General features: G+C 34.7%; 7 protein-coding genes and 1 non-coding gene across 11 annotated transcripts; 5 read left to right on the top strand and 3 right to left on the bottom strand.

Annotated features, from left to right (window-relative positions):
- Nucleotides 1-1,126: 1,126 nt before the first annotated feature.
- LOC107414051 (uncharacterized) lies at nt 1,127-2,232 on the bottom strand. Its single transcript, XM_016022148.4, has 2 exons — nt 1,863-2,232; nt 1,127-1,451 (listed from the first exon to the last, which is right to left on the bottom strand). Exons 1-2 carry the CDS (start codon nt 2,122-2,124, stop codon nt 1,261-1,263), a joined length of 453 nt encoding a protein of 150 aa, XP_015877634.1. The 5' UTR covers nt 2,125-2,232; the 3' UTR covers nt 1,127-1,260.
- Nucleotides 2,233-9,383: 7,151 nt separating this feature from the next.
- LOC125421587 (beta-glucosidase 24) lies at nt 9,384-13,180 on the top strand. Its single transcript, XM_048470813.1, has 14 exons — nt 9,384-9,486; nt 10,140-10,210; nt 10,305-10,374; nt 10,492-10,550; nt 10,727-10,802; nt 10,979-11,056; nt 11,150-11,237; nt 11,337-11,598; nt 11,773-11,888; nt 12,058-12,272; nt 12,415-12,446; nt 12,544-12,649; nt 12,765-12,873; nt 13,006-13,180. The coding sequence occupies exons 1-14, from the start codon at nt 9,384-9,386 to the stop codon at nt 13,178-13,180; spliced, it is 1,560 nt and encodes a 519-aa protein (XP_048326770.1).
- An 11,802-nt stretch (nt 13,181-24,982) lies between these two features.
- LOC107414053 (flavanone 3-dioxygenase 3) lies at nt 24,983-27,490 on the bottom strand. The gene is made up of 3 exons (XM_016022149.4): nt 27,201-27,490; nt 26,327-26,574; nt 24,983-25,655 (listed from the first exon to the last, which is right to left on the bottom strand). The coding sequence occupies exons 1-3, from the start codon at nt 27,435-27,437 to the stop codon at nt 25,079-25,081; spliced, it is 1,062 nt and encodes a 353-aa protein (XP_015877635.3). The 5' UTR covers nt 27,438-27,490; the 3' UTR covers nt 24,983-25,078.
- Nucleotides 27,491-29,436: 1,946 nt separating this feature from the next.
- Nucleotides 29,437-30,312, top strand: LOC107414073 (mavicyanin). Its single transcript, XM_016022171.4, has 2 exons — nt 29,437-29,650; nt 29,827-30,312. Exons 1-2 carry the CDS (start codon nt 29,488-29,490, stop codon nt 30,231-30,233), a joined length of 570 nt encoding a protein of 189 aa, XP_015877657.3. The 5' UTR covers nt 29,437-29,487; the 3' UTR covers nt 30,234-30,312.
- A 1,134-nt stretch (nt 30,313-31,446) lies between these two features.
- LOC107414074 (peptide methionine sulfoxide reductase A1) lies at nt 31,447-34,442 on the top strand. Its single transcript, XM_016022174.4, has 2 exons — nt 31,447-32,070; nt 34,007-34,442. The coding sequence occupies exons 1-2, from the start codon at nt 31,522-31,524 to the stop codon at nt 34,256-34,258; spliced, it is 801 nt and encodes a 266-aa protein (XP_015877660.1). The 5' UTR covers nt 31,447-31,521; the 3' UTR covers nt 34,259-34,442.
- A 2,385-nt stretch (nt 34,443-36,827) lies between these two features.
- LOC125419138 (uncharacterized) lies at nt 36,828-51,795 on the bottom strand. Of its 4 annotated transcripts, none has more exons than XR_009640273.1 (10): nt 51,479-51,792; nt 39,792-39,987; nt 39,415-39,473; nt 39,226-39,317; nt 39,077-39,147; nt 38,826-38,986; nt 38,443-38,733; nt 38,287-38,339; nt 37,506-37,583; nt 36,828-37,376 (listed from the first exon to the last, which is right to left on the bottom strand). It is a non-coding gene; the product is annotated as an uncharacterized LOC125419138 (transcript). The 4 variants fall into 4 exon arrangements; XR_009640270.1 differs by having other exon boundaries at nt 37,506-37,747; nt 51,479-51,789; XR_009640272.1 differs by having other exon boundaries at nt 38,287-38,733; nt 51,479-51,795.
- Nucleotides 51,796-56,711: 4,916 nt separating this feature from the next.
- Nucleotides 56,712-58,669, top strand: LOC107414050 (cyclin-U4-1). Its single transcript, XM_016022147.4, has 2 exons — nt 56,712-57,142; nt 58,092-58,669. The coding sequence occupies exons 1-2, from the start codon at nt 56,808-56,810 to the stop codon at nt 58,345-58,347; spliced, it is 591 nt and encodes a 196-aa protein (XP_015877633.1). The 5' UTR covers nt 56,712-56,807; the 3' UTR covers nt 58,348-58,669.
- Nucleotides 58,670-66,217: 7,548 nt separating this feature from the next.
- On the top strand, nt 66,218-68,867 carry LOC112490975 (histone-lysine N-methyltransferase, H3 lysine-9 specific SUVH5). The gene is made up of 2 exons (XM_025071837.3): nt 66,218-66,379; nt 66,740-68,867. The coding sequence occupies exon 2, from the start codon at nt 66,779-66,781 to the stop codon at nt 68,702-68,704; it is 1,926 nt and encodes a 641-aa protein (XP_024927605.3). The 5' UTR covers nt 66,218-66,379; nt 66,740-66,778; the 3' UTR covers nt 68,705-68,867.
- Nucleotides 68,868-72,089: the final 3,222 nt, after the last annotated feature.

Below are 72,089 nucleotides of genomic sequence, written 5' to 3'. Positions count from 1 at the left end.
ATACACTTGACAAACGATTTGGTATTTGTAGAACTATTGAATATTTTTAGCACAGCAAACAAAGTTTGATAAAAATACTTGGAGGCGTAGCATTATTGTAATCTAATAGACGACCCGTTGTAAAAAAAGGCTATTTTTTTGGTTAATTATTGATGCAACGCCTTTTCTTGTCTTTACCCACAACCCACCCCTTAAAATGTAAAAACATTTGAGCTATCTTGTTCTATTTCCTCTTTCTGTTTCTCTACTGTATTCGCCAAATTTTTAGGTAATCCACTGTTTCTCTTTTGTATTGATACTTCAGCTATTTATTGCTTTTGCATATTGTGATTTTAAATTTATACACATCCTTATTAATTAACGCATGCATGGTTTTTTACAATTACTTATAACAAAATATGTTAAACTTTTGTTTTGTTTGTGAAATATAAGTAATCACTCTTTATATTTATCTATTTTTTAGTTTTAATTAATGTGCATGTTTGTTGTTTTTCTCTGTGTTTTTCTGGGTATAGAAAAAAAGGATCATTTACAGCATAGTGGGTCGAATTATAAATAATAAAATGTCATCAGACTGTCTAGATATGGTCTCAAATTCTAAAAATTAAATAATAAATGTTTCACAAACACATTTTTTTTTTTTTTAACAATGATTCAAATTCGAACACCCATTCTCATTATGCAAAGAAAAAATCATGAATAACTGATAAATATAATTTCCATTTTTGGGATGGTGAAATATATATATATATTTTTTAAAAAAAGTAAGGACAGGCCTACTGGGGATAGAAATATAGAAAATGATGTAAATTCTAAATTTTGGCTTCTTAAATGAAACATGGGTTCTATCACTTGCAGACTATTAAAAAGTAAAACTCCATTATGCGGTAAATTAGCAATTCATATAGCACTATCTATGTTATATTAAGAATTGTTTTTCTTTTCCTTTTTTTTAATGATAAACTGGGGAGGAGGATTTCATCATTGAAAGCCCAAAAATTTAGGATCTTAAGAATTTTCCTATAAAAATTTTGGTATCCTACTAAGCTTATAATAATAAATAAATAAATAAGTAACAATAAGTATTTTCCCATATGAAAGAAAAAAAAAAAAAAAGGTTCAGTAACATAATGAAAAGAAAAACGAATAATTAAAGCTAACATTTTTTTTTATAAAGTCTTTTGACTGCAAAAATAAAATGCAGTAATAAAATGAGGTAGGAAAATGGGAAGGCATAAAATAAATAAATAAATAAATTGATCAAAGGAGTGTGTTCTCCAACTTATTAGAAGCTTGGAGATGATCAGTTTGTTTAGGGGAGTCGACGTCTCCAAAATCGAGGATCGGTAAAACGTTTGTCTGAGTTCCATCACTATCATTCTCTATGTCCCCTTCTATGGTCAATCCTTCAATTCTTGCTGCTATCGAATCCCTCGTCATCATATCTACTTCTGCTCACACATATCATGAAACCAACGCAAAATTAATTTTTATTAAAAAAAAAAAAATGCATCATTTGTTAATTTCCCTAAGACAAAATGAACGGCAAAAAAACAAAAAAAAAACAAGTTTGTTACTATGATTGTATATCCTAAATAACAAGTGTGAATTTTGTTATATAAACAGCAATGTCTTAACTAGGAAAGATTCAAATTTATAATCATTGTTTCAATAGTTAATTATCTTAATATATATATATATATATACACGCTATACTTATCAAATAATATATATTTTAGAATCCAAGCTTACCTAATGCGTACTTCTTGAGGACAAAGATTGTGCAATATCTTAACTGAAAATAAGAAATTATACTTTGGATTAATTATTAATTAGCATATGATAATTTAAAATGCCTTTACCTGGAGAAGAAAAGAACCAAAGAATGAAGGCGCAGATAATAAGCACCAGAGGGATGATATGAACAGCATTTTCAGCGAACTTAAGGCGTGCCTTCTCCTTCTTAGCCATCTCAGCGATTTGATCATACATTGGCAGCTCACCGCTGCTCAATTCGAACGACGATGACATTCTCAGCCCCGCCGTCCCTTTAGACGACGGGGATGAAGACTGTGAGTAGTAGTCTTGATCATTAACACGGCTCCAACTTGCAGATCTATACATTTTTTTCTTTGGTGATGACAATTTCAGCGTGAGAGAGTGAGAGAGACGAAGAGGAAGAGAAAAGTTAGGGGATGGGAGAAACGTAATAATAGTTTGTTTTGTTGGTTGTATTGACTCTCCTTGTTTTCTGTTCCAATTTAGTTTTGATATGGATCTAGCCGATCTATGTATCTATGTGTCCCTTTGGATTTGCTTCAATTTGGACTTGGACTTGTCTTTACAATTACACCCATTATTTGAGGAATTTTTGTTTATTTATTTGGTTTAAAATTATCATTTTCAAATTATGTATTTGGAAGTTGTCCAAATAAAAATTATTTATTTGGAAATTGTTGTCAAAACAACCTATTGGCATGTTACACCACGCATTATGTATAAAAGTGCGGTTACACAATTTATCATCATCAGCAACCAATGCTCCAAGTTAGAACATTTCACATAACTTAATCTTCATAAAATTTTAAGTCACATTCATCTTTTTAACATATGCGTTTGAGGGAAAAAAAAATAGTTCGTAATATGTTTTAAATCGAATTTTTTAAATATATATATATATATATATAAATATATATATATATATATAAACATATATTTGTTGACTTTGTTCTCATTTTATGTTGTGTTTAGTTTTTCTATAAATTTTTCTTTAATTTATTCAAAGATCAAAACTGACTGTATAAGATGTTTGATTTTTATTATTAGTTCTTTTTATAATAATAATTATGCTTTTAAGATTAGAGGACATCAGTAAATAGTATTTTGGACCAAATATTTCTGTCAATTTCAACCACTTTGGTGTAAGAAATTAATTTCAAAATATTACATTTATTGTTTTCAAGGACAATCCAATGACAATGCCACTAAATATATATATATATATATATATATATGCATCTCTTAGTATTAATTTTATTCATTCGGACAGTTTTTGTTCATCGTCCCTCAAACAATACCTTTTTCCAATTTGGGTATAAAGATTTTATTAAGCCTCATGCTTACCTCATGAATGTTATTGAACACCCGAAATTAATTTTGAAGGTGGATCACTCACTTCGAGCACGCAATCCAACCAAGATCCTCCATAGGATCAATTCTACGGCTCACACGTGCTTCTAGAACAACAATATTACACAGGATCAAATAAATTAATATTTTATTCGGATAAATAATATCCAGTACCCGAGGCTAACACAAACGGTATCCAAAATTCACAGATAAGGCATCAACGGAAAGCTAAAGGGACGACGATCACATTACCGACCTCCGTTGGGCTCAACTCGATCGGAGGTGGTCGGAAAGTGGACGGAAGGTTTTGACCGAATTTCCCCTTCTTCTATCCCACAAACGACTTGGAATTTGGGCAAATGGAGGTTATTTTCGGAACGAGGGGGTTGAAATCTAAGGAAAAGGACCGGTCTCATAGTCAGAAACCACCGAAAAAGGGGTCAGCCGGAGGACCACCGGTCGCCGGTTTTGGACGGCTGATCCCGACGGGTCCGCTAGCCCAATGGCCTGAAAATTGGCCGCTAATGTCGCCTGACCATGGGCTCTCAAGCCCACCAGTGTCAGGACCCGTCTAGAATTCTTCCCCGAAACCCTAGACAAGCCCTGATCCCAAGGAAATACCACCGAACCTTCCAACGGAAAATCCGGCAGCACCTCCCCTAAGGGTAGGACTAACCAAAATTTCCTGCACTGAAAACACACTTCTATATTCATCCCCTTATTCCTCCCACAATACTACAAATTGATTCCACAAATTACAGCACTTCAAAATAAATAACAGCAACTCAGTGCATAAATAATAACTACATGTCCAATACAGTATACAGAGCATTATACAAATAAATGTGGAATTTATATGATGACAGATAAGGAAGCAATACAAGATAGAGAGGAAAAAGGGAAGAAATACTTCTTGGACTTTCGGCAACGAAATGAGACGTCGGGCTCGCCCCGGATGATCAACGTCTCCCAACCTGGACCTAGAGGAACGGAATTTAAAAACGTGAGATGCTTATCATCTCAGTGAGTGACCCTATCTACTGAGCACTTTTAATATTAATAATATAGCAAATAAAGAAATTTAATTAATACCAATAATTAAATAAATAAATAATAATAAACAATTGAAGTAATATTTTCTCTCAAAACCCTCACTATTCACTCTGTTGGAAATGTTCCCCTTTTAAAACATTTTCACAAAACCCGATATTCGTACATCCCGATAACTAAGGGATCAATTAATTTAATAAACAATAAATAAATAAATACCCCAAATGTAATTAAAATGTAAATAAATTATAATAAATAATTTTTGTACTCTTTGGGGTTTGAATTTCTATTCGAAAAATTTGTACTTGACGCACCACACCATATACCAGTGATGCCCTCCGATACCCAGTGTCCCGAGCACGGACTGGCGGGGAGATTAAAGAGAGAAACTTGCAAACGGCACTTCGGCATCCCGACAGTACCGCTGCTGAAACCGTCATCCCGGCCAAGAAGGGGGGCGGCTGATGCGCAATATATAAGACTTGCCTGCCCTCGGTCCAATGGCAACTCACGGGAGACATAATACTTGCGCGCTAACCACATATATATACCAGAACACCAATAATGTATGAGTGCGTCTAAAATAATTACTAAATTAATTATAACCGTACCGTTTTCCAAAATTACCGTGGGAAATATACCAATTTTTACATTTACCATCCCACATAATTTCCTTTAACAATCCGGTACGAAAACATCGATAACCAATAAAATTAATTTTTCTCGCAACACGCGGTTCAACAAATAATATACCACGGGCATAATTATAAAAATTAAACCACCAATTTCAACAAATAATTTCCTTAAAATATTCAAACCAATTATGCCCAAAAATAATATAAAATCCAGACACAATCAATTATTGAAAATACTTGCTCATGTGTAATAAATACCATTTAATCACAATAAAATAATAATCGGAAATTTATAATGACCCCAAATTTCTGTTTAGCACCAATGAGTAATTATATATATAAAATAATATTTTCCCGATTATATTTAAAATACACCACATGAGCATAAATTCCATATATCAAATGAACACCAAATAAATATAATAAATTGCCCAAAATAGTTTTCAAGGTGGGTCACTCACCTGGAGCACACAATTAAACCATAATCCACCATGGGATCAATTCCACGACTCACCCGTGCTCCTAGAATACAATTCACACACAGTCAAATAAATTAATATTTTATTCGGATAAATAATATCCGGTACCCGGGGGGTCTAACACAAACGTTAACCAAAATTGACGAGTAATATACCGAATCGAAGCTTGAGCGACAAGGATTACAAATCCAGTCTTATTTCCCGGAGATCGGACCGGTGGTGGCCGGAATCTCACTGGAAAGCTTTCGTGATTCAACTCTTCGATTCTCTCAATCCATCGCGAATTGGCGGAAAAGAACCCCGGATTTCGATTCAGGGGGTCGGAATCAGTGGAAAGGGATCGGCGGTGCAACTGGGTACTCGCCGGAACAGTGACTTCCGGCGAGCCGCCGCGGTCACCGGCAACCATCGCCAGCGGTGGCGCGTGCGGTGGCCGTTAGCTGAGATTTTTGGCGGTTTTGTAGATCGAGGGGAGAGGATTCCAACGGGACCGGCGGTGAGGCAAACGGAGGCCGGACGGCGGAGAAATCGGGGTTTGAAGATTTTCGGTGCCTAGCCGGAAAACGCTCCGATCCCGGCGTGTCGGAGGTCCGGTGGCCGTGAAATTTGGTGGGCTGGCTGGAAATGAGGAGGTGGTGAGGGGTGGCTAGCGCGTGTGGCCTGAAAATGGCAGGAAATGGGTCAAACGGCGGTGGCCGGCGGTGGAGGGGAAAAATTGTCGCCGAGCTTCACCGGCTCGATCTGGGCACGTCCGGTGGCCGGTGACCATGAAATTTCTGGGTTCGGCCAGGAATGAAGAGGCGCTCCGGTCTAGCTGGAGCGTGTAGCCCTCCAGTGGTCGGACGGTGGCCAACCGGTGGTAGCCGGTTGTTTCTCTCTCTCCTTCTCTCTCTTTCTCTCTCCTCTCGTCGTTTTTGCCAAATAAAAGCCACAATGGTGACACTCTTCATCCACATGGACCAATAAGGTGATGACACATGGCATTGCATTGTTCATCGATTCAAAAATATTAAAATATTATGGTATCCGGCAAACTTCACGCGTCCATAACTTTTTAACCGTACGTCCAAATTAGGCGTGCCGCTAGTCTGTGAACTCATATCGACGAGCACTTTACAACCATACCAAAGTCAAAGCAAAATTCTACAACCATAAAAAGTCAATTCTTGGCACCTTTTAGATAGTTTGAATCTCGACTTGTTTTGCCCATAACTTTCAAACCGTAGCTCCGTTTTCAACGTGCTACTAGTCTACGAACTCGTGTCAACGTGTACTTCGTAACGGTACCTCCATCAACCTAGAATTCCAATCGGGTCAAAAAGTCAACTTTTAACCCCTTCAGTCAACGGTCAAAGTCAACAGTCAACAGTCAACGATCAACCTCCGTCAACGTGCAAAAATTCCGACATGGTTCGGGACAGGGTGTTACAACCAACGCGTGTTGTCTTTCAGCCATTGAAATCCGGCCAAAATGACTGATCAAAGAGAGGGGGAGAGTGTCAAAAGAGAGCGAGAGAGAAGTCACTCTGTGTGTTTTGCTGGTGTTTGTCGGGCTCAGGGAAGAAGAAGGAGAAGGGAAAGAAAGGTAAAAAAAAAGAAAAGAAAAGTTTTCCCACGTGGGGAAAGGGAAGGAAAGGAAGGAAAAAGACAAAAAGAAAAAGAATAAATAAATAAATATTAAAATAATAAAATAATAATATATAAAATAAAGATAAAATAATATTATATAGTATTTTCTTATTGTTGACATGTGTCACTTCTAAAATATTACACATGGTGCATCCCACTTGGTGACACGTGGCACAATTATTCATACTTTTAAAAATAATATTATATTTGAAAATCTTTGTAAATCCATAACTTTTTAACGAAATGTCCAAATCAGGCGTGCTACTAGTTTATGAACTCGTGACAATGCGTACTTCATAGCAATACTTGGTCAATGTGAAATTCCACTGGGAGCAAAAAGTCAACATTTGACTCCTTCTTAATCAACAACGGTCAAACACGGTCAACCTCGATCAAATTTGAGAAATTTTCGGTATAGTTCGAGACGGAATGTTATAGATATTCTCGTCCTTTCACCACTCAACATCGCTCAGTGCACAACACTCCTGTACAATCCATTGCTCAGCACTTCAAAATGATCACCAACATGGACTTCTAGTGCACATGAAGATTAGGAACCGATCTCCACAATCCACCATGTGTGTCCATGATTTGGAGTCTCGACAAGGTTTGGAGAATAATGGTGAAGCAGTTGTAGTCCTAATGTTAAGGCAACCCTAGAGTCATGTCCGGGTTTGGGCATGGTGGGCAGCAATTGATGGCCATCACTTGAATTCCATCTACCATTTTCGTGCTCAATTAGGTTGGACCAAGCCCCAAGCTCTCGGTCATGGCTTCGAATAATTCTGCAACTTTTTTCACTTCTGTACTATACCTTCCCATCCCTGAACTCAATGTCATGTTGGATAATTGTGTGTGTATATATATATATACATATATATATATATAGTAGATGATGTTGAAGTTAATTGGTTGTGAGAGTAACTATCATTATATTTGAACTATCCTCTAACCTACATGTAATACCTCGTCTTGAAATACAACGAAATTTTCTCAAGTTGATCGAAGTAGACCGGATTTGATCACCCTTGACCAAGAGGGGTCAAATTTTGACTTTTGTTTTAGATGTAATTTTTTGCTAACCGAAGCATCGTTGTAAAGTACATGTCATTCCGAGTTTGTAGACTAGTAGCATGTCAAAATTGGAGCTACCTTTTGAAAGTTATGAGCAAAACAAGTTGCGGTCCAAACTGTCTGATTTGATTTCTTATTTTTGTAGAATTTTGTTTTGACTCTTGTATGGTTGTAAATTACTTGTCGATATGAGTCCATAGACTAGTGGCACATCTAATTTGGACATTTGGTTGAAAAGTTATGGATCTATAAATTTTTTCAAATATCGTATTATTTTATTATTATTTAAATGTGTGTCAAACGTGTACACAATATGTGCCACATGTCGATTCCCTAGACAATCTTGTGAGTGCACAGTGGCACCCACGGGGTGTTTTTTAATCGGCCAAAACTTGCATACGGGGGAGGGGGAAAAAGAGAGAAAGAAGAGGAGGGGGGGGGGGGGGAAGGGGGGAGAGAGAAAGAGAGAGAGAGAGAGAGAGAGACACAACCAGCCATCGCCGACTTATCCTTTTTTGGCCACCCAACCCATACATGCACCTGACCACCTTCACCACCCTTCCATTTCTTGGTATTATTATTACTTTCTTCTATTTTGCTAGATATGTAAAGAATTCTATCAAAATATAAATTACCAAGTTATATAAAAGTCTTATTGATTTGTATTTCGTTATAATTATCCTTTCATTTTAGTAAATTTTTTATACCCGACCTTATCATTGCATTTTCTATTAACATTAACCTAATTTTAATATGACTAAATTATTTTCTTTATTTCACTGAATTGATTATATAACATAGCATTTAAATAAGTTGCCAAATTATCTCTCAAATTATTTATTATGCATAATCTGTAAGTAAGAAACAAATTCCAATTGCCAGAATTAAGAAAAAAAATGGCTGTAAATATTAAATGCTAACCAATTGATTCATTGTATACAGTAATAACAATGGGTACGATGGTATATATAGTAAAGATGAAAATACGTTTTTCAAGTTGTAAACAATATTTAACAACTAATTATTAGCTGGACAGATAAACTCTAGAAAATTTGACAAAAGAAATAATCAATTAGTTTTCAAATTGTTGGATGATGACCATGTCATCTAATCAGTTTACTTAAAATTAAGTTTTATGTGTAAAATTGAGTTTTTTTTTTTTCTTAAATTATAAATTAAGCTCATACAGCTTGCTCAATTTCTTTGGAATTTCTCAAGATGGTTATTGGTGTGCCAATATAAAAAGGGAAGCTTTGCATTGAAAGGCTCATCTTCCACCTTTAGAAAGCATATCAACATATAATTCAAGATTAAGCTTTTAAATTTTTTAAAAGCTAAAGAAAAAGAATTACGGTACATCAAATTTTATTTATAAGGTGGGTTATAAATGGGGTCTTCACAACGGCCATCTTCATCAACAAGAATTTTACAGGGCCTGGTACTCTTTTTTACGGTTGCTTTGCTCAATGCCTCATCTGCAAAGAGTCAAGGTACAAATCTTGAACATTTGATCAATACATATTTGGAGCTCGATAACGCTTCTATTTTAGTTTTTCAATTTTTTTCTTGAAAGATTTTACTTCATAGTTGTATAAGATTTGTCATTTTATTTAAATGGTAACTAGCTAGTTATACATTTTCACATAATTAAACCTTTAAAAAAAATAGAATACGCAAAGCCATTTTAAAATTGTTTATGCTCCTTTTGATATATATATATATATATATATATATTGTAAATTATTATTATTATAATAGAAATTTCATATTGATGTATGCCTATTTTCTCTAATAAAATAGAAACAAAACGGATCAATACCAAATACATAAAATATTAATGCTAACAAACAAGTTGTACATATTTTGGTCAGATGCAACATGTACTTGTTTTAGATATCTTCCTTTAATATTATTTTAACATGCTTGTTGTTAACAAGTTAGGTTACAATTTCAACAAAATATTACCATTTATGTTTTTTTTTTTTAAAAAAAGAAAAAAGAAAAAAGAGTCCACTTTAGACTATTAGTAAAACGTTCTTAGAGAATAATGCGACGTTTTTTATTAAGAGTTTAGTAGCACAGATTGATATTGTTGCAAAAATGCTCCAAATAAGTATTTTTCATTATTTTCTTTGAATTTTAGGCAATGTTGACGTAAAGAAATTGGATTTCCCAAAAAATTTTGCATTTGGAGTTGCTACTGCAGCAGCTCAGGTAAATCTATATTTCTAATACTCTATGAACCCCGAAATATATTCTAGTGCTCAATCAGCATATATATATAATTAATATTTAATTAAATATGCAGATAGAAGGATCAACCACAAAAGATGGAAGAGGATTAAGTATTTGGGATGACTTTATTGTAAAATTTCCAGGTTTATATATTGCAATACTAATATGTCTTTATCTTCCTTTAGTCATTCAGGACAGTTTCTCTTTGTATGTATTAACTGGTTTCTTTTTGTGTCACTTGTTGTTTTCTTTAAATCCAGAAAAAATTAAAGACAAGAGTAATTTATCAATAGCACTTGATTCATATAAGAGATACAAGGTGAGTATAGCCATAACATATATAGATTTAGACACATATACACACACGCAACTTCATTTACACGATGCCTTTTTGCCACACACACACAAAAAAAAAAAAAAAAAAAAATGAAGCCAAAAAAAAAAAAAATTTAACTTATACATGCCTATTATAACAAAAATGTTTGTTTTTTGTAGGAAGATGTGCAACATTTGAAAGAGCTTGGAGTGAAATATTATAGGTTTTCAATCTCTTGGACAAGGATCCTTCCCCGTAAATTCCCCAATACCTTATTTCCCTTTAGAAAGCAAACAAGAATAGAATCCTTTTTCTTAGAGCTTTGAAACAATATAGTCCGTCTTTTAATTTGTGCTTAAGATGTTTTGGTTTATAAATTGGAGAAAAAAACATTATAATTCTTTCTAATCCTTTCTATTTTTAACATTTAGAGGGATCGTTGTGTGGTGGAATAAATCAAGAGGGTATTGATCATTACAACAACCTTATCGATGAATTACTAAAAAATGGTAATTAAATATATATGTTAATATTCTTAACATTAGCTTGGTATTTTATTTTCTTTTTGTCTGGTTAAGATTATTATAATTTTTTTGTTACAGGCATCACACCTTTTGTTACATTATTTCACTTTGACTTTCCGCAAGCCTTGCAAGACAAGTATGGAGGCTTTCTTAGTCCCCTAGTTGTGTAAGAATCTTGCTAGACACTCTTTTGTTCAAAATGCAACATTAGTCAATGTGATTCTATTTGTCCAATAATCTTTTTTTTTTATAATCTTTTTTTCAGGAATGATTTTAAGGATTATTGTAAAATTTGTTTCAAAGCATTTGGAGATAGGGTTAAAAATTGGATTACAATCAATGAGCCATATATTATGGCTTTTACTGGTTATGATTTGGGAACCTCACCACCAGGCAGGTGTTCACCACCAGCAGGGCCAGCTGGTCCATGTGTTCCTGGTAATTCATCCACTGAACCATATATTGTGAGCCACAATGTTCTTCTTGCACATGCCGAAGTTGTTAAGCTCTACAGAAAAAAGTTTCAGGTAATCTCAAATTTTGAATTAGTTTAATTACTATCCTGCAACTATTATCCATTTTGTATATAAGATCAAATGTCTCTTTAATTACTTTCTTTATTGGGAGTTATTAACTTTTTAGTTTCAATTTCGTAATCTCTGTTAAGTTTTACGTGAAGGAATTATGAACTTTTATTTTAGGAAAAACAAGGAGGACAAATAGGAATCTCTCTTGTGGGACAATTTGTTGAGCCTTATTCAGATTCACCTAATGATGTTGCGGCTGCAGAAAGAGTTCTAGATTTCAACTTGGGATGGTTAGTGTTTGTGGGTGTGGGTGTGTTTGCGTCTATATATATATATATATATATATGAGCTTAGTGTGATATTGTATATTTCAAGTTATTTGTTTTACTAAGAATTGTAATATGTTGTTTACATGACGCCAAATCAAGTGAAAGTTTAAAATGCAAAATTTTTCATTAGGTACGTGGAACCACTGGTATATGGTGGTTATCCAAAAAGTATGCGAGAGTTGGTTAAAGAAAGATTACCTACTTTTACGACCAAGCAAAAGAAGATGGTCAAAGGATCTTTTGACTTTATTGGTATTAATTATTATACTTCAAGATATGCTAAGGACCTCAAAAATCAGAGTGCACCACCTCGTTATTCAACAGACTACCTTGCAAATGTTACTGGTAATTTCATCACATCCATTTTTTATGTTTATTTTGTAATTGCACCAAAAAAAAAATAAAAATAAAAATTCATATCTGATTTTCCAAGACCAATGCAACAAAATATATTAATTTCTTTTTGCTTATGTTGTGGTTGTCGTAGCTGAGAGAAATGGAGTTCTTATCGGTCCAAAGGTAAGATACTTTTTATTCCTGTTCATTAGTTAGTTCTTCATATATTTGTGTTATGCTCATCAATAAAATTAATTATTTTGGTTTCCTTATCTTGTAGGCTGAAGGAAGCGATTTCATTTATTATTATCCAAAAGGACTACAGAAACTTTTAGAGTTCATGCAACAAAAATATCAACACCCTACTATATACATTACTGAAAATGGTTAGATTTCCCTTTTTTTAAGTTTTTTTTTTTTTTTTCCCCTACTGTCCTCCATACGACCACCTTATACTTTAACACTAGTTAATTATATCTCATTCAATTAATTTTCTTATAGGGATCACTGAGGCAAATATTGAAAACCGTAGAATCGATGAAGCCTTGAAGGATGAACATCGAATTAGTAGTATAAAATGGCATTTGTACTATCTTCTTCAAGCAATGAAGTAAGTCAATTTAGTATCTAACCTGCAAAAGTTCATATTTCCCTTGTAGAGTTCAATTTTCAATTCCATCGAACATTTTTTTTCACACCATAAAAAAATAAGATGTTGAAAACATTTTATGCTTGTTTACAGGAGTGGTGTAAATGTAAAAGGCTATTTTTATTGGGCTCTATTCGATGATTTTGAATGGGGGGAAGGCTATGAACCAAGATTTGGTCTTTATTATATCGATTACCAACATAATTTAACTCGTATACCTAAAAATTCTGCAAAGTGGCTTAAGGGCTTCCTCGAGGCTTCCACCTAAAGTTTCTGTTCACTCTCCGATTTCCCATATATGAAGAATTACATATATGCATTCGGGAAAAGAGAAAGAACAAAAAATTCCGATTAAAGATGTAGAAAGTTATTGTTAAGTATTCAATTTGTTTCCTTTATTATCTTTTCCTACAATAAAAGAAGCGATGTTTTCTAGCTCGGGTTTTTACTATTTTTTTAACATTTTCATTTACCTTTCTTTTAATTTTTTTTTTTTTTATCTCTTATAATAATTCTTCATTTCCATTTTGTTGTTATCAACCCATAACTTTTCAGATATAAATGTGAGTGGCTTATAAACTGAGCTAACTCACTTAACACATCTTCATTTATCTTTGCCATTAAATTAAAAATGATTTTACATTTCAAACAAAATTAATGACATTAATTAAGTTAAACAACTTTTACTTGACAGAAGCCTATGATGGTCTGTCTTTTCTTTACTTTTTTTTTTTTTTTTTTTTTTTTTTCAGTGGTCAAGTCCACTCATAAGAAAGAGAGGTTGTTGACTATCTATGTCACATGGGTCCCAAGATCGTCTTAAAATGACCAGGATCTAATATCATTTGAACGAGACACGGATCTAATATCACCCAAATGGGACCGAGACCCGAGATCATTCATCCAAGACCCAAATCAAAATTCTTGATTACATAATTAACATATAGATATATATAATGATCTAGTGAGTTATTAACTCAGTTTAATCATTGATTACCTATGATTAGTATTGACAAATCATATATGATATATTAATTTAAAGTATTTTTTTATTTTTGTTTTTTAATATGAAAAATTTAGTAAGAGAAAGTAAACTCTTTAATAAAAGCTAATTAATTTCTTATATAATATTTAAATAATATTAGAATTTCCTTTAGAAAAAAATATGAAACTTTCATTTTCATTTTTACCCTCATTTAGTTTTGTATCATATCAATATCTAGCATTATAAAGTTAGCTAACTAACCTATTAAATCAAAATTATATATATATATGGTAGTTTCAGAGATATTAAAAAATATATATTTTGGCAACTCTAGCATCGTTGATAATGTATAGCCTATTGGCATGCACACTTTCTGTGAGATTCCACATCGGTTGGAGAAGGAAACGAAGCATGCCTTATAAGAGTGTTGTCAGGACTCGTCTAAAATTCCTCACCGGAATCCTAGACAAGCCCTAATCCCAGGAAAACACCACTAAACCTTCCAACGGAAAATCCGGCAGCATCTACCCTAAGGGTAGGACTTACCATAAAATTCTCTGCACACAAAACACACTCCAATAAAGACCATCTTATTCCTCCCACCTTACTATAATTTGTTTCCACAAATTTACAGCACTCCAAAATAATAACAGGGAATCAGTAAGCAATTAAACAAATATTTGTCCAATCTGTATATAGAACGTTATACAAATAAATATGACTTTAATACAATGACAGATAAAAAAACAATACAAAATGGAGAGGAAAAAGGGAGGAAATGCTTCTTGGACTTTCGGCAATGAACTGAAACGTCGAGCTTGCCCCAGACGATCAACATCTCCCAACCTGGGCCTAGGGGAACGGAATTTAAAAATATGAAATACTAATCATCTCAGTGAGTAACCCAATCTACTATACAATTATAATAGTAATAATAATTATAGTACACTTGATTAATTAAGAATAAATAAATAAATAAATAATAATTAATCAAAAATAATATTTTCTCTCAAAACCCTCACCATTTACTCCATTGAAAAAGTTCCCCTTTTAAAATATTTTCGCAAAATCCAATATTTGTATGCCCCAAAAACCAAGGAAAACAATTAGTCAATAGTTTTCTAATAAAAGACGATAATTCAAGTATCCAAATTTATAATGAAATAAATTGAAATAAAAATAACTTATAACAATTATTAAATAATTAATGCATGTCATAACAATTAATACCGAAATATTAATAAAACTCATGTTAAAACAATTCATGAAATAATTAAATAATTAAAATAAATCAATTTATTGAATAATTAAGCAAAGGAAAAATTAAATCAAATTAAAACCTCCATTTGAAATCAATAATAAAAACAACATTAAATATATTCTTAATTTAAATACAATTTCAAAATATTAGATTTGAAATCCATGTTCTGAAAACCATTTGATGCACCCACTATATACCAGTGGCGCCAAAAGTACCCAGCGTCCCGAGCACCGCCAAACAGGAGGTTAAAGAGAGAAACCGGCATACGGTAGCATGGCGTCCCATCTCACCGCTGCTAACAGGCGTCCCATCTCACCGCTGCTAACAGGCGTCCCGGCCATGGAGGGGCGGCCTACCCTTATTCGATGGCAACCACAGGACAACCCCATAATCACCTATGCACTACTCACACCTACCTGCGCACTCACCACATCCACCTGCGCGCTAATCATATCCATCACTTTAAAATCTATCAATTTCAAATCTATCAATGAAATCAACAATAATTTAAAATAAATATTCCTTCAAATCCTCAAACTTCACAATATACTTAAATCACATGATAAACATAATAATTATAAAAGGAAATTGAAATCATAATTTTTTTTAATTCCCAAATATATTTTTGGCACCCAAATATATATTAAAACAACCTGCGTTGGCAATATAATTTAGATGGAAATTCTCTTAATATCAAATACATAAAACATATTTTTCAAATATCTAATTATAAGATATTCCAACAACAAAATTCAATAATTATTTAATTAAACCTCAAATTCAAGAAAATTCTTAAAACCCAAAATATTTATAACACACAAATAATTAATTTCCTTCAATTTTTGGCATAAAAATTCAATTAAAAATTTACTAAACAATTATGTCAGGACCCGTCCAAAATTCCTCACCGGAACCCTAGACAAGTCCTGATCCCAGGGAAACCCTACCGGACCCTCCAATGGAAAATCCAGCAGAACCTTCCCTAAGGGTTGGACTTACTACAATTTTCCTGCACTGAAAACACACTTCTATATCCATCCCCTTATTCCTCCCACAATACTACAATTTGATTCCACAATTTTACAGCACTCCAATTGAATAACAGTAAATCAGTGCATAATTAATATTAAATGTCCAATATAGTATACAGAGTATTATACAAATAAATGTGGAATTAATAGAATGACAGATAAAGAAGCAATACAAGATGAAAAGGAAAAATGGAAGAAAAATGTTCCTTGGACTTTTAGCAATGAACTGAGATGTCGGGCTAGCCCAGGACGATCAACATCTCCCAACCTGGACCTAGGGGAACGGAATTTAAAAATATGAGATACTAATCATCTCAGTGAGTGACCCTATCTATTGTACGATTATAAAACAACGATACTTATGGCACATTTGATTAATTGGAAATAAATAAGTAAATAAATAATAATTAATTGAAAACGATATTTTCTCTCAAAACCCTCACTATTCACTCCGTTGGAAATGTTACTCTTTTAAAACATTTTCGCAAAACCCATTATTTGTATTCCCCGAAAATCAAGGAATCAATTAGTTAACTAAATATCAAATAAAATATAATAAATCAAGCATCCAAAATTTATAATGAATAAATTGAAATAAAATAACTTATAACAGTTATTAAATAATTAATCCATGTCATAATAATTAATACCAAAATATTAATAAAACTCATATTGAAACAATTCATGAAATAATTGTTTAATTAAAATAAATCAATTTATTGAAGAATTTAGTAAAGGAAAAATTAAATCGAATTAAAACCTCCATTTGAAATAAATAATAAAAACAACATTAAATATATTCTTAATTTAAATACAATTTCAAAATATTTATTTTGAAATCCAAGTTCTGAAAATCACTTGATGCACCCACTATATACCAGTGGCGCCAACAGTACCTAGCATCCCGAGGTACCGCCAGACAAGAGGTTAAAAAGAAAAACCGGCATACGGTCGCGTGGCGTCCCACCGCGCCACTGCAAACAGGTGTCCCGGCCATGGAGGGGCGGCCTACCCTCATCCGATGACAAACACAGGACAACCCCATAAATCACCTGCGCGTCACTCACACCCACCTGCACGCTAATCACATCTATGTGCGCACTAATCACAACCATATACACAGAACACCAATACATGTATGGTACATCTAAAAATCATAAAATCAATACATCTCAAAATTCCATAAATATTCTTGGGTTTATCCCATCCAATTAAACCCGTAAATTTTCTACAATTCCTTTATAATCATCGTCATAAATACCATCAATTTTAAATTCACTAGCTCTCAATTCCATCAATTTAAATATTCAAATTTTTCGATGGCATAAATATTTTTGAAATATAATGAATTAAATCACAAAATGTTCCATGGGCATAATTACAAAAATGGAAACCACCAACTTAAACAAATATTTTCTTTGACATATTTAAAAAATCAAATCATGCCCAAAATAATATTAAAATCTAAATACAATAAATTAAATGAAACCACCTTTCTCATACGTGATAAATACAATTAAATCACAATTATAATAAAAAATTCATTAATAAACCAAATTCTCATTTAGCAGCAATAAACATATATGTACATATAAAATAATATTTTTTCCACAATTATATTTAAATTCCACCACATGAGCATAATTTCAGATACCAAATTAACACCAAATAATTATAATTAATCATCCCAAAATAGTTTTAAAGGTGGTTCACTCACCTGGAGCACGTAATTAACCTAAGATCCTCCATGGGATCAATTCCACGACGCACATGTGCTCCTAGAACAACAATTCACAAACAGTCAAATAAAATAATATTTTATTCGGGTAAATAATATCCGGTACCCAGGGGGTAAAACACAAACATTAACTAAAATTGATGAGTAATATACCAAAACGAAGCTTAAGTGATGAGGATTACGAATCCGATCTTACTTCCCAGAGATCGGACCCGAGGTGGCCGGAATCTCGCCGAAAATCTTTCAGCCTTTAGAGCCTCTATTCTCCCAAACCGTCGCGAATTGGAGGAAAAGGACACCGGATTTGGATTCAGGGGATTGGAATTAGTGGGGAAGGACCGGCGGTGCGACTGGGTACTCGCCAGAATAGTGATTTCTTCGGCGAGACGTCACGATCACCGGCAACCATCGCCGCCGCCGGCGCGTCCGGTGGCCGATGGCTGAGATTTTTGGGGGTTTTGTAGATCGAGGGGAGAGGGTCTCAACGGGACCGACGGTGACAAGAATGGAGGCCGGACGGCGAAGAGATCTGGGTTTGAAGGTGGTAGCACCACTGCCGGAAAAAGCCCTGATCCTGGCTCGTCGCCGATCGGTTGGCCGTGAAATTTTGGGGGTTGGCCGGAAATGATGAGGTGGTGAGGGGTGGCTAGTGATTGTGGCTTGAAAATGGCCGGAAATGGGTCAAACGGCAGTGGCCGGTGGTGGAGGGGAAAAATGGGCGTCTCCAAAAAACGCTCCGATCTCGGCGCGTTACCAGCCGATTGGCCATGAGATTTGGGTGGCCGGTCGGAATTGAGGAGGCGGAGGCAGTGGGGTGGCGCGTGTGGCCTCTGGTGGCCGGACGATGGCCAACTGGTGGTGGCTGGTGGTTCTCTCTCTCTCTTTCTCTCTCCTCCTTCTCTGTCCTCTCTCCTTTCCTCGCCGGCCAGTCCGTTTTACCAAAATAAAAGCCACCGTGGGTGACACTGTTCACCCACGTGGACCTCTCAGATATATTAAAATATTACGGTATTTGAAAAACTTCACATGTCCATAACTTTTTAACCGTATGTCCAAATTAGGCGTGCCACTAGTCTGTGGACTCGTATCGACGAGTACTTCACAACCATACATGGCAAAGCTCAAATTTGCATGAATAAAAAGTCAACTCCAGCACCCCTTGGACAATTTGGACCCCAACTTGTTTTGCTCATAACTTTCAAACTCTAGCTCCGTTTTCAACGTGCTACTAGTCTACGAACTCGTGCCAACGTGTACTTCGTAACGGTACCTCAGTCAACCTAGAATTCCATCCAAGTCAAAAAGTCAACTTTTGATCCCTTGGTCAATGGTCAAAGTCAACGGTCAACCTCGATCAAAGTTGAAAATTTTCTGTTGTACTTTGGGATGGGGTGTTACAATTAACACATGAAATAAAATTTCCAAATATATAATCAACACAAAATATATATAATTTACCAATCCAAAATAATTTTGAAAGGTGGATCACTCACTTCAAGTACGCAATTAACCCAAGATCCTCCATGGGATCAATTCCACGATGCACATGTGTTCCTAAAACAAAAATATTGCATAAATCAAATAAATTAATATTTTATTCTGGTAAATAATACCCGGTACCCGAGAGAGCTAATGCAAACGGTATCTAAAATTTACAAATAAGGTGTCTATGGAAAGCTAAGGAGACGAGGATCACATTGTCAGCCTCCATTGACCCCAATTCCGTTGGTGGTGGTCGGAATTTGCCCGAGAAGTACCGGCCGAACTTCACATCCTCATAACTCGCGAACCACTTCGAATTTAAACAATTGGAGACCATATTTGAACTCACAAGACTCAAAATAGGGGGAAAAGGGTGGAAAATCAGACTGGACTAGCCGGAAACGACGAGAATCGCTGGAAAACTCAAACCCACCGCCACCGACTTCACCGGCCTGATCTAGGCGGGTCCGGCGGCATTTGGTCGGGAAAATTGGAGGTTGGCATCGCCGGGGAATGGGTTCCTTCCCTGGCCAGTGCGTGTGTGTCAGGACCCCTCTAAAATTCCTCACCGGAACCCTAAGCCCTGATCCCAGGGAAGCCCTACCGGACTCTTCAATGGAAAATCCGACAGAACCTCCCCTAAAGGTTAGATTTACTACAATTTTCCTGCACTGAAAATACACTTCTATATACATCCCTTTATTCCTCCCACATTACTACAATTTAATTCCACAAATTTACAGCACTCCAAAGTAATAACAGGGAATTAATGCAGTATTTAATAAAATGTGTCCAATACAGTATACACAGCATTATACAAATAAATATGGAATTAATACAATGTGAGATAAAGAAGCAATACAAGATGGAGAGGAAAAAAGAAAGAAATGCTTCTTGGACTTTTTGGACTTTCAGCAATGAACTGAGACGTCGGGCTCACCCCAGACAATCAATGTCTCCCAACCTGGGCCTAGGGGAACGGAATTTAAAAATATGAGATGCTAATCATCTCAGTGAGTGACCCTATCTACTATACAATTATAATATTAATAATATAATAATAAAAGAAATTTAATTAATCAATACCAAACAATTAAATAAATAATCATAATAAATATTTGAAATAATGTTTTCTCTCAAAAACCCTTACAGTTCACTCAGTTGGAAAGATTCCCCTTTTAAAACGTTTTCACAAAATTCGCTATTTGTATGCCCCAAAAATCAAAGAATAATTAATTTAATAAAAATTTAAATAATCCAAATTTATAATGAAATAAATTGAAATAAAATAACTTATAACAATTATTAAATAATTAATCCATGTCATAACAATTAATGCCGAAATATTAATAAAACTCATATTAAAACAATTTATAGAATAATTAAGTACTTAAAATAAATCAATTTATTGAACAATTAAACAAAGGAAAAATTAAATCAATTTAAAACTTCTATTTGAAATAGATAATAAAACAACATTAAGTATATTCTTAATTTAGATACAATTTCAAAATATTTATTTTGAAATCCATATTCTGAAAATCACTTGATGCACCCACTATATACCGGTGGCACCAACGGTATCCAGCGTTCCAAGATATCGTCAGACAGGAGGTTAAAGAGAGAAACCGGCATACGGTCGCGTGGCGTCCCACCGCGCCGCTGCTAACAGGCGTCCCGGCCATGGAGGGGCGGCATACCCTCATCCGATAGCAACCACAGGACAACGCCATAAACCACCTGCACGCTACTCACATACACCTGTGCGCTAATCATATCCATGTTCGCACTAATCACATCCATATACACAGAACACCAGTACCTGTATGGTGCATCTAAAAATTCGTAAATCATAAATCAATATTTTTCAAAATCTCAAAATTTCATAAATACTACCGGGTTTATTCCATCCAATTAAACCCGTAAATTTTCCACAATTCCTTTATAAATCATCTTCATTAATTCATCGCATAAATTCCATAAATTTCAAATCCATCAACTTTCAATTCCATCAATTTAGATATCCAAATTTTCCAATGGCATAAGATCAAGCCATTAATATTTCCAGCATAAAAATTTTTAAAACATAATAATTTAAATCCATAGTTTTCTCAAATTCTCAAAAATCAATTTAAATCAGTAATATGAAAACCATATAAATTTCATATATAATTAATTCATACAATTGTGCACAATAATTGAATAATAACCATAGCAATAATTAAAATAAATCAAACCACAATTTCTTTAAGTTCCCAAATGTATTCTTTTGGCACCAAAACATATATTAAAAACATTATAAATTAGCAATACAATTTATATGGAAATTCTCTTAATATCAAATACATAAAACATATTTATCAATTATTTAATTATGAAATATTCCAACAATGAAATTTGATAAAATTTACCAAAATCTCAAATTCCTTAGAACCAAAATATTTTATAATGCACAAATATTTAATTCCATTCAATTTTGGCATAAAAATTTCAAATATAAATTTACTAAATATTCAACACATCAAACATATTTTTCAAATAACCAATTAACACAAAATATTTATATATTTTAACATCCCAAAATAATTTTGAAGGTGGGTCACTGACCTCGAGCATGCAATTAACCCAAGATCTTCTATGGGATCAATTTCATGATGCATCCGTGCTCCGAAATGAAGCTTGTGGAACGAGGATTACGAATCTGGTCTTACTTCCTAGAGATTGGACCCGAGGTGGCAGGAATCTCGTCGGAAAGCTTTCGATTTCAAGTTCTCGATTCATTCAATCCGTCATGAATTGGAGGAAAACAACCTCAGATTTGGGTTCAAAGGGTCAGAATTAGTGGGAAAGGATGGGCGGTGCAACTGGAAACTCGCCGAAAAGTGGATTTCCTGGCGAGCCGCCGTGGTCACCGGAATCTGCCACCCCCGGCGGCGTGTCCGGTGGCCATTGGCCATGATTTTTGGTGGGAAGGTAGATCGGGGAATGGATGACTTAACGGGACTGTCGGTTAGGCAAACGGAGGTCGGAATATGGAGAATCTGGGTTTGAAGTGATCGGCGCCACTGCCGAAAAAAGCCTCGATCCGGGCGCGTTGGCGGTCGGTTGGCCATGATTTTTGGCTGGCCGACTGATTTTCAGGTGGGCTTCAAGGTAGAGTGGCGCGTGTACTGTTCTGGTGGCCAGAAATGGGTGAACGACGATTGGCCGGTTGTGTTTCTCTCTCTCTTTCTCTCTCTCTCTCTCTCTCTCTCCTCTTCTCCTTCTCACCCCTCCCTCCCCTTCTCAGCCAGTCAAAATGTCGGTGGGTACTACTGTGCACTCACGGGTGGGTCCCTTTTTTTGACACGTGGCACAACTGTTCACATATTTAAAAATAATATTAAAATAATATTGTATTTGAAAAACTCTACAGGTCTATAACTTTCAAACCACATGTCCAAATCGGACATACCGCTAGTCTATGAACTCGTATCAACGAGTACTTCACAACCATGCATGAGTCAAAGCTCAACTTTGCATGAACAAAATGTCAACTCGGCACCCCTGGGACAGTTTGGACCTCAACTTGTTTTGCTCATAACTTTCAAACTGTAGCTTTGTTTTCGACGTGCTACTAGTCTATGGACTCGTGACAATGTATACTTTTTAATGGTACCTCGGTCAACGTGAAATTCCATCAAGAGAAAAAAGTCAATATTTGACTCATTTTCGGTCAACGACGGTTAAATTTGAGAAATTCCGATGTACTTCAGGACGGGATGTTACAGTGTGGCCATCCGGTGGCCGAAAAAGATGCAGCAGGGAGAGATATATTGACGGGAAGGAAGAAGAAGAAGAAAGAAAAGAAAAAGAAAGCCATTTTTCGTGGGTGTTTTCCCACGTAAGGAAAAAAGAATTTTTTTTTTTTACATAATAATAATAATAATAAAATAATAAAAATAATAAATAATATTAAGATAATATAGTATTTAATATGGTTGACATGTCGCATCTCCTCATTGTGACACATGACACCCTTTATTAAGTCATAAGTGACACACTATTCACATATTTAAAAAATAATATTAAAATAATATTGTATTTGAAAAATTTTACAGTTCCATAACTTTTCAACAAAATATCCAAATGAAGTGTACAACTGGTCTACGGACTCGTATCGACGAGTACTTCACAACCATGCATGAGTCAAAGCTCAACTTTGCATGAACAAAAAGTCAACTCCGACACCCCTTGGACAGTTTTGATCTCAACTTGTTTTGCTTATAACTTTCAAACTGTAGCTCCGTTTTCGACGTGCTACTAGTCTATGAACTCGTGACAATGCGTACTTCGTAATGGGACCTTGGTCAATGTGAAATTCCATTAAGAACAAAAAGTCAACATTTGACTCCTTTTCTGTCAACGACGGTCAAACCCAATCAACCTTGGTCAAATTTTAGAAATTTCCGATATACTTTGGGACGGGATGTTACAGGTGTGGATATTTTTCCCTTGTGATGCGTTTTAAACCTGTGAGGGCGGAGCCCAAAGTAGATAATATCACAAGCGAATGGACTGGGCTATTACAGTTGGTATCAAAGTCAGTACCCGGATCGATGTGCCAGCGAGGATGTTGGGCTCCAAGGAGGGTGGATTGTGAGATCTCATATCGGTTGGAGAAGAGAACGAAGCATGCCTTATAAAGGTGTGAATACTTTTCCCTTGTGACGCATTTTAAACCCTTGCGGACGGAGCCCAAAACGGATAATATCATAAATGGATGGGTTGGGCCGTTATGCTTTCCCCTTTGTTTGTTATCAATAATGTAAATTTCTTTTCCAATCCTCACCTTAGCTTCATAAAATTCAATTTTCCTTTAAGTAAAAGGAAATTACTAATATAATTGTTTTTTATCAATACAATATTTATAATTTAAAGGAGAAAGGATGTGTCTTGAACCCATGAATTTATGGGTGTGGATATGAAAAACTTACCATCTAAATCAATTTCACTTTAACTACTAACACAATTGTTGCATTATTGAGAGAGAATAAGTGGGGGAGAGAGAGAGAAAGAGAGTTCAAAGTAAAATAAATAAAAATAATAAAATATTAATAATTTAATATTTTATAGAAAATAATATACAAATATATATAGAAGGTGGAAGAGGAGAGAGAATAAGTGGGCGAAAGAGAGAGATTCAAAATGAAAGAAATAAAAATAATAAAATATTGATAATTTACATAAAATATATATAAGGTTTTATGCCGAAAATACCCTTGAAAAAATGGAATATGTGCTGGGTAAATGACATTTAACAGCCAAATAGAATAGAAACGGTGTTAAGGTGCTTAGGCATTGCGGCGAAAAAAGGTGAAGATCAGGGGCATAAGGGCTTAATATGAAGATCGTGGTACAATTTGTAAATCTGGTGAAAATTTAGGGGTATTGTTGCCAAAAATCTTTTATTTAGCAAGAATTCTGAATTATTATGACTGGAGAATAAGTTGCAAACAAAGAAATTAAAGGCAAAACAGACCCCAAAAAAAAAAAAAAAAAATTGCCAATAGAGCTCATGAGACTTAGACCCAAGAACAAGCAACAAGGGAGTATTACTATCCATAAGAATGCATCTAACAAAACACTCTCAAAAATAAAAATAAAAATAAAAAAAAGACCCTGAAACATTAGTTTCCAATCTTGAGAGTGTCGATGAAGTTCTTTCCTTCTGACACATCATTTGCCGAGAGAAAATTCAGAAAATCTTTGAAGCTGCTCTCTTTGTACCTTTTAGGATTTTCTTCATCCACAAGTTGTTTAGCGGTCTCCATTTTCTCATCCAATCCCAAACTATGAAGACTAGCTATGGATATTCTCGTCCTTTCACCACTCAACACTGCCCGGTGCACAACACTCTTGTACAACCCGTTGCTCAGCACTTCAATATGATCACCCACATGGACTTGCAGTGCACCATGAAGAACAGGAACCGATCTCCATCGTCCATCTTGTGCGTCCACGATTTGGAGTCCATGCGAGCTCTGAAGAAGAATGGTGAAGCAGCTGTAGTCCGAATGTGGAGGCAACCCAAGAGCCATGTCCGGGCTCGGACATGGGGGATAGCAATTCACCGCCATGACTTGCATTCCAACTTCCATTTTTTTGCTCAGGTAGGTTGGACCAAGCCCCAGGCTCTCGGTGATGGCTTCAAATAATTCCAACCCTAGTTTCCTCACTTCAGTACTATACCTTCCCATCTTCTCCCTAAAATATATATTACATGTACAAACAAGTAGATACTAAATATTTATAATTTATATTTTACGCTATCCTTAGAAAATCTTGCACTAAATTAAATAATATTAGTGTTGAAGTCAATATGGCACAGATAACAAGGGGGTCAAAAAAAAAAAAGGACAAATATATGAATCCAAAGTTTAATAATGGTGACCATCGTCACATCTAATCAATGATGAGCAACTAGTCCAAATTATCTCAATTACACGTAATTGAGCATCAGGTGCTCACTGTATATATATATATATATATATTAATTTGGCGACGATGCTGTCGTGGGAAATAAATAGGATGACGAGGTGGAAGAATGAGGTCAAAAAGCCCTGACAACTCTATATGAGATAAATTGAATATATTGTTCAACAGGTAACATAAATATTCAAGTTGGCCGAGATCATGGAATCCAACGAAAGATCTATAATATTAGTCGGCTATATATGCACTGTATTGTTCTATTGATGTTGATTAGAATGTGGACAATTAGCTTTCAATATAATATTCACAGTAACAGAATATTGTAAAGCATTGCATGCAATTATATATATATATATATATATATACAGATTTTCAAATTCTGACGAAGAAAAAAACGTATTATAAGAAATTATAAAGAACGCAATAAAAAATTAGAAATATACCTATAATCAGAAGGGTTATCAGGCCAAGCATCAATCCAATGTCTCAATGGATGAGAATAATGTTTAAGGAAAACCCTCCAATATTGAATCTTATCAACTCCATCCTTTAAGCTTGAACAGTATCGTACCGGCTTGTGAACATCATTAGACATGTACTTCATCTTCTCCGACTCCGGCAATTTGAAAAATTCAAATGCCATAGAAAGTGCATCATCTAGCACCGACTGGCATATTCCATGGTTCACAATCTGAATATACATGGCATGGTAAAAAATGGGAAAATTTCATCTACATTCCAAAAGTTTGATAAAAATTTATTGACATCCTTAAATTTTGAAGAATCGTCATTTTCCCTTTTAATATTTGGATAATTACCATTTACCATTCTAGGAGTTGATTTTTGATAAAATCGGTTTAAGAAAAATCTATATTACAGTTATGCGTCAAAATAAATATTACATTATTATTTTATCATTTACTTTATAATAGTGTACATTAAAAAAAGCATCATTTATCATAAATTTCATTTATATAATGATAAAAATATATAATAAAAAATGATAAACAAACTAAAATTTTGAACATATATTATTATATAAGAAGATCAGTAATAAAGTTTTGATATTTGTTTTGAAATTAAAAGGTAAATTATAAAGTTTTCATATATAAATTTATACAAAAATCAATTCCAAAGGTAGTAAATGATGATTTTTTTTTTTAACTTTAAAAGTGTAAGTGATTTTTCAAAATTTGAGGATATCAATGAATTTTCATCAAACTTCAAAGGTGTAGATGAAATTTTCCCTAAGAAATATTAGCGTTAAAAATATTTTAAAAAAGTAAGAAATTGAATTAATCAAGCTTAATTAATTACTTGAAAGAATCCGAGAAGGCGACAAGCATTTCCCATCCTTTCAATGACGGTTGCTCGCTCTATAGGTCCTTGTTTGAGACCAGCCAAATCGACAACCGGAATATCTTCGGCGGTCATTGGAGATAAACTTGGACGCTGCGAAGCCGGAATCTTATAACATTCAGGAACATATGGCAAACCCTTCTCTTGGGCACTCTTTCCCATTGAAAATGCACTTGAATTGCTTTCCTCCGCCATGATTAATTAAAAAGAAATGAAGCAATGAAGTTCTAAAAGAGAATTGAAGATATAGCAATTTGAAACTGAATTGAAGGTTGTTTTTCTAACAAAGGGGTTTATATAGGAAATCTCAAAGACAAAAAAAATTGCGATACGTGACGTTAAAGTTTTCTTAACGAGTTTGTACTAGCCATAAATACATGCTTACATACCTTATTGTCATCCTAAATATTAACTTTAAAGAAATAAACTGGTTAGTATTGATTATATATTCTTTGAATTTGGACTCTGTTTTTAAGCTTTATCATATAACAAAAATCAGCTGCAAAAATACAAAACAACCTTTTTCCCCGAAAAATTAATCTTTCACTTACACAGACTGTTCCCTTTTTTTTTTTTTACAAAAAAATTTCTTTCTTGAATTGTTTTTGCCTATGTGCTACTCAAGTAAGAAGACTAGAGGTCTAGTCAGGTACGTACATGAAGAGCACCACCATATAATTTTTGTATTGGGTCTAGTATTTTATATTATATAACTATATATTACATAGGTTTGTAAAACGTGTATATTTTTTGCTTTTGGTAAAATTGTTGTAAAGCGTGTATAGTAATAATAAGAGAATGCAAACAAGTTAAACCGGTTCCCTAAATCCTGAGTTGTGTCATAGCTAGGATGAGGGCGATATTGAGTATTGCCATGTCAGGTCCTGTTTTGCCCACTGAACCATAAATTTTGGTTTATCCAAATGGTTTCCGGGTTTGAATACAGTTGTTTTTATTTTTTTGATAAATGGCAAGTTGCAAAATTTTCACGATCTTTGTATTTGTTCCATTTTTCTTATAGAACAGGTACATCTCATTTCCATATTTTTCTTCGAGAGCAGGTATATTTCATACTTTTCTACCTTGGATAATCCATATACAACATTAACTCAGCATATATATCCATAACATGAAAGTATAAAGATTATGTTTGATCATTTTCCTTTTTTTGTTTTTGTTTATTTTAAAATTGGAATTTTTTATCTTTTAATTATTTTTTTTTTAAAAAAAAATGTATAATTTGGAACCTATTATTGAATAAAAGTGTAAATTAAAAAAAAGAAAAAAAAACATATTTGTAATTGAAATAACGAGATTTCAACCGGCAATGGCCATACTGCCATGATATATTGTAGTACGTTAACATTATTTTATAACTAATAATGGCCCAAAAAATCTTGACCACAATTATTATTTCCTTTTAATATAGATACAACACATAAATATTGAAATTTACTATTCACATATATATATATATATATATATATTTAATTCCATTGATGATCAAAAAAGAAAAAAAAAAAGAAAAAAAAAAAGCATAAGCATTACCAGACTTAGTCTAAATATATCGTAAAAGAGAATCATGCAACATGTAATACATACATTTCCAAATTTAAGCATTATCATAGGTTGTTATTATTTGTATCTAAATATATTTTTATGATTACTAATATAAATACTTTAAATTTTGTGCATGAAAAAATTAGCAGCTCGTTGGCCAAAGTAATTTGCCCACCTTTCTCGTACAAGCTGACATGCTTCATTGGCAAAGTCAAAACAGAAAGCGTTTGAGGTTGGGAGGTGTTTAACTGCCTGCCAAATGGACTCCAAACTTCACCCACCTACCAACTCAAGGAAAACAAAAAAAATATTAACATATGTATGTATATAAATAAATTAAATTAAATTATTAATGGTATTAACCGGGGCCTATGTTTCCTCAAATTGCAAATGATTTGGTTAGAAGCACCTGCCCCGATTGAAGATATTCAAATGGTAGGAAGAACTCTTTGCAAAAGCACCTAAAAAATAAATTATTGTTTTTAGAAATTAATGATAAAAAGTAACATTAATGAATAAAATAAAAATAAGAAACAAGCACAAGTAATTCTTTGTTTTGAAGTAGGTCATCTAATCATAAGCAACCCTCAACTATAAATTATTGTTGTATTGTATCCAACTTTAATTTGTGTCTTTCTCTTTTTTCTGTCGCATATATCTCGTATTCAAAATCGCTCTCAAATCAATGGAAAAGATGCTTAATCTTGTTTATGCTTTTGTTTTGCTCGGCTTTGTCACAACATGCACAGCTACAACATACCTGGTGGGGGATACTTCTGGCTGGGACATCAGCACCAATCTTGCTACATGGGCACAGGACAAGACTTTTAACGTTGGTGATGTTCTACGTAAGTCTTTTTTCTTTCTTTTATTTTTTATTTTTTTTATTTTTTTATGTTTGTATATATAAGTTCATGTGAGATCAATCTAATAGTTTTAACATCAAAACTTCCTTTATTAGTAATTAAATTTTTTTTTCTTCTTCTCATTATTTATTATCACTAATTTTTTCATAATTGTTCAGTGTTTCAATACTCATCGTCTCACAGTGTAAGCGAAGTGAAAAAAGAAGCTTTCGACAAATGCGAAACAACAAATGTTTTAAAAACATATTCAGGTGGAAACTCAACAATCACTTTGACAAAACCAGGTGAAAGGTACTTTGTATGTGGTAACAAGTTGCATTGCTTAGGAGGTATGAAGCTTCAGGTCAATGTGGAGAACAATCAGGATTATGCACCCGCCGGTCAACCTGAATCTTCCAGCGGTTCCGACGAGCAAGGCCAAGGAGCTTCAAATATTAATCCAAAACCTTCATCTAGGACCAACTTTCCCACCTCAAATTCTGCCTTCAAGTCTGTTAAATCTGAAGTCTTTGTATTTGCTTCTCTAGGTCTTATGGCTTCCATGTTATTGTCTCTGAAAATTTAGTAAGTTCTTGTATTTGTGGAAACCAATATGCTGCTTTTTTTATGTTTATGAAATTTATTAAAACTTTAATTTATCTTTATTAACGTGATAATTATTAATTGATGGCATTTAATTTTTAAAAATTATGAATTTTAATATGAAAAATGTCAATTATTACACACCATTGCCATGCGTGACAACTCAACAAAAAGAAAAAATCATGAGACTTGGTGGGCACGTGTCAATGTTTGGACGGCTTGTTTCATTCTTGGACGTCCAGAGTGTTCGTCCCAATTTCTACCCAATTAACCGTTTGTCCGTTTTAAAAGCCCACCAAACAAATATAGTTTTTTTTTTTTTTTTTTTTTTTTTTTTTAGTCTTTTCGTTGGGGAAGTTCAACCCCAAATATATAAAAATAATAATAATTAATAAGGTCAAAAAAAGAAGAAACTTCGTGTGGAATTAACTTAATAGTAATTCAAGGAAATTTCTATTCATATCCAACATCATGTAATTATATAATATTCTTTCTACTTTACAAATATATATATATATATATATATATATAATTTCAAAAATTACATCGTTGTCTTCTTAATTTTTTACGTAATAATTAAAAAAATTTTCAAAATTAAATATTATTTATAATTAAATTTTCTTAATTGGCAGTAAATTCAAACCAAACATACATTGAAACTTACAAATTTTTCGTAAAAAATTATATTCTAATGGATGTAATTGCTCAATTTATGTTTAACGTTGTATTCAATTACATATAACCAGAGTAGTTGTTATATTTAATTGGGCATAAATAATTTTTTTCTTTTTTTTCTAAGCAAAGAAGGGTATAATCTTCTTTTTTATTTATTTTTGGGAATCTGTAGGAGGTTATAAATGGCTTTATCAGTTTTACATTCCAAAAACAAAAACACAAACTTTTTTGATAAATCTGGGGGAGACCAAAATCACAACTTGCGTGGCTATTGAGAGGTCATGCCTTACGCCAAAATTCCCTTAACAAGGACCCACCTAACCCGTTAACTCTATCCACTAAAAAGTTGCCACCGCTCAATTTAATACAAAAACAAAATGTAAATTTCACCCCCCAAAAAAAAAAAACAAAATTAAAAAAAAAAAACTGACAATGTTTATTACTTTTTTTTTTTTTATATTCAAAAAATAATAATAATTATTAGGAAAAAAAAAAAAATTCCCTGGCATAAAAAGTTGGCAAAGAAGCATTTTCTTTTATCCATCATCAATTTCATCATCACCTTCCCAAATAAAACCAAAACACGTCACCCAAAAATGCTAAAGAGTTTGGCCTTCACCACCACCACCGTTACCACCACCACCACCTCTCCTCTGCTTCTCATCTCCTCCAAACCCACTTCTTCTTGCTTTCTCTTTAAACCCCTCCTTTCTCTCTCTAACTTCTGCACAAAACCCATATCTTCTTTCCCTCAAACCCACAGACCCATCTCCTTCTACAGAGCCCCCATGAACTTGCTCAACAAGCTCGGTTTCGGCAGCCCCAGGTCCCCAAACGCCGATTCCTCTTCGATTGCTCAGAGCCCGGACGATGATGTTCCTGCTCCCGGTCAGCAATTCGCGCAGTTCGGTGCCGGATGCTTTTGGGGGGTTGAGCTGGCCTTTCAGCGGGTACCTGGTGTGACCAAGACCGAGGTTGGATACACCCAGGGTTTTCTGCATAATCCCACCTATGAGGATGTTTGTTCAGGCACGTCGAATCATTCGGAGGTCGTGAGGGTTCAGTACGATCCTAAGGAGTGTAGTTATGAGACTCTGCTTGATGCTTTTTGGGCAAGGCACGACCCCACCACGCTTAATCGCCAGGTGGGTGGTTTTTATTTTTTTCTTTATTTTTTTTCCTTGAGCTTTAGGTTGTTGTGCTTTGAGTTTTCCTGGGTTTGATTTGATATGGGTGTTGCTTAATTTGACGTGATTTTATTGATTATGGGTTTTTTTATAAAATAAAAATAAAAATTATTGTTTGAAATTCGATTGTTTTACTGATGGTTTTGGGTGTTCTGATGATGGATATTGTGCAATTTTGATTTATTGTTTCTTGATTTCATTGAATTCTTCTGGGTTTTCGTTTCTGAGGTCTATTAAATGATTCTCGACTTTGTTTGATTTTCTATATGTGTAAAAGAGCAGCAAGACCATTTCTTGGACTTGCTTTGGAATTGGGGCATAAATTGGAGAAGGAGATGTTGTTGTTAATTGATGATGAACTAAACTGGAATACTTGTCATTTTTAAACCTTTTGGGGAATTCACTTTGGTTTGGGGAATCGATGTCACTTAAGTATCAGTGACCCATTATAATAGGAATATAGATTATTGTATGTCAGTGTGTGGGTATTGATTGGGTGAAGTAATCAGAGGGTATTGATGATGGAACGGAAATTATCTTTTGATAGGTAAATAAGATCAAGGCTTAGTGCTTTTGAGGATCAATTGGAAAATGGATATGGAGTTGCTTAGTGGAGAGAACTAAACTGGAATAGTAATCATTTTTAAACAACATCCTATAAAAAGCCTTGCTATTCTGATTTGTTTCAAAAAATAAATTTATCAAGAAGAAAATCCAGTTTTCTTTTCTTAATTATTTTTTGACCCCGATTAGTTGAGTTATTAACGATTGAAAGTCATAAGCATGCAATTTTCCTGTCTTGGCTGAGCGCACAGGGTCCTTGATTCTTTCTGCAGTTTTTATGTGGAGATATAGCATAGATGACATACTCTGGTTTGAAGTGGTCCAGAGTTTCTAGGTAGGTGGGAGGATATGTAATGGGACTTGTGAGTTGTGAGTTGCGACTACTATTTTCCATCTAAATCCATGAATGTTTTCTTACCAAGGTTTGTGGACCATCAGTAGAGCCTCTGCAGTGCTCACCATTTTACTAAGGTCCCGAAGCTTCTTGCTTTTAGCAGAGATTTTCTTCTAAGATTACACCTCTGCACAAGCAATGCCAGTGGTAAACAAGATTGAGAGTGTTTACTTTTAAATATATATATATATTGAGAGTTTTTTTACTAATACAGAGGATATGAAGCTTATGGTGTTATAGTAGGATAGCAACTTGTCAAAAGAAATGGTTCATGAGCAGAACTCTAGTATATGTGTGGTTGCGGTTAATATGAGTGAATATCAAACCTCAAGTTGATCTTTTCATTAATATCTTTGCTTGTTATATCTAGAAGCTTTTTATTACATTGTGTCACTTAGATTTGTTGTGGTGTCTCACTAGCATGCCATCTTGGGTAAACTATAACTCTTCATTTCGGTTCTGTTGGTATTAATTTTGGGTGGTTGCCTCTATCAGCTTTACCCCTGTAAACATGCATTAGTTTGGCAGCTTTTTGTCTACTCTTTGGGTCCTTGGCTCGCATTTCAGGTCATGGTAGCACCTGCTCTGAACACGATCAGTGTCAAATCTTTCTAACTCTATTGCAAATGCCTTTAGGTTTTGGTAAATTCTTTTCCCTGAATGATTTTTGTCAAAGGTCATGCTTTGAGTATGTTTAGCCCAATGATTCTGAGGAACATGGTGAAGAAACATCATAATGAAGAAAGTCAATTATATGTGCTCTAGTTACATTATAAATGGCTGATTATAAAGAATGGCAATTAGTTGGCCAATTTGTTTGGTCCATAGAGCAGTAGATATGTCTGTAGCATGGCTTCTTGATTATTGTTAGAGCAGCTCCGGGGATTATGTTCATCGTTTAGCCTGGCCAATTAACAATATATTCTTCATGGACAGGGAAATGATGTGGGAACGCAATACAGATCCGGAATATACTTCTACACTCCTGAACAAGAGAAGGCAGCTAAAGAATCGATGGAACGACAGCAGAAACTATTGAACAGAAAAATCGTCACTGAAATTTTGCCTGCAAAGAAGTTCTACCGTGCTGAGGAATACCACCAACAGTACCTTGAGAAAGGGGGTCGTTTTGGTTTCAAGCAGTCTTCTCAGAAAGGATGCAATGATCCAATCCGATGCTATGGCTAGTTTATTCTGCTACAATGTCAAACTTAAACACTAGTGAGGAGTGCTTATAGGTTTGTAGGTTTTGTTGAATAAAATCATATGTAACTAGCTTTTCCACACTTTGGCATCGTCATATATATGCTTGATGTATTTCTATCCGGACTTCACCTATAATTAATAGAGTGCTATATTTAACATTTATTCACCTTTCACGAATTGTCTTTATTGGGAGTGTAATAGATTGATTTGGGCTGATGTAGATTACAGTTTAAGCTGTTCCCAGATATGCTATTTTCCCATGGGACCAAGCCAGTAAAATCTCTGTTTTACAATGGGGCATCTTGGTAACTACTCCGTTTTGACCATTGCAAGGTGCTAATCTTAGCCTTCAACTTTCAATGGCTCCCTTGAAATGTGCAATGTTCGGGTTTATATTGAATTAGACCAAACCGTTTTAAGTTTGGTTCAATAAAATTGAAAGTAAACAAGTCTAATCTTGAGCAATCTAGCATCCCAAATGGGCCCATAATGTCTTGATATGCCATCTTGGGTGGACTATATGCAAATTTCTCACATCATTGACTTTCAAGCCTTGTGTGCTTGCAGCTGAATGACAACCATTCCGCTTTAAAAAGTTGGGGAATTTGGCCCAATGTCCCTTTTACAAGGGCTATGATGATATATACCCTTTTATTGGTCAACTTTTTTTTTTTTCACCCTTTAATATTCATTATATCCTTAAAAAAAATTTAAAAGATCTGTATATCTTTTATTTTAGATTTAATATAAGAAAACCTTTTGTGGCTCTTTCGATTTGGCTTGTGGGTTCTCATAAAAACCCAATGCTGAAATTAGAAAGAGGACCAAATCTAAAGACAACAAGCTTGAGTTCGAAGAAAGCAATGCTCAGATCCTCAGGCTAATGCTCGACGATGCCCATCTTCAATCCCGCCTTTATTTCTATGAGTATCGGAATGCTTTTACCTTCTCACTTGTGGTTGTTTCTTCTCTACTGCTTCAGAAATACTTGAATGGTGGATCGGAAGAATCTGGGTCTTTAGCAAATGGTGGTTTTGTTTCGGTTCTACTAGGATTTGTGGGTGTTTTTAAGTTTCTAACGTTACTCGCCAAGGTTTCTTTTGAAAAATTAGCATCAAGGAGGCCGAAGAAGCCGTGAATAGAATCATCAAAAATTCTAAAAACGTTATCAAATTGGCAAAAAAATTTGATTACTGTAGGGCCTTCGGTAATTACCGATGAAACCTACGGTAATCAATTTGTCCTTGCTGGAAACATTATCGTAGGTTTCATCGGTAATTACTGAAATCCCTGTGGTAATCACATTTAACCAATTTTTTTGCCTCCACAAGTCCCCTAATGTGTGTTAAATGCAACAATATGCAAAATATACATTCTTTAATGATCCTAAGGAGAAAAAATCTAAAAAATTTTGAAAAAGTTCTCAAATTGCCAAAAAAAATTTATTACCGTAGGGTCTTCGGTAATTACCGATGTAACCTACGATAATCAATTTGTCCTTGCTGGAAATATTACCGTAGGTTTCATCGGTAATTACCGAAACCCCTGTGGTAATCACATTTTACCATTTTTTGGCGCCCACAAATCTCCTAATGTGTGTTAAATGCAACAACATGCAAAATATACTTTTTTCTATGATCTTAAAGAGAAAAAAACCCCAAAAGTTCTTAAAAAGTTCTAAAATGGGCACAAAAATTTGATTACAATAGGACCTTCGGTAATTACCGATGAAACCTACAATAATCAATTTATAGTTGCTGGAAAAATTACCGTAGGTTTCATCGGTAATTACCGAAACCCCTATGGTTATCACATTTTATCAATTTTTTGGCCCCTACAAGTCCCCTAATATGTGTTAAATGCAACAACATGCAAAATATACATTCTTCAATGATCTTAAAGAGAAAAAACCCCAAACTTTCTGAAAAAGTTTTCAAATTAGCACAAAAATTTGATTACCGTAGCGCCTTCGGTAATTACCAATGAAACCTATGGTAATCAATTTGTAGTTGCTGGAAAAATTACCGTAGGTTTCATCAGTAATTACTGAAACCCCTATGGTTATCCATTTTATCAATTTTTTGGCCCCCACAAGTCCCTTAATATGTGTTAAATGCAATAACGTGCAAAATATTTTCCACTTTATTCGACAGTTAATGAGAAATGAGGGTAGATGAGAAAAGGAAGATGGTTCCATTTATTCAACACTTTCATATCCATTTATTTAAATATTTTCCACAACTGCACAATTAATATTCCCTCCTTACTACTTTCTTTTGGACATACTACCATGGAGCCTCATTTTAAAAGAGATTGGAAGAAGCTTTCAAGCTGGGAATAGTCTCCAATTTAAAACTAACTAAATTTCAATGCATACCATTCAAACAAGTTCAAATGGTCCCAAACTAGAGAGCCAATATTTAAGAACTCAATTACTATCCATTTAAATTCTCATCCTTCTTATTTCTTGCTTTTCCACATCTCAAACAATATGGAGAATTTAATAATGAAATTGGGTCCTTACACTTCATCTTGAAATGAGAATCATGTAGAAAAACTAAAAACTAAATCTGAATTAGTAAGAGAAAAATGTACAAGTGTTTTATGAATAAAAATTAGAGAATATTATAAGATGATTTTTTCCACTTGCTGTATATAAAGCTCTGACAAGAAGCAAAAATTCTCTGCCACCAACAGAACATTCCTCGGCTAACAACTATAAAATTGCTAAAAGCTATTTTCATTTTCTTGGTGAATCCACCATCAATATATAAACAATAGATGTTGCCCCACCCGCCATGGAATAAGACAGTTTTCTAAGCATCCAATTCTTGGTGAGAAGTTTTGTCAAAAACCAAGAATGCAAGCAGTCAAGCATCCGCATCAAAAAGTGGAAAGAAAAACAAAGAAAACAAGTATACCAATATACAAGATATAGATAAAACACCATTAAAGTAAAAATTATCCCATTATTGTCAAAAGCAATCTAATTTATTTATAGGCATAAAAAATAATAGAAAACATCAACAAATGAATTTGAACAGAGCATATAAAAAACTGAGAGAGACAAAGTTCACTTACATTGAAAGAACAGGAATTGCTGATATTGCCCATTGCAGACACAAAAGAAGAAAATAATAAGATACAAATCAGTATCTTAAGACAGTGTATTTTATGGCAGTTGTGCTGTCAAATATGGCATAGAAAAGGCTCAGAATTTATGACATACCCATTAAATTGAACAAGTGGAATGGTGACAACACAAATTTGATTTTTGGAAGTGCAATGAAAGCCCATGAAACAGCTCCTACAAAAGGCTCTGTTGGTATCAATCTCAATTTGACCCAAAGTTCCCTATCAATGTCAAAATCTCGAACACTAATTGGCACCACAATTAGTATAATGCCAAAATTTAGTAACAGCATTAAAAGCATACTGGCACCTCCAGTATAACCGAAACTGATTTGATACCTGGATGAAATCAAAGGAAATATTTGCAGTTAATTATAATATTTAGCATACAAGTTTCAAAGAAAATAATTAAATACCTAGAGTATCCATAAAGAAAAAAAAAAAACATAACTCTAATTTCGATTCCAATTTATCCCAAAATTAATCAGAAAAAAAAAATACCCCACAAATGTTTTAAAAAAACCCCATAAACCAATCATATTGCTCTTAGCCACTTTGGCTTTTCTTTTCAGGGGGATAAGAATTTTCAGATTTACGACATGCACATGATTTTTGTGTAATAAGAATATTTTTTGTTAAATAGTCATACTGATGCTAACTCTCACACTCACTGATAAGAATCTTTAACTATCCCTCTGTCTATAACTTTTAAATTCCAATACGTAGAAAGTTACAAACACCTGAAAATAGTAAAAAAAGAAGAAAAAAGCAAGGGACAACCATTGTCTAGGACAGTCCAAGGAAAACCAAAAAATATAAATCAATAAGTAATGTGCTACTACATTGCAATAGATATATGTATAATGTTATGTTTTTACCATTTCAAGGATCATGATTTATGGGAAAAATGGATCGCTGCAACAAATTGTGCCTTGAAACACAAAGATTTGATGTTAAAAACACTGTAGGTTTTCTTTCATGGAGTTGACATGTATAAGGGGAACAAAACAAGATCTCATGCATTAATGTCATACCCACAAAGAGATATTTAGAGGAGTATTTGGCCATTGGAGAACACCAGCTTCACAACTACTGTGTTTTCGATATCATACTGATGGGAAAAACTTGTTGAGATTGAAAGGCAGATGGTAGAATTCCTTACTTCTTGTATCTATCTTAAACGACTGGAACCTATCCCACCAATGCATGCCTCTATCTTTTCTTGTTGCAGTGTCTTTCTTATGCAGAGTGATGTCTAGGAAAATTGCCAACATACCAGCAACAAATGGTTCTGACGAGAACAGTACGTTGATAATGTCATTGAACTGCATATGAAGGAGGAAATGTGAGATAATTAAATACTTTCCCAGAGAGGACTAAAGTAAAAGTGAGATATTTGAGAAAAGAGGATTGGTACCCATCTTGCTCCAGTGTGCACTGGACCATAACCATTAACAACAGTATACTCATTGAAGTATTGTGGGATTGAAAAGCCTATGAAAATTGGGAAGCCTATAATAAACTTCGTCCTAAAACTGTTTAGATTGCAAAATTGAAGTAAGCTGAGACCTGCTGAACCTGCTCGTGCATAGTGTTAGAGAATTAGATTCATAAACTTTCAAAGGTGTGACAATACAAAAAATGCTTCATTGTTTTCATAAAACATACCAACATAGGCAAGCAATACAAAGCCGCAATGATTGGTGCTGGAATTGAGGCAAAGACAGCTCCAAATTTTCCTGAAAATCCATGTTTATGCGCTCAATACATGTACTCTCTTTAAAAATAAAGAATTATATGCAAAATATATCATTTACCTAGTATAGAAAAGAAGATCATGAATCCAGCTGAAATCTGAACAACTCTTCAGCTGCCAACACGTGTCAAAGCTAACAAACCAACATTTTTACTGGAAGAATTTGAAGGATGGTATAAGCCAGCTGGGGAAAACTAGTTAATATATAAGCTCAACAGTATCTTTAAGTATAAGAATCCTAGAACCATACACAAATACAGATGATCCACTCCCAGTTCCAAATATACCAGAGAAAAGAATGCCGACTCCCTGTGATCAGGAGAAAAACATAATGATTACCCAAAAAAATGAAATGGGATATGTATATGAGGGCAACCTAAAAATCATTGCTAGAACTAATGAAGTTTGACTATTTTGGCAAGCAAATTGACAGAACGGAGACAAACATATCAAAACTTTTTTTTTTTTTTCCTATTGACAAAAAATATCAAATTATATATAAGAAGTGTCGAAGACTTTCTAACAGCAGCAGCAAGGTGAAAAGTTAGTACATTTCAGTGACACTGTCATATTTTACAACTAAATTCATAATTGCTATCCAGATTGATATTAGCAAGAAATTTGTACCTGCCAACCAACACCACGGCTAAGAATAGAAGGCAGCAGGGGAGTTGCACTTGCATACCTTGACACAGCTATGAAGACACCAGTGGACTGTTGAATCGAAAATTTGTTGAAAAAACAAAAAACAAAAGAATTTAGGGAATTATCAATTTGAAGCTACCCAGATTAAATAAGAGCATCATCAAGACCGATTTGATACCTGGATAAAATCAAAAAAAATATCTGCAGTTAGTTACAATATTTAGCATACAAGTTTCAAAGAAAATAATTAAATACCTAGAGTATCTATAAAGAAAAAAAAAATATAATCTTAATTTCGATTCCAACTTATCCCAAAATTAATCAGAAAAAAAAAAAAAAAAAAAAACACCCCACAAATGTTTAAAAAAAAAAACCCTAGAAACCAATCAAATCGAAAAGCTAAACTAAAAATAAAGCAATCAAACCAGACATTTTGTCAGGACCCGTCCAAAGTTCCCCACCGGAACCCTAGACAAGCCCTGATCCCAGGGAAACCCTACCGGACCCTTCTGTGGAAGATCCGGCAGAACCTCCCCTAAGGGATGGACTTACCACAAAATTTCCTGCACTGAAAACACACTTCTATAATTGTTCCCTTATTCCTCCCACAGTACGACGAACTGGTTCCACAAATTTCAGCACTCCAAAATAAAAATACAGTAATCCAGTGCAATACAAATACATAAGTGTCCCATACAGTATACAGAGCTTTATGAAGTACTACAAAATACAGAATACAGCAAAAGTGAACGAAATATTACAACTGCAGTAAAAGAAGAACAAGGTACTGCGCGAACAAATACAGCGAGGAAGATCGAGTCCGCTCCGAGTGAACACCGACTACCTGGTACCTAGAGGAACGAAATTTAAGAGTGTGAGATGCTAATCATCTCAGTGAGCGACCCTACTACTCTACACTATCATACCACGGTAATAGGTATATAAATAATAATTATTTGGAAATAATAATGTCTCTCAAAACCCTTACAATTCTCTCAGTTGGAAAGGTTCCCCTTTTAAAACATTTTCACAAAACCCTTTATTCATATTTCCCGAAAACCAAGACATTAATTAAATACCAGAACAGTAATATTATATTTTTAATTCCAATACAGTTTCCAAACATTTTATTTTTAAAACACAGTTCTGAAAATCATTTGATGCACCCACTATATACCAGTGGCGCCAACAGTACCCAGCGTCCCAAGGTACCGCCAGACAGGAGGTTATAGAAAGAAACCGGCATACGGTCGCGTGGCGTCCCACTGCGCCGCTGCTAACCTGGTGTCCCGGCCAAAGGGGGGTGGCCGCCCTCTCCGATGGCATCCACAGGACACCCTCATAATATCACCTGCGCGCTACTCACACCCACCTGCGCGCTAATCATATCCGTGTGCACAATATCCATATCACATATACCATATCACATAATCAGAACACCAGTACGTGCACGGTGCATCTAAAAATTATAAAATCCATAAATTTAAATCATAAAACAAATTTCACATTTTTCATAAGCATAGCGGGCATAATCCATCCGCTTGAACCGGGAAATTCTCCACAATTTCCTTATAATTAATACCATAAATCCCATGATTTTCAAATCCACCAACTTTCAAATCCATCAATTCAAATATCCACATTTTCCCAATAGCATAAATAATGCTCAAAATCTCATAATCAAATCTCATAATATTTCATGGGCATATTTTATAAAAATTGAAATCACCAACATAACCAAATATTTTCCTTGAAATATTTGAAATTCAAATCGTGCCCAATTTACCATTAAAACCACACCAATTTCAAAATCCTCAAAACCATAAAATAATTCCACACGGCATAAATTTGTAGAATTCGCATTTTCTTAAATCCAATAAATTCATAAATAATTCTACAATAAATCCAATAAATATTTGGCACATAGAAATTAAATTCCAAATATTTAATTCACACATAATATATTCATCAATTAAATTCCCCAAAATTTATTTGAAGGTGGGTCACTCACCTTGTGCACGTATCTCAATCAAGATCCTCCGCAGGATCGACTCCGCTACTTGCACGTGCACCTAAAACATCCACAGTACCAAAACCACAAATATTAATATTTTATTCGGGTAATCCCCAAATGGGTACCCGGGGAGCGAACACCAAACGATAACTAAAATTTACGAATTATATACCGAATCGAAGCTCGAGTGATGCTAATCACAGATCCGGTCTTAATTTCCGATGATCGTACCCGACGGGGTCGGAATTTTATCGGGAAGCTTTTCGGGTTTCGGCTCCGCAATTCTCCCAAACCGTCGCGAATTGGTGGAAACGGAAGTCGGATTTGGGTTCAGGAGGTCGAACACTGCGGACTGGAGCTGGCCGGAATTTTCGGGGTACTCGCCGGAACAGTACTTTCCGGCGGCCGCCACGTCACCGGCAACCGTCGCCGGAACAGTAATTTCCGACGGTGGCCGTTTGCTGTGAAATTTTGCAGATTTGTAGATCGTGAGGAGAGCAATCCAACGGGACCGACGGTGAGCAAAACGGAGGTCGGACGGCGGAGAAATCACCGTTTGAAGATTTTTGACCCCTCGCCGGAAAACGCTCCGATCCCGGCGCGTCGGTGGTCCGATGGTCGTGATTTTTGGTGGGTAGGCCGGACTTGAGGAGAGGATCAAGGCTGTCAGGCGCGTGTACTGTTTATCGGCCGGAATAGTGCCGATTCGCGGTGGCCGGCGGTGGAGGGGAAAAATCGCCGCCAAACTTCGGACGTCCGATCCGGGCGCGTCCGGCGGCCGTTCGCCGTGAAATTTGGAGGTTTTGCCGGAAATGAGGTGGGCAAGCTTTCTGTCCGGCGCGTGTACAGTAACTCGGCCGGAATAGTGACAAAATCCGGTGGCCGGCGGTGGCTCTCTCTTTCTCTCTCCTCTCTCTCTTTCTCTCTCTTCTCTCTCTTTCTCTCTCTTCCCCGAGTGTTTTAACAAATAAAACCCCTGCATGACACTGTTCATGCCACGTGGACCAATCAGAAACTGACACGTGGCGTTTCACTGTTCACCGACCCAAAAAAAATATTAAAATAATACGGTATCCGGTAAACTTCAAACGTCCATAACTTTTTAACCGGATGTCCGTTTTGAGCGTGCCGCTAGTCTGTGAACTCGTATCGACGAGCACTTCACAACCATGCATGAGTCAAAGCTCAATTCCCCATAAACAAAAAGTCAACTCCGGCACCCCTTGGACAGTTTGGACCGCAACTTGTTTCGTCCATAACTTTCAAACCGTAGCTCCGTTTTCGACGTGCTACCAGTCTACGAACTCGTGGCATCGTGCACTTCGCCACGGTGCCCTAGTCATCTCGAAATTCCCACCGAGTCAAAAAGTCAACTTTTGACCCCTTCGGTCAACGGTCAACCTCGGTCAACGTGCACGGATTCCGGTGCGATTCGGGACGGGGTGTTACAGCCTTCCCCCCTTACAAAAATTTCGTCCTCGAAATTTCCGCACGTCACTGGAACAGATACGGGTACTGCTCACGCATCTGTGCTTCGGGTTCCCACGTTGCTTCCTCGACCAAATGGTTCCGCCATAAGACCTTAACTAGAGGAATAGTCTTGTTGCGTAGCGTGCGTTCCTCGCGATCCAAAATCTGTACTGGCTGCTCCACATACGAAAGATCTTCCCTTATCTCTATATCCGGACTCTCGAGTACGTGCGAAGGGTCTGCAATATACTTCCGTAGCATCGACACATGAAACACGTTGTGTACTCGAGCTAGCTCTTCCGGTAACGCCAACCTATACGCCACCGGGCCAATCCTCTCCGTAACCTCGTAAGGCCCAATATAACGAGGACCCAACTTACCTCGTCGTCCAAAACGTACTACTCCTTTCCATGGAGATAGTTTTAGGAATACCCAATCTCCTACCTCGAATTCCAAATCCTTTCTACGCACATCGGCGTAACTCTTCTGTCTATCTTGGGCAACCTTCAATCGATCCCTAATGATCTTCACCTTGTCCAAGGTCATCCTTAAATACTCAGATCCGACCGCATTAGTTGTTGCAAGGAGCCTCTCTTCTCCTACCTCACTCCAACACAAAGGTGTCCGACACTGCCTCCCATATAAAGCTTCATACGGGGACATTCCAGTACTCGCTTGATAACTGTTGTTGTAGACAAACTCTATCAGTGGCAGTTGTTCATCCCAGCTACCGCTAAATTGCATAATGCAAGACCTTAGCATGTCTTCTAATGTCTGGATTGTGCGCTCTGCTTGTCCATCAGATTGTGGGTGAAAAGCGGTGCTGTAGTTAAGTCTTGCTCCTAGTGCATCAGCCAACTTCCGCCATAGTCGTGAAGTAAAGCGCGGATCTCGATCGGAGACGATGGCTAACGGTACTCCATGAAGACTTACAATGCGTTGCACGAACAACTGGGCTAACTTCTCGGGCGAAAAACGTTCTTGTACCGGTAGGAAGTGTGCCGACTTGGTGAGACGATCAATGATTACCCAAATGCCGTCGTACCTTCTAGGTGTGGAAGGAAGCTTGAATACGAAGTCCATGTTGAGTTCTTCCCACTTCCACACGGGAATCGGTAAAGGTTGGAGTAGTCCCGAAGGCTTCTGTCTTTCTGCTTTCACTTGTTGACAAATCAAACACTTTGATACAAAGTCTGCCACTTCTCTCTTCATACCAATCCACCAATAATACTTAACAAGCGTCCGATACATCTTGGTACTCCCAGGATGCATCACATACATCGAGCTATGCGCCTCCTCCAAAATCTCCTTCTTGAGTCCTGGGATATCCGGAACGCAAAGTCGTCCTTTATACACGAGGGCTCCATCCCTCCTTATGGAAAATTCCGGATCAAGACCTTCTTGTACCTTGCCCTTAATTGTCCTCAACTTAGGATCTTCCATTTGGGTCTCTACTATACGATCCACCAACACCGGTCGTACCTGGAAGCTAGCCATGAGAACTCCTGAAGGATGCATATGCATTAACACCCCCATCTTCTTCAACTCCACCATGAGAGGTAGTTGGATGACTTGGATGTGAGCAAGGGATCCAGTAGCCTTCCTACTCAAAGCATCTGCCACTACATTCGCCTTACCCGGGTGATAGTCAATCACACAGTCATAATCCTTTAACAACTCCATCCATCGCCTTTGCCTCATATTTAACTCCTTCTGAGTGAAAATATACTTGAGGCTCTTGTGGTCGGTATAGATTTGGCACGTGGCCCCATACAAGTAGTGCCTCCACTTCTTTAGAGCAAAGACTACCGCCGCCAATTCTAAGTCGTGCGTAGGGTAATTCTGTTCGTGCTGCTTCAATTGCCGAGATGCATACGCTACCACCCTTTGATTCTGCATTAGCACGCAACCCAACCCTTGATGGGATGCATCACAATAAACTTCAAAACCTTCATTCCCATCAGGTAAAGTTAAAACAGGTGCGGATGTCAACTTTTGCTTCAACTCCTGAAAACTCTGTTCACACCTGTCCGTCCAACTAAATTCAACATTCTTTCGGGTCAATCTATGAAGCGGCCCGGCAATCCTTGAAAACCCTTCAATAAAACGACGGTAGTAACCCGCTAATCCAAGAAAACTTCGTACCTCCTTCACAGTGGTAGGGCGCTCCCAACTCAACACTGCCTTTACCTTATCAGGGTCCACATAGATACCTTCTGCCGACACGATATGTCCGAGAAAACCCACTTGATTCAACCAGAATTCACACTTGTCGAATTTAGCATATAGCTGATGCTGCCTTAGAGTTTGGAGCACTCTCTTCAAATGCCTCACGTGCTCTTCTTGGCTCCTTGAATAGATCAGAATGTCATCGATAAATACAATGACAAAATGATCCAAGTACGGACGAAACACCCTATTCATCAAGTCCATGAAAGCTGCTGGGGCATTGGTGAGTCCGAACGACATCACTAGGAATTCATAATGTCCGTACCTCGTCCTAAAGGCAGTCTTAGGAATGTCCGACTCTCGGATCCTTAACTGATGGTATCCCGACCTCAAGTCGATCTTGGAGAACACCTTGGCACCTTGGAGTTGGTCGAATAGATCATCTATCCTTGGCAACGGATAGCGATTAGGAATGGTGACCTTATTAAGTTGTCGGTAGTCTATACACAGCCTTAGACTACCATCCTTTTTCTTTACAAACAAAACTGGGGCTCCCCACGGCGATATACTTGGTCTAATAAACCCCTTATCTACCAAATCTTGCAACTGGACCTTTAGCTCCCTTAACTCCGCTGGAGCCATCCGATACGGTGGTAGAGAAATAGGCACGGTGCCTGGAATCAATTCAATGGGAAAGTCAACTTCCCTTTCCGGAGGCAATCCTGGTAACTCCTTAGGAAACACGTCCGGGAAATCCCTCACAACGGGCATGTCTTCCAACCTGACCCCACTTACTCGGGTATCTATCACATGAGCCAAATACCCCTGGCAACCTTTATTCAGTAGCTTCTTGGCGGTAAAGGTAGATATCAACCTCGGTAAGGGCCTTCCAACTCCTCCACGGAATACTACTTCTGGCAACCCTGGCCTCCTGAATGTAACTTCCTTGCTGAAACAGTCTACAGATGCATGGTTCCTTGCCAACCAATCCATGCCCAAAATTACATCAAGTCCGGACAGATCCAACAGGATCAAGTCCGCCTCCATCACTTGATCTTCGATGCAGAAGAAACATTCCTTGATTAACTGGCTAGGCCACAAGGATTCTCCTGCAGGAGTGGCTATCTCTACTAGACATTCTAAAGGAGTAGGGGTCATACCGACCCGAGTGACGAATTCCTTGGAGATGAATGAATGTGTTGCTCCCGGGTCTATAAGTACTAATGCATCATTACCAAATATATTCAACGTACCTGCCACGACGTCCGGTGTAGCTAGGGCCTCCTGCTGCGTCATCGCAAACACTCGACCCTGCCCTGTCTGCTGGGGCCTCCGTCCTCTACCCCTGCTCGGTCCAACAGGCTGTGGGACTGATCCCGATGAACCTCCTACTGCATAACTCCCTCGGGAACTCTGACCCCGCGATCCACTGGCCTGATGTGATGGTGGGCTCGCCCCTAACACTCCCGCCTCTCCATAAGGGCAATTTCTCTTAATATGTCCCGCCTGCCCACACTGAAAGCACACACCCTCAAACTGGCAAATCCCATGGTGTGCTCTACTGCAACGTCTGCAGAATGGCTTGGGGCTAAACCCAGAGTGATATGAGCTCGTGCCGCCGCTGATGGAATGGCGCGCTGGTTGGGGCATACGATAGCCGCCTCTCCTCTGAAATCTGCCTCGAGGGCTGAACCCACCACTGTCTGAGCCTGAACTATGACTCTTCTTAGATGCCCCCTGTCGAGGTACCCCGCTATACGAACCTTCGAACGGTCTGCGCCTCGAGGGTCTGTGTATCTCCGCCTGTCTCTCTAGCTCGAGCGCTGCATCCCTGGCGGACTGATAGGTGGGGTGTACTGACCCAGAAAGGGTGTAGCCGATGCTCTCGTTCAACCCGTCTATGAACCTCACCTTCTTCGCGTGATCGTCGGGAATCAAGTGCATGCAGAACTCTGACAGCTCCCGGAACCTCCTCTCGTACTCTGTCACCGTCATGTTTCCCTGGCGCAGTCCCTCGAACTCTCTCCTTCTCGCCTCACGGTAGGCAGGAGGACAGAACTCAGTAGAGAAGGCAATCTTGAACTGGTCCCACGTATGCCTTCTGCGGGTCTTCTCCATTTGCCACCACTTCCGGGCGTCTCCCTCTAACATGAACCCAGAAATCCTCACCATATCCTCATCGGGGCACTGCATCCCCTCTTCCAAGATTTTCGCCATGCTGGATAGCCACTTCAAGGCTGCAGCTGGGCCTTGGCTTCCATCGAACTCCACGGCTCCTAAACGTCGAGCCTGATCCACGGATCGGTTACTAGAGCTTGAACCTCCTAAGGCTCTAGTTAGCTGAGAGACCAGATCTCTAAGGCTTGATCGACTCCCGGAACTCTCAGCCGAGCGTTCCCGAGTTCTACGTGTGTCCCGCCGACTCATCGTAATCGATTACTGAAGAAACAAACAAGAGTTTAGAAACAGGGACACTTAAGCACGATTACAAAAGGAAGGAATTTACGGATGGGCTGTACAGCAATGCACAGTCCCTTAGGATTACAAGAACCTATGCTCTGATACCAACTGTCACAGCCCAGACCACCCGCATCAGGATATTGTCCTCTTTGGCCCAGGGTTCACACCCTCTCTCCCCCCTGGCCTCAAGGTTTTGCTCACAAAACGCGTCCTGAAAGGAGAGGTATCCACAGCCTTATAAAGACCGCTTCGTGCCCCTCTCCAACCGATGTGGGATGTTACAACTGTAACAGCCCAGACCACCCGCATCAGGATATTGTCCTCTTTGGCCCAGGGTTCACACCCTCTCTCCCCCCTGGCCTCAAGGTTTTGCTCACAAAACGCGTCCTGAAAGGAGAGGTATCCACAGCCTTATAAAGACCGCTTCGTGCCCCTCTCCAACCGATGTGGGATGTTACAATCCTCCCCCCTTGGGGCCCAGCGTCCTCGCTGGCACACCGATCCGGGTCCTGGCTCTGATACCACTGTAACGACCCGTCCAAAGTTCCCCACCGGAACCCTAGACAAGCCCTGATCCCAGGGAAACCCTACCGGACCCTTCTGTGGAAGATCCGGCAGAACCTCCCCTAAGGGATGGACTTACCACAAAATTTCCTGCACTGAAAACACACTTCTATAATTGTTCCCTTATTCCTCCCACAGTACGACGAACTGGTTCCACAAATTTCAGCACTCCAAAATAAAAATACAGTAATCCAGTGCAATACAAATACATAAGTGTCCCATACAGTATACAGAGCTTTATGAAGTACTACAAAATACAGAATACAGCAAAAGTGAACGAAATATTACAACTGCAGTAAAAGAAGAACAAGGTACTGCGCGAACAAATACAGCGAGGAAGATCGAGTCCGCTCCGAGTGAACACCGACTACCTGGTACCTAGAGGAACGAAATTTAAGAGTGTGAGATGCTAATCATCTCAGTGAGCGACCCTACTACTCTACACTATCATACCACGGTAATAGGTATATAAATAATAATTATTTGGAAATAATAATGTCTCTCAAAACCCTTACAATTCTCTCAGTTGGAAAGGTTCCCCTTTTAAAACATTTTCACAAAACCCTTTATTCATATTTCCCGAAAACCAAGACATTAATTAAATACCAGAACAGTAATATTATATTTTTAATTCCAATACAGTTTCCAAACATTTTATTTTTAAAACACAGTTCTGAAAATCATTTGATGCACCCACTATATACCAGTGGCGCCAACAGTACCCAGCGTCCCAAGGTACCGCCAGACAGGAGGTTATAGAAAGAAACCGGCATACGGTCGCGTGGCGTCCCACTGCGCCGCTGCTAACCTGGTGTCCCGGCCAAAGGGGGGTGGCCGCCCTCTCCGATGGCATCCACAGGACACCCTCATAATATCACCTGCGCGCTACTCACACCCACCTGCGCGCTAATCATATCCGTGTGCACAATATCCATATCACATATACCATATCACATAATCAGAACACCAGTACGTGCACGGTGCATCTAAAAATTATAAAATCCATAAATTTAAATCATAAAACAAATTTCACATTTTTCATAAGCATAGCGGGCATAATCCATCCGCTTGAACCGGGAAATTCTCCACAATTTCCTTATAATTAATACCATAAATCCCATGATTTTCAAATCCACCAACTTTCAAATCCATCAATTCAAATATCCACATTTTCCCAATAGCATAAATAATGCTCAAAATCTCATAATCAAATCTCATAATATTTCATGGGCATATTTTATAAAAATTGAAATCACCAACATAACCAAATATTTTCCTTGAAATATTTGAAATTCAAATCGTGCCCAATTTACCATTAAAACCACACCAATTTCAAAATCCTCAAAACCATAAAATAATTCCACACGGCATAAATTTGTAGAATTCGCATTTTCTTAAATCCAATAAATTCATAAATAATTCTACAATAAATCCAATAAATATTTGGCACATAGAAATTAAATTCCAAATATTTAATTCACACATAATATATTCATCAATTAAATTCCCCAAAATTTATTTGAAGGTGGGTCACTCACCTTGTGCACGTATCTCAATCAAGATCCTCCGCAGGATCGACTCCGCTACTTGCACGTGCACCTAAAACATCCACAGTACCAAAACCACAAATATTAATATTTTATTCGGGTAATCCCCAAATGGGTACCCGGGGAGCGAACACCAAACGATAACTAAAATTTACGAATTATATACCGAATCGAAGCTCGAGTGATGCTAATCACAGATCCGGTCTTAATTTCCGATGATCGTACCCGACGGGGTCGGAATTTTATCGGGAAGCTTTTCGGGTTTCGGCTCCGCAATTCTCCCAAACCGTCGCGAATTGGTGGAAACGGAAGTCGGATTTGGGTTCAGGAGGTCGAACACTGCGGACTGGAGCTGGCCGGAATTTTCGGGGTACTCGCCGGAACAGTACTTTCCGGCGGCCGCCACGTCACCGGCAACCGTCGCCGGAACAGTAATTTCCGACGGTGGCCGTTTGCTGTGAAATTTTGCAGATTTGTAGATCGTGAGGAGAGCAATCCAACGGGACCGACGGTGAGCAAAACGGAGGTCGGACGGCGGAGAAATCACCGTTTGAAGATTTTTGACCCCTCGCCGGAAAACGCTCCGATCCCGGCGCGTCGGTGGTCCGATGGTCGTGATTTTTGGTGGGTAGGCCGGACTTGAGGAGAGGATCAAGGCTGTCAGGCGCGTGTACTGTTTATCGGCCGGAATAGTGCCGATTCGCGGTGGCCGGCGGTGGAGGGGAAAAATCGCCGCCAAACTTCGGACGTCCGATCCGGGCGCGTCCGGCGGCCGTTCGCCGTGAAATTTGGAGGTTTTGCCGGAAATGAGGTGGGCAAGCTTTCTGTCCGGCGCGTGTACAGTAACTCGGCCGGAATAGTGACAAAATCCGGTGGCCGGCGGTGGCTCTCTCTTTCTCTCTCCTCTCTCTCTTTCTCTCTCTTCTCTCTCTTTCTCTCTCTTCCCCGAGTGTTTTAACAAATAAAACCCCTGCATGACACTGTTCATGCCACGTGGACCAATCAGAAACTGACACGTGGCGTTTCACTGTTCACCGACCCAAAAAAAATATTAAAATAATACGGTATCCGGTAAACTTCAAACGTCCATAACTTTTTAACCGGATGTCCGTTTTGAGCGTGCCGCTAGTCTGTGAACTCGTATCGACGAGCACTTCACAACCATGCATGAGTCAAAGCTCAATTCCCCATAAACAAAAAGTCAACTCCGGCACCCCTTGGACAGTTTGGACCGCAACTTGTTTCGTCCATAACTTTCAAACCGTAGCTCCGTTTTCGACGTGCTACCAGTCTACGAACTCGTGGCATCGTGCACTTCGCCACGGTGCCCTAGTCATCTCGAAATTCCCACCGAGTCAAAAAGTCAACTTTTGACCCCTTCGGTCAACGGTCAACCTCGGTCAACGTGCACGGATTCCGGTGCGATTCGGGACGGGGTGTTACACATTTTATCAGAGAGGCCAAGTGAAACAGTAAGCTTGGGTATCTGCTTCCGCCATGCAACACCACCCTTAGCTTCGTATACAAATCCATGTCCTCCTTCTTCACAATATCTTAATTTCGAATTCCAAACCATCAATTTCTTTGTATGGAATTTTGGTAACCGGAGAGATGAAACGGGGCTGTTTGGCAAAAAGGCAACTAAGTGAAGAAAGCTTGATGAATGAGAAGAGATGAGCCAGCTTTGGGGGAAAGGTGATAAAAGAGAAGAGAAAAGTAGGATGAAAAAAAAAAAGAAAAAAAAATAAGTAAAAATATTTAATTTGGATATAAAGGTATTTTGGGATTATTAAAAATTGAAAGGGTAAAAAAAAAAAAAAAATTACCAAATGAAAGGGTAAAAATCGTTAAACTCATCCCTATAAGGGCATTGGGCCAAATTCCCCTTAAAAGTTTCATGATGCAATAGTGCTGCTGCCAAAATGAATGCCCTTTATTTGGTAGAATTTTATCTGTTTGGTACGTAAAATTGGATTGGATTCGAGTGTTGTTTAACTCAATCAAATTGGGCTATATATTTTGGATTGAGTTTAAAATAATCATAGTCCAATCCCATTGTTTCCTTATGTATCACATCGACATTTTTCGTACAATGAAACCGGTCGAGAGCTTTCTAGTTGCTAATAATTCCGTCTCATCGTAACGGAAGGAGTTGGGTCATGCCTGCTATATGGAGGACCATTTGGAACCCTGAAATTCGAAGTAAAACTAGACCAAACAATACAAATATTGAGGTAGGTGTATCTTATTTCATATGTATATATATATATATGCCTTTCTTTTTTTCTTCTGGCATCTGAGGATATATAAGGAGCAATATGACAACCACCAAAAATAACAGGAACCAATGTTATGGCACCAATATGCATCACGTACCCAAAAACATGTGAAGCACGAGCAGAGAGAGTTTGTAAGTTGAAGTGTCGTTTTCTTATTAAACCAATGTCATTTATAATAATTTCTCTATTGTCATTTATAATAATTTCTCTATTGTACACTTGAATTAGTAGGTAGTAGGTACATTGTCGTATTTCAACGAGTACATGAGGACCACCTTTTGCAAACAAATAGATTTAAAGAGTAGCATCAATTCCTTAACATTTCTTTAATGCTGTTTTAATATTAATCCCTTTTGAATTAGAGTTGATGTCTTTGATTTGAAAATTTGAAGTAGTATTAGAATTGACTGGCTGTGTCTTTAATGTCTCTTTATTTATTTATCTTTCTTGTACCCCTTTATTTTCCCTTCATTTTTAAGTACCAATATAAGTATCCTCCTTTCCATATAAACTCTTAATTCTCTAATTCGGTTTAATTTTTGAAACAAATAGAAAACGATAATAAGAAAAAGAAACAGCAATTATGACTTTAATGTACAAAACCGGGGAAAGATGTGGTACAAAACATGTCCTCATGAGCAAATTAATTATGTACCCAAGTTAATGTTTTTCTTTTTCTTTTTTCTTTTTTCTTTTTTTCCTTCCTTCACCATAAAAATTTTCATTTTATCAATTGGACGAGATTTTTTATTAAAGGGTCATTGTTGGAAAACAGTATTGTGTTTTTATATATTTTACACTCTTCAACGGCAATCAAAATGAACTCATGGAGATGTCACCATAGATACATGCAAGTTCAAATTTCCATTGGTATACAAAATAAAATAACCACATAGTTTATTTATTTATTTTGTAATTTTGGGTTGTTGGGATTCAAAGATCATTGTTTGATACAACAATGGTTTTGCCACTAGGATGCCATTGAGAATTAAAAAATAAAATAAAAAGGACATTTTTAATCCATGCATGTATGCACTAAATATGATGAAGGGATAATATTTCTCCCAATATTGTAGAATAGAAAAATGATTTAAAAAAAATAAATTAAAAAAAAAAAAGGGAAGAAGAAGTTGGTTTGTAATTGGGTTTGATTTTTATTTTTGTTAAAGGTTTCTAATTGGTCAAGTTAGAATTGAACAAACAAATCTACCCATTGTAGAAGGTGTTTTAAGTAACCATTTACTCTTTTTGATAAACAGGTAACTATGTACTCTTGAAATAGTATAAGCAATCAAGTAGAATTATTATTAGCAGATAATATTTAACTTAGAAGACCAGAACATGGTAGCCGAAAAAAGTTTGTGGACGACCTTAAATCCTTGAAGCTAGGGTGCTTTGACTATTATTACTTCTTGATATGTCATTTTGATATAATAACCTCCATTTATGAGTCATAACAGATACACTTGCAAATTGGTGAGATACATTACGTATAGTTGGATTTGCGTCTACAGAAAAAAGGAAAAAAATGTTGCAATTATTAGTATGGTGGTTAGCCAAATTACTAATCTTTACAAAGCCAACTCTAAAAGTTATCCAAATTAGTGCAACAACCTCATGCATTCATGCATCTTTATCTTAACGATTTGACATTAGCTCTATGATTCTGGATTTTAACTTTTCTCGACAATTTTATTATGTATAGGTAATCTTAAAGATTTGACAATGAGAAAAATGACTTTATTTGCTCTTATATTTTATTATTCTTCTTTTTCAGCTGTTAGAGTACAAATTTAAAATGTGACTAAAATGAAGATGAGCTAAAAAGAAAAATTTTACAAAATGTATAAATTCTTCTTGAGATTGGATTTGATTGGACAAATTCAATGGAGAATTCTTTTTTTTGTAGGACCAAGTTGGACGTCTGAACTACCCGATTAGGTACAACTCTTCTAGGCTTTCTCTTTCCCTAACCCCATTTGGGAGGAAAAAAATATATTAAATAAAAATTAATCTTGACAAAATGATGTAAGTTTCAAATTCTCAGAGCCTTCGTTTCTGTATTTCTTTTCAACAATTGATGACCACACTAAGTAGAAATGAAGCAACCATATTGGCATTCTTTTTTCTCCTTCTTATTATTATTATTATCATTATCTTATTATTTTAGAGGTGTGGAAATTCAAATTCCAAATTATTATTCGAGAATTAAAACCACTTGCTTGTCTTTTAGAGGGCTGCAATGGTATTTGTTAAGGAGTTTGTCTCTTTTGCTATAGAATTTCTACAATATTAAAAATTTCAATTTGGTAAATTTTACTGAGACTATTTATCAGCCAACCCCTTAAAATTCTTTTATTTATCACTTTTTTTAATAAAATTTAAATTAGCCGGTTTGTGGAGAAAAACAAAAACAGTGTTGTCATACTGCAGGAATGACGAGACTTGCATTTGTTATAAGGAACAAGCTGGCACACAGAAGAAGACAGATAGCCGACCCACACTAAAAATCAATGCTAATCTGGAATTATTCGTTTTTTTTTCTTTCTTTTTTTTTTTTCAAATGAAATTATTAGTTTCTTAAAACGTCCAAAAAGTAGAGAAATAAATTACTGCATAAAACTTGATATTGATGAAATTTAAATTATATAAATGTATTTAAATGGTTTAAATGTCAAGTTAATTTAAAAACTATTCTTTATAGTAGGTAATTCATGATTATTAATTAGTTATATATTTTATTAAAATTTTTAAAAATAATTAAATTTTTAAAAATAATTTTATTTTTATGAAAATTTTATAAAGTTTGATAAAGTATTTAAAAACAAATATTCAACTTAATAATATTTAATTCATATCAGTTTGATATTCGTTTTAAAAACAATTTTTTAAAATATTGTTCAACTTATCTATGTAATATTTCTATTTTTACAATCTATGAAGATGTTTTTAATCAAGGGTTTAAATTTTATCATATGAAAGAGTTGGCAAATATTTATTGTTTTTATATGAAAAAGAACTCGTATGTGCTTGACAAAGAAAACAGGCAAAATGTGATAATTGAGTACACATCAAAAGGAAAAGAGAGCCGTACTCGAATTTATTATTTTTGGAAATTAACAAAGAAGTTAGGCTATATCTTTAGCTTTACTTTTCATTTCATATGTATATATATATATATATATATTTTTTTTTTTTGGTTTTAATTCTTAAGACAAAGAATGAAATGGGTTGGATTTATAGAAGATAAAAATGGTTTTGGGACCATTCTGTTTAAATAAATATTTGGAAATTTCCAACTAAGATCCTCGATGTAAAATCCAGATCCAAAGCATCAAACCCATGTGATAGTTGCTTATATGTTGAATATTGCCAGCTTGAGTTCAAATTCAAGCATTCTTTTCAATATTCTTAGATGGTGTAAAGTAACAAAAACTTTCCAAGTTTCTTACCAATACTGGGTTACTATATTTAAAAAAAAAAAAAAAAGTTGTAATAAATAAACAGGAATTAAAATTTGTCCTAATTATAAAAACATAGAAAATACTTACAAACAAGCCAATTTTTTATTGTCAAAGCCCCATCATGAAGAAGTCATGAGCTATATATTCTAATGGTTTCACTTTGACAACCCAAACTTTCTTATAATTCATATCTTTTATTGTTCCGTAAGTTCTTAGCTCACATTATTGTAACCAAAAGTTTCTGTCATAAGCAACTAATTCCTTATCCTTTTAATACATGTATCTGTATTTTCCTCTTTGAATAAATTTAATAAAAAAAAATAGCATACAAAAAGTTAATTAGATGTACTGATCAAGGATCAATTTCACCTAAATCCCACCATAACCATTTGAGTAATAAAAAATGCAAAACCCATAGCAATTAATTGATTGATTAATTAATTATTTAATTAGGTTGCTCCAATCTACTTCCAAATTACTTGAATAAGAAAAATTAGAGAAATAGATTGTGCGACGCACCACATTCCCTAAACACCGCAAAAATTGAAACCTCGTTTCCAAATCTGGTGCCGTCATTAGCTGAAAATCCAATCTGTCGGGACTATTATAAATTTATTTTTTATAAATAAATAAATAAATAAACCCCCATAAAATATTCTAAATAAAAATTGTTAAAATCTATTTTTTCAATCTAATCTCAACTATTGCCTATTAAAACATCTAAGTCATGTAATTAACATTATTAAAATTAAAATAATTAGTTTCTTTTATATAAAAGTCATATTAAACAAATAAAAAACAACAATAATAATAAATAAAACAACTAAAAAAAATGAAAAAAAAAATTTGAAATATCTTGACAGAGTGGACATTTAACCCCGCTTGGGACACAAGTAATAAAAGAGGAACACTTAAGCTGTAAAAATGAAAAAATCATATAATATAAACAGGAAACAGAAAAAACAGAGAAGAAGAGAGAGACCGACAAGCCAAAAAAAAACACTCCCAAGAGTTGCTTTTGCTCTGCAACAATGGCTGAGCATGAGAGCCCAGAGGTTATGCCAAGGGTTATAAGCTTTCTCTCTTGTCTTCTCGAACGAGTAGCCGAGTCCAACGACCTGAACCGCCGGTTCGAGCCCAACAAGATCTCTGTTTTCCATGGCTTAACAAGACCAACCATTTCATTGGAAAGCTATCTCCAGAGGATCTTCAAGTACGCCAATTGTAGCTCTTCTTGCTTCGTCGTTGCTTATGTTTACCTCGACCGCTTTACTCAGAGACAGCCTTTGCTTCCCATTACTTCTTTCAATGTTCATCGTTTGCTCATTACCAGCGTTTTGGTCTCTGCAAAGTTCATGGACGATAAGTGAGTTTGATTTTCTTCTTCTTCTTCTTCTTCGATTTTTCTTGGAAATTCTTGAATTATAAGAGTTGGTTTATAATTTATCAAAATGGGTGTTGCTTAATTCAATCTTTTTCTTTGTTCAATTGGGTTTTCAGATTGGTTTTCAAGTTTTCAACTTTATTTTACCGGTTGGTTTTTGTTTGTTTTTCTGTGTTCAATATGTTTGTTCTTGTGTCTAAATGGGTTTGAATTTTCTTTCATTGAAATTATGTTTGACCTTTTTGTTGGGGAAAGATTTCATTTTCTCTTTTCCTGTGTAGAAATTTATGATCTTTTTTTTTTTTTTTTTTTTTTTTTTTTTTTTTTTTTTTTCCTGAATCTTGTTCATTCTCTGCATTCTTTTGAGATTTCTTTGATATTCTTTATTGAACCAATCCCTAATCCGAATCAAGATCCATATCAATAATGACAATCATCGTTGGAAGCAAACCACACCACCAAGAAAAAGAGATAAACAGCCACGTGAAAACTCCTTTTTAGTTCTTTTTTACCAGACAACCTATCTGAAATGTGGTATTGCTGTCTATATGGTGGTTATATGAAGGATTTCCTGTGATTTCCACGATAGTATGGGAAATATATATGTATACACACACACACACACACACACAAAGCTTGACAGCGAATGACAGCCAAATCATGGCCATGTGTCTCTGCCAATTTCTTGGCTTTCCTCAATGATTGGCTTAAAATACACGCTTGTTTTTCTGCACAACTTTGGACCAGGTCCTTGAGACATCTTTTTTTTTTTTTTTTTTTTTGGTTAATATTGATGCGTTCTCAATTTGATCTGGGTTAAGCTAATTAAATTTGCCTATATATAATCTTTTTAACTATTTCTGCTTCTGTTTTTTTCTCTTCTTATTGCCTTGTTTTTTAAATTGTATTTTCGATTTTTTTTTTTTTTCAGATATTACAACAATGCCTACTATGCTAAAGTAGGAGGAATAAGCACAACAGAAATGAATCTACTAGAGGTGGATTTCTTATTTGGATTAAGCTTCGAATTAAATGTGACGCCCTCAACATTCCACACCTACTGTTCTTATCTGCAAAAAGAAATGATGCTCCAACTTCCACTAAATGTGCCTGCTAGGCCTCTTAAACTCCATTACTGCTTCAATGAAGATGAATCTGCCCATCAAAAACAGTTGGCTGCTGTTTAAATGGTTTTTGGTACATTAGATGGAGTCTGAATCCTCTATTAGACTTTTTCATCAGCATTAGTTGTATGGGTAACAAATAGCAGAGTCAAAAACTTCTCTCTTGACTTACTTTTAAAGCCAATGCAAGCTTGACATGTGGCCCCAGCTTGATTTTTCTTGGTATCCCCACATTAATTTTTTTTTCCCAATGTACTATGTTTTTTTTTTTTTTTTTTTAAAATATTTTGTTGAAATGGTTATGTATATTTTGGAACATCGAAGTTGGTGGTGGTGTTATGTACAGATGGAGAAATTGGCTTTACAGTCTGGCTATTGGCTAAAATCATGATATGTGTTTCTAGATGTTGTCTATAAGATTGCTTGGAGACAGAATATTCATAGCTATTGGCTATTGCCAGCCATGCTAAGCCCGCCTTGACAAATCAAAAATGTTTTTCATTACAATTTTCTCAGTCTAAAGAGATTTTAAAAGGAAAAAAAAAAATTTGGGGTGGTTTCCTGCTACTTTATCTCCAGCTGTATTACTTATATCTTATGTTATTTTTATAAATATTTTGGTTTAAAACCTACAATTTTACCACTTCACATGCAAGTAACATACGAATTGAATAAACTTCATTTGATATATATTATTTTATTTATGAAGATATAGATATATATATATATATATATGTATATATGTAATTTTGAATGAGAACGTAAGGATATCTTATTAAAAATCTCATATTCATAGCTCTTTGATGACATTATGAGATGATCTTTTTTTCTTTTTTTTATACATCGTGAATCCTTGTTATTTATTTATGTATTGTTTTCTTTTGTTTTTGTTTTTTTGAGTTAAATGGAATCCTTTTGATTAGATTTAATAATATAATCGGGACATGTCATGTAACACCATGTGAAGGGAACGAATGAGAAAGGTCAATGCTAGCAAAGTACCCCTACCAATGGACAGTGATCCAGTATACGAAATGGCCTTTATGGCCCAATAGGTTCGAATCAATCTTACTTTCCTAATACGATAGGCATAGTGGGCCTGGGACTCCAATAAAAAGGACCGAAAAGGGAAAATTCTTTTAGGAAATGGGAAAATATTGTACTTAAAAAGTTTTTCTTTTTTTTTTCTCAATATTTAAAAGGGATGTCTTTCATCGTAATAGTAAGTTTCTTTTATATATATATATATATATATATGAAAAGACTAATAATAGTAAGTTAACGTAAATTTTTTTGTTTCTTTGATATTGTGGGTCTGCAAATTTGAACTAAAAATCATTATTCAAAAAAAAAAAAAGTTACTATTGAGCTGCCTTGCATGGGCTGTCGTGTTTGAAGGCCAAAATTTGAAAATTTTCAGTTTTTGGTGTTTGATTGAGGAAATTATTATATAATAATAAGCAATTGAAGATTAGAAAATCAAACACCGAAATTTTAGGAATCTTTAGCATTTAATACGTGAATTTAGGTAGGCAGACTCGATTCGAATATGCATACATTCAATATTCAGTATTTTCAACTTCTATTATTATATTAAACCGGTCAACAAGAAGGGAAAGAAAAAATTTGTTCCTTCTCACTATTTTAGGGATGTATATTTCTGATATGGCAATTGGATGCATTTAGGATGCATCTGTAAATGAGTCCTAGAGTTTTAAAAACACCACGAAGAGAATAAACATGCTTTCTATAGTGTTTGATAAAAATTAAAAAAAAAAAATTGTAAAAGAAATAAAAAGTTAAAAGTGTTTTTTGGATGATTTTGTTTTAGATAAATCTGTCTGTTAATTTATTCGGAAATAAATACTTAATTGCTGATTTTATAGATTATTTTCTAAAAAAGAAATGATTCCTGAAAAATTATTTTCAAATATATTTTCAATTGATTTTTTAGCTTTTAAAATTAAAAACCTAATATGAGAAAGTAAATTTTTTTAATAACCAATTAAATTGTTTTTCATACGTTATCTACCCTATTATTAGTGATTACAAATGGTAACAAATAAGTTCAATATTTAAATTTAAGGTAATTCGGATATTTGATTTTCTTGCAAGGCAATGGAGCCCATATAAAGGCGTGTAATCTCTAGGGTTCTTCACTGCTAAGTATTCCTCAACTAGCTTGGAGAAAAGCCGTTCACCAGCAAAAGGGTTAAAGAAAAGCTTACAGTTTCATCATGGTATATCTTTCTACAGTTTTCCTTGTTATATTGTTTTATGCTAATAGTTTTATTTCATGAACAATAGCGATTATATTTATATTGTATAATTTAATATTGTCAATTTATTGCTAAATGAACATGCTTTCTTTTTTCTTTTCTTTTTTTTCGTTTTTGATTTTTGTTTTCTTTTCTAGCACTTTGTTTTTTTTTTTTTTTTTTTTTAGACTAACTTTATGATACTTGTTTCCACTTTGTATGTTGACAAAGAGAAAGCTTCTTTTTATAGATGTTATCCCTAGATCAAAAATTCAAAGTGATACAAACACGCACAATACATACGATAATAATTTTTACAAGAGTATGTTTGAATATACATATAGAAAAATTTTATTGTGCGGATCACATCCAAGTTGATATTTTTTTTTTCCAAAAAAATGTGGCTTAGATATGGTCCGCATGCAAATCGGTCCGCACTACAGAACTATTATATATATATATCTCTCATATTTATTACATGTCAATATTATTTAATATTATTCTTTCATATCTAATATTTTAACTCCTCTATTTTAATATTTAAGTATAATTTTTTATTGATTATATGAATTCAAAAAATTTTTGTTTATTTAAGTATAATTTTTTTTGTTGATTATATGAATTCAAATAATTTTTATTTATCTTTTATGTATTTTCTTTGAAAACATATTTTGTATACAATATAACACAAACACATAGGGATGTCAATTTGCCCCACCCATCCCTGAAACCACGGTGCACCGCCCCTAATGGGGCGGTTTTTCCCCAAAAATTCGGAGATGCGGGGCGGGCTCGGGGCAAATGTCTAAAAACCGAGTCGGGGACGGGCCGGGGACGGGGAATAATAACCCCGCCCCGAACCCGCCCCGATATATATATATATTTATTTATTATTTTTTTTATAAAATTTTATTTATGTAAAATCATTTTCTTCTTTTTTATTTATTTATTTTTCTAAATATGTATTTTATTATAATTGTAAATTTGTTCTTTGATGTATTTTATTATATTTTTATTGCACTGTAGTCATTTTTTTTATATTTTAATCATAAAATAATTTTTTTATATAAATTTTTTAAAAAAATATCAATTAAAAAACAAAATGGGGAAAACCGTCTCGCCCCGTCCCCGTCTCGCAAAATTCCCGATCCCACCCCGCACCTAAAGAAACGGAGAAAATCGCGAGGATGGGATGTAAAATTCCCCACAGAGACGGGGACGGGATTTTAAAAACCGGCCCGGTCCCGCCCCGTTGACATCCCTACAAACACAATAGAATCATTTTTTTATTGATTATATCATTTCAAATAATTTTTGTTTATCTTTTATATGAACTCCAAGGTAATTATTCTCTAAATTACCTTTTTTGTTATATATATATATATAAATTAATTATCCTATTAAGACGTCTTACTAATTTTCTCATTAAGATCTCACTTCTAATCAATCTTTTTAGATTTTATTTTTGTCTTTAAATTGTTTAAATGATAAAGGATATAAAATTAATTTTACTTCGCCTTTCTAAAATTTTAATATATCATTCAATTCATTTAAAAACAGTAAAATATCTTCACTTAGTATTAGGCGCTACCACTAGAGCCATTCACCTCTCAAAGTGACATGCTACATAGCAGTTTCATCGATCATCAATTTTATATACATAGGGTTGAGAATTGAGATGAGGAGTTAGTTTAGATGGGATAATCTCTTTTTAATACCAGGGTATTAGTCTAGTTTTCTTGAAACAGTATGTGTTACTCCAATTGGAAAAGGAAGGTACACTCTTTTCCTATCAGTTAAGAATTGATTCATACGGGAGGGTTATTTGCACTTCTTGTTTCTAATCTTTACCATATTTTGCATGATTAGTTATGATATTTTTTTCTTGGCATTTTTGTTTGGAAAAGTTAATTTCTTTTGCATCATTAGTTTTTTAATCCATTTTACATCTATAATTCTCTTAAGTACAAGGGATAGAAGTGTAAATTGAGCATTGTCATAGGATCCCAAATGCAATAAGTACTAAAAAGCCAAAAAATAATAATAATAATAATTTTTAAATTAATTATTATTTAAAAAATGTAATAAAATATATTTGATTTACAGAAATTTATGAAAATATTTGAATAAGAACTAAATTTTTTGAATATATTTTTTCTAAAACAGATATAAAATTTTGAAAATCTATATGAACTATCTTTTAAAAATTTTATGCTTGAAACCATTTGTCACTTTTTTTTTTTTTTTTGGGGTACTAAAGCCATTTGTCACCTACTAAATTTTCATTTTAAGTCCTTTATTTATTTGTTGTAATAAATTTATTTTTCTATTTCAATAAAAAAATTGTAATATTTTAAAATTTTTATATTAAGTGTTTTATTTATATTCTCTTAAAACAATTTTAAAAGTTTAATATTGAGTTCAATTCAATTCTTTAAACATGGTTTTGTATGAAAAATATAATTTATTTTCTTCTACTTTCTTCTTCTATTTATTGTAACAAATTTATTTTTATACTAACAAAAATTATAACATTTTAAAGTTTTTATATTGATTGTTTTAATTTAAACATTGTTCTGTAAGAAAAATATAATTTTTATAATTTTATAAGTTGTAAAAATTTTGAAATTTTAAAATTATATTTGGAAAAAAAAAAATCTTTCTATTTTTTTTATTTATTTTTTGAAATTTTTTATAAGTTAAATATACTTTGTTATATTGTTTAAATAATTATTAATTTTAAAAACATTTTATCTTCAATATATATTCAAAAAATATATTTTTTTGCCTTCCAATAACTATGTTGAATTTACTCTTTGATCCCTCCAACTTAATGAATTTTTTAATGGAAAATGGGCAAGAACTAACATTGTGAAAGAAATTGATTTTTGGGACAACAATGCCACGAGAAAAGGAGAAGGATTAAATGTGCAAAATGCGCAAAAAAGCAAGAACTAGTGGTGAAAATAACCCAACTAATTATTAAGATAAGGTATTTGGTTCTGATTGGATTTATTTTTAAAACTAAATCTTGATATACATAATAGATTTATGACTTTAAACTTCAAGATCATTGATAGTTTAATATAGTATTAGAGTTCAAAATCCTAAATATTTAGATTCAAATCCCATTACCATCATATTACCACACACATTACTACCTATTTAAAAGAATTAACACTTGATAATTTAATAGTATGAATGTGTTTTATAAAAATAAATAAATATTTTAAAAGGTAGATAAAAAGGTTGGGTAGTTCAAGAAATTAAGTGGAAAATATATATAATTTTCTTAGTAGTGCAATTAGAAATTTTCATTTTCTTTTTCTTGTTTTAGTTTTTTCCTCTATTTTCTTATAGCAAATATTCTTGTTGGCTTTTTTTTTTTTTTTCTTCACAAAAATAAACATGGTGCTGTAATATTTTATAAAACATTTTGGTAAGTTAACAACAAAAATTTAAATTTTTGGACCTTTGTTTTTCTTTAGTTATGCATGTATATCATATTATACTTTCAAACAATTTTATAATAATGCAAATAATGAAATTGTGTTTGTTACATATTAAATATCATAATGTCAATAGGATTTTGACATAGTGGATTACTTAGTCTATCTTATGTTAGGCAACGTGGATGTGACAATATTAAATGAGGTTAAAAAATACATATAAATTTTTAGTTTTTTTGTTATTTTATTTTATTTTATTTTTACCAACGACTTCATTAGTCCATAGTTTGTTGATTTTTTCCACGTGCACCTCACCTTATGGGTATAAAAACTAAATATCTTGTACTGAAGATGATAAATATTTTTATTATTATTATTATTTTGTTTCCTTAATTTCCCTAATACATGTTCACCGACATTTATTTGACGTTTACAAATATTTTATTATATTTTCAAATCTTATATCACAAATATATATATATATATATGCCAATTTTTTACCAATTTTTTTATTTTGTAAAGCAAAAAAATTAGTGTATTATTGTCCCTCATATTTTCCTTTATCTTTGGCTTTTCTAAAACCAAATTGTTTGTTCTCATAGAAACAAGGTAATTGGCAATATTGGTCCTTGAACTATATTTATATTTGTAGGTTAGTTTTAAAACTTTTTTTTGCGTTTAATTCTTAAATTTTATTTTTTTAGTGCATTTTGATTTTTAAACTATTTTTAGTCTAATTTTTAATAATTCTAAATATGCAATATACAATAAGAAAATAATAAAATTATAAAATCAGTCACCATCCTGTACGTTACATATCTTAAAATTGCTAAAAGGGTAAACAAAAAATAATTTAAAATTAAAAATACATCAAAAATTAACTTTTAAATATTAAAGTGCTGAAAAAAATCAAAAACTAAAGTGCAACTATAGATATAATTCAGAGATTAATTGTGCCAATTACACTAGAAACAATGCAATTGTTCTAAATTCTTTTTTCCATTTTCAATATGGAAAAAATTATATATAAAAAATAGAAAAAATGATAAAAGAAAAACCTTAGGTCTTTTAATTTTTTTAAAATTTAATATTGTGTAATTGGTTTTCATTCAATGTTTGTTAGTAGTAATTAGAACAAATAAATATGTTATATTTAAAATAAATTTATTTGTGCAACATTTATTCCTACATCACATCCATAAAATGTTGACTAAACATTTTAATTAACTACAAAATTATTGTGGAAGAAAAACACCAAACATAATAGTAAATTGTATTGGTTTATCTTTTCTTCAAATTTATAGTAAATTGAAATGTTTAGCTAATATAAATACTTTAGAAAAATAATAAAACTATAAAAGTTGTCCAGAAATCAAAAACCAAAAATGAATTCAACCGATCATATACTATTATGTTATTTATTATTGGTAGGCAAAATTAGTATATATTAAGCATCATTCTACAAATGAAGATAATAGCTTCAATAATTAAGTATTTTTATCTAATATTATGAGAGTCTGGATTCGAATAATAAAGATGTTAGGATTTAGATTACTTCATAATGTTAAAAAAAAAAAAAAAAAAAAGCATCACTCTACATCCATATATAGCAAAAGAATTGACCAAAAAATATAATATTATACCATATGGCAAAAGAAGGGTTTTGTTGCTCTCTTTAACATTCTATGTTTCAAAAGCATGAGTCATCCCAATACTACGAGTACAAAGAAGTTTGATTTGTTTCTTTACTCATTTTTGGTTCCCGTGACATTCGTCAGCCTGATTTATTATTTTATTTTATTTTATTTTATTTGTTAATATCATCATTTATCAGCCTAATTTCCAGCATAAACATCAATATTGCCCATGTTTGATATTCAAGTTGAACGGACCGTTTTTTGAAAAACAAGCCCACGTCCGCATTTCCTAAACCCAAACGACTACGTTTTCCTTTCAATGCTTTATTCATTTCTAGAAGCGTCGCCATATATTTGCTATTCTATATTTTCTTCGTTGAAAACAAAAACAAAAATTAAAAAAAAAAAATAAATCTGTTTGATGTCACATCACAACGTAAATGTCAAGTTGAACAGAATTTGAAATGACGCACTTTCTCATTACCCTACAAAATCTGAAGACTTTTCTGCGTACCCACTCGATTTTCAAAGCTGTGAGCAGAGAGAGAGTCACACTCACTCCTTTTAAGGGACCCACTAACCTCACGTTGATGTTACTCTGTCTTTTTTCGAGCGGTGAGTGAGTAAGACCAGTGCGGATATTTTTGCTTTTCCCATCTTTCTTATTTTTTTTGCTTTCATCAATGGCGGTTACATGTTCTTGGGATTAAAGAACAATGGTCTCTCGCTCTAAAAAGAACTTGGCCACAAGGTTTGTTCTTGCTGGCTTAGTTTGTTTATCTATTTTTCCATCATAATCCTGTTTTGGTTTGCCAATCTTTCAATTTTTTATTACACTACCCATTTGTTCGTTTTCTCAAGGTTTTATGCAAATATGTTTATTTCTTTACTTATTTATTTTTTTAATTTGGACTTTCAATTTTTGGAATATGTCCCATCTATTATATTTGTTTCCATGTGCTTTTTCTTGTCGGTGGGGAAATGGGAATGTTGTTTTAATTTTCATTCTGTTTGTGTTTGTCACTTTCTTTTGCAGATAGGTAATGCATTTTGAATTCTTTTTAACTCTGTTTCTTTTTTTTCTTGACAATTTTCATTTCTATTTTATTAGTTCTAGTTTGGAAAACCCAATTTGTAGTTCCTTGTGAAAATGAAGAAATTTACACCGGAAGAACGAAAAGATGATGAACTCTGTCCGAAATTCAAGCGGCGGACAGTTTCTGCTGTTAGAGAATTTCCCATTGGGTGCGGACCAAGAAGACAAATTGGAGATCATGGTGACGCTAATCATGCTTCTGTTGCTGCCACTGTAAGGGGAAAATTCAACCCTCCAATTCCTGAGAGGTTACAGGCATTTCCTGTGATGCGGAAATTTCCACACAACCCACCTGGTTGTGGAAACTTGGTTTCTAATCCTTCGGGTAATGCTTCACCCTCTAATTTGAGGATGGTTGAGAATTGCAAGCAATTACCAAATGCTTGTGTTATCCATCCGGAGGACTATGCTAAAACGCTGGCTCTTACCCCATTGGTTGAGAATGAGGAAGTTGAGGATGCAGATGTTAGTGAGAGATGCTTAATCTTGCGTGTTTCGGATGATGAAGCTTCGAAGAAGATGCGTGAGAAAGTGGTAGAAGCTTTGAATCTGTTCCAGGAGATAAGGAATGAGTTCTTGCTGGAAAAGAAAAGGAAGACAGAAACACGGAGTGGTGGCGAAATCAACCAGGTGAATTTTCTAGCGGCAGAAGCTCTCAGGAAGATAGAGAAATGTGTTAATGTTAGTAAGCAAATTGGCCCTGTATGTGGAGTTGAGGTTGGTGACAGGTTTTCGTGTAGGGCCGAACTAAAAGTTGTTGGCCTTCATCATCAATTCATTTGTGGTATTGATCATATGGAGAAAGATGGTAAAATTTTGGCCACGAGCATCGTCGATTCTCATCGTTATGAAAATGTGGTGAAGTCTTCGAGTGTCATGGTTTATTCTGGTGAAGGTGGGAATACTGTGTTTCCAGGGAAGCAACCAAATGATCAAAAACTTGTTAAGGGAAACCTTGCATTGAAGAATAGCTTCGAAGCTAGAACACCTGTCAGGGTAATTCGTAGTTTCCATATTTTGAAGGAATCTATTGTTTTGGGCACAAGTGGAAAGAAGATTGATGGCAAGGTGTATATATATGATGGTTTGTGGTATGTGGATGGTTATTGGAAAGGGAAAGGGAGATTGGGTAATGACGTTTACAAATTTAAAATGGTAAGGATTGATGGGCAACCACCATTTGATTTCAGAAAATTTGTCAACAATACAAAAGCTGGTGAAACAATGCGGAAAGGTAATATTCTCATGAACGATATTTCTCAAGGAAAAGAGAAGTTTGCCATTTGTGTGAAGAATGACATAGATGATGAAAAACCCCCATTTTTCAACTATGTCACCAATATCGTTTATCCTGCTTCTTTTGCCCCATGTGTGCATACATGTTGTGATTGCATGGATGGATGTGAAAATTCCAAGAAATGTGCTTGTGCAATCAAGAATGGTAATGCAATGCCTTATGATTGCTCTGGCCGAATCGTAGTTGATAATCCTTTTGTTTATGAATGTGCTCCCTCATGTAAGTGTTCTCCTTCCTGTATTAACAAAGTTAGTCAAAATGGTGTCCGTTTTCAGCTAGAAGTCTTCAAGTCCAAGTCCGGACATTGGGGTGTTCGATCAAAAAATTACATTAGGTGTAGAAGTTTTGTATGCGAATATATCAATGGAGAAGTGCTTCGAGTTATTGAGAGCAAAATTGATTTGGAAAGATGTATATTTGATCGCGGCAAGGAATATGGTAACAAAGACTATCAAGGTGGACGAAATTCAGAGGTTTTGCAACGTGGGAATGTTGGAAGTTTTGTTAATCATAGTTGTTCTCCAAATCTTTTTGCTCGATATATCCTTTATGATCATGATGATGAAAGAATACCACACATCATGTTGTTTGCTATGATGGATATCCCTCCCCTTCGAGAGTTAACTTTTGACCATCAAAGATTAGACGAATTCGTGATGTATAATGGTGAAATGAATTTGTAAAGTTGTTGATGTTTTGTTTAGTTACATATGGTACTTGTGTTGGGAGTTTGGCATCTCTCTTTGTAAGATGTATTCTATCGTAACCTAGTTTGTCAGTTGCATTAATAGAAGTTCTTGTAAAGTAGAAATTCTGTTTGAAAATGCAGTCTGATCTTCATGATCATCCTAGTGCTACTCTTCTACATGCATACCAAAACTTTTTAAGTAATGGTTCGTTCTAGTTTGATAGATTTATGGGTTTAGGTCTAAAGATGAGGTTTTTCCTCTGTAAATATTGAAAAATGCTTTTTACAACAAATACACACGCACACACACACACACACACACACACACACACACACACAAATGCTTTTTATAATTAGCATTGTCTGATTCCTAGCGTAATGAATAACTGACATGATAACCATTAAATATTCGAATGTTCACTTTTTAGATATGGCTTTTTAAGCTTTAGATAGTAAAAATAAAAATAAAACCGATTAATAATTGTAATGTTTGATTTGTGGAACTAGTGATATCACTGAGAGAAGAAGCAACACATGGTGATTTGCAACTTGGAATTGAACTACTTTCTAAAACATTTGTAATAATGAAATATTAGAGATTTCAATGATAATAGAAGTTGATGTATTGCAGGCATGCTACACACCAAGTTGATATGAGAACAATATGACCTTGTTCTCAAAGTGATTTATAACATAACTTATTTACTTTTCTTTACAGCCATGCATGGTGTCTCGTATAATTAAGGTTAAATTTCAAATACCACCAATGCACTTGTACCATTTAATGTCTCCATTTAGTGCCTATATTTTTTTTCCGATGCAACGTCAAACTTGAACCATCATCTAGTTCCAGATTAGTCCCTCGGAGGCTCTAACAACAATTTTTGTTAGATTTAGATAAAAATAAAATTAAAACAAAAAAGGACATGTGACTTGCACATGACCAATTCAAATAATTTAAGCATGCTTTAAAAATAAAAATCTTTTTTGCCTGAAAAACTAAAATATAGAAGCCAAAATGAAAAACGAAAGGACATTAAAATGTTGCAATTTTGTCTATTTATTTGTTAAATTGGGTTTTCATATTTGCTTTCAAGTTTTTAACTCCATTGGTTTTTTCTCTGTTCAATATCTGTTATATTCTAAACTGAGTTTAAAATTTCTTTCTTTGAAACTATGTTGAACCCTTTTTTTTTTTTTTTTTTTTGGGAGAAGATATCATTTTCTCTTTTCCCGTGTAGGAATTCGTGATCAAATTTCTCTGAATCTCGGTCATTCTGTGCATTATTTGGAGATTTCTTGATATTTTACCGAACAAGCTTATATACTCAAATTCATGAACCATTGGTTTAGTCAAATCAGAATTGAACCTATCAAAAATCATAATGACGATGTAGTTGGTCCTGGTTTGACTCTCGTTCTTTTGTTTATTTAACAATGACAGCCAAATTCTTATCATGAAAATCTTTGCTACTTTTGTTAATTTAATGGGTTCTCAAATTAATCGGGGTTAAGCTAATTAAAATTGCATTTATGATCTTTTCCCAATAACTCCCTATGTTCAATTAATTGTGTGTCTTTTTTTTTTTTTTTTTTTTTTTGGGTTCCCTCGATATTTTTTGCTTGTAATCTTATAGCCTAGTTTTAATTATATTTTGGGATATTTACTTTTTCAGATATTATATTACAACAATGCCTACTATGCTAAAAGTAGATGAATAAAGCACCAGCAGAGATAAATCTACTTGAGGTGGACCTTTCTTTTTTTGGTAAGACCACTTGAGGTGGACTTCTTACTTGGATTGAGCTTCCAATTACATGTGACATCCTCAACATTCAGCACCCGTTGTTCTTCCCTAGTCATGTGGGAAACAAGCAAATGAGTCAAACCACCATGACTAAACAAAAATGTCTTTCATTACGAGCTATTAAAGATTTAAATGAACAGAAAACCATTATTTAATTTTTCTTTCTTTTTCTTTTCTTTTTTTCTTTTTTTATTTTTTATTTTAAGTTTAAAATTCTATTTTTGATTGAGTCTTCTTCCTCATCCTCTCAAACCAGCTACCATGTCTGCTCCAGAGGAATATGCTGCTAACCACAACTCCAATACTTACGGGGGACTCTTCCGTGCCAAATAATACAATATTTTATTTTTTTTAATTTTAATTACAATTTTTTTTTTAAAGTTTAAATTTTTGTTTCTAAGTGTTTTTTTTTTCTTTTTTTCTTTTTTTCTTTTTTTTAAGCAAATAAGCAAGGAAACAAATGAAACCCTTTTATACTAACCAAAACCATTTTGACCAAAGTTCTTCAACACATTAACTACTTTGATGCTCCAACTTACTTGGTTACAAACCTACTGTTCGATGGTCCAGATTTTACGTTTAGTTTTTGAAATCTTTTTTAAACAAAGGAACTCCGGCCGGCAAAATTGTTCCTGCCGGTAGAGTCCTATCCGGTATGAATAGCCCATGTCAGTTGGAGTTTTTTTCTTTAAAAAAAAAAAATAATAATAATAATTAAAAGAGTTTAAACTTAAAAATAAATGAATAAAAATAAAAAAATTTAACACCGTCAGTGCTGGAAAAACGCCATAAACTTGCTATACATTTGGCAATCACCACTAGAAGGTCATCGGCATTCCTCCGGCACCGGCATGGTGCTTGATTGCTTTGGTGAAATAAAAAAAACGATTAAGCATATTTAAAACTTGAAAAACTATGAACATTTAATAAAGGAATTATGGTAATTTAAAAAGAGTAATTCTACTTGCACTACTATTTAAATTCTATACAGTTTTATTATTGATTTATATTTTTATTCCTATATAAAATTACTATTAAAGATATTTGTTAACTAAATCTGTTTAAATAATTTCTTTATACAGTTTCATTATTCTTCTTAAATAATACATTATCGATATAATTTATACTTCATTAAAAATTAGGATTGCAGATGGAACAATTATTTACAAATTATACAAACTCAAAAATATGAAACAGTAAGATGTATTTAGTTTTTCTTTATTTTTTTTTTATATTGTGATGATTGCTTTAGTTTGGATTTTTTTTTTTTATCGCTTACCAATGATTAGGTCGGAACAACACTTTTATATTTGATCTTGGTATATTAAAATTTATTTTTTATTTGGAAGTTTAAAATTGAATATTTTTTAATTGTTTAGAAGTGTTCATCCGAACATTATTAAGATATTTAGAATTCATCTTAAGATGAAGTTTAAAAACTGAATATTTTTTAATTGTTCAGAAGCATCATTCCGAACATTATTAAGATGTTTAACTTTTATCTAACATTGTATGCATATATAGCTATTAAATACCATACATTACGAAATATGCTTTTTTTTTTTTTAATCA

This window comes from Ziziphus jujuba, chromosome 8 (assembly GCF_031755915.1).
Source record: "Ziziphus jujuba cultivar Dongzao chromosome 8, ASM3175591v1".
Lineage (NCBI taxonomy): Eukaryota > Viridiplantae > Streptophyta > Magnoliopsida > Rosales > Rhamnaceae > Ziziphus > Ziziphus jujuba.
Note: the sequence above shows the minus strand (reverse complement) of the source record. Positions and strands in the feature narration are given on the sequence as shown.

Coding starts and splice junctions, on each gene's coding strand:
- LOC107414051 (XM_016022148.4), bottom strand. CDS start 2,124: ATGTATAGATCTGCAAGTTGGAGCCGTGTTAATGATCAAGACTACTAC. Junction 1,452..1,862: donor TTGGTTCTTTTCTTCTCCAG/GTAAAGGCATTT, acceptor ATGTGTGAGCAG/AAGTAGATATGATGACGAGG.
- LOC125421587 (XM_048470813.1), top strand. CDS start 9,384: ATGGGGTCTTCACAACGGCCATCTTCATCAACAAGAATTTTACAGGGC. Junction 9,487..10,139: donor CTCATCTGCAAAGAGTCAAG/GTACAAATCTTG, acceptor TTTGAATTTTAG/GCAATGTTGACGTAAAGAAA. Junction 10,551..10,726: donor ATTCATATAAGAGATACAAG/GTGAGTATAGCC, acceptor TGTTTTTTGTAG/GAAGATGTGCAACATTTGAA.
- LOC107414053 (XM_016022149.4), bottom strand. CDS start 27,437: ATGGCGGAGGAAAGCAATTCAAGTGCATTTTCAATGGGAAAGAGTGCC. Junction 26,575..27,200: donor GCCTTCTCGGATTCTTTCAA/GTAATTAATTAA, acceptor ATGTATATTCAG/ATTGTGAACCATGGAATATG. Junction 25,656..26,326: donor GATAACCCTTCTGATTATAG/GTATATTTCTAA, acceptor TATATATTTTAG/GGAGAAGATGGGAAGGTATA.
- LOC107414073 (XM_016022171.4), top strand. CDS start 29,488: ATGGAAAAGATGCTTAATCTTGTTTATGCTTTTGTTTTGCTCGGCTTT. Junction 29,651..29,826: donor TAACGTTGGTGATGTTCTAC/GTAAGTCTTTTT, acceptor ATAATTGTTCAG/TGTTTCAATACTCATCGTCT.
- LOC107414074 (XM_016022174.4), top strand. CDS start 31,522: ATGCTAAAGAGTTTGGCCTTCACCACCACCACCGTTACCACCACCACC. Junction 32,071..34,006: donor CCACCACGCTTAATCGCCAG/GTGGGTGGTTTT, acceptor CTTCATGGACAG/GGAAATGATGTGGGAACGCA.
- LOC107414050 (XM_016022147.4), top strand. CDS start 56,808: ATGGCTGAGCATGAGAGCCCAGAGGTTATGCCAAGGGTTATAAGCTTT. Junction 57,143..58,091: donor GCAAAGTTCATGGACGATAA/GTGAGTTTGATT, acceptor TTTTTTTTTCAG/ATATTACAACAATGCCTACT.
- LOC112490975 (XM_025071837.3), top strand. CDS start 66,779: ATGAAGAAATTTACACCGGAAGAACGAAAAGATGATGAACTCTGTCCG.